This window comes from Astatotilapia calliptera, chromosome 4 (assembly GCF_900246225.1).
Source record: "Astatotilapia calliptera chromosome 4, fAstCal1.2, whole genome shotgun sequence".
Classification (NCBI taxonomy): domain Eukaryota; kingdom Metazoa; phylum Chordata; class Actinopteri; order Cichliformes; family Cichlidae; genus Astatotilapia; species Astatotilapia calliptera.
Window position 1 is genome coordinate 31970277 of NC_039305.1, and position 58338 is coordinate 32028614.

Genomic DNA, 58338 nt, shown 5'->3' on the forward strand with positions numbered 1-58338 from the left:
CAATATCAGGGGGGGATTCACGCACAGTCGTAAATTCCCACAGTGTGCACTATGTGCTTCGAATATTGTGTGTACTTTTTGTTTTATACAGTTGTCAGCCAGGCATCTAACTATGAAAAAATTACACTCCAAAATACCCCGGGCTTCTGACAAAACAACCCGGGCTTAAGCCCCGTAAGCCACCCCCACGCTCCGCCCCTGCATCAGAGGATGCGGGGGAGGGTTTGGTGGTCCTGTAGTCTGTGATGGTCTGGAGTCCTTGCCACATGCGTCGGGGGTTGGAGTTGGAGAAGTGTTCTTCTACCTTCTTTTTGTAATGGTGTTTGGCTTTTTTGATGCCCTTCTTTAGATTAGCCCTGGCTGTGCTGTAGGCATGTGCATCTCCTGACCTAAAGGCGGTGTTGCGGGCCTTCAGGAAGAGACGAAGATCCCGGTTCATCCAAGGCTTCTGGTTGGGGTACATGGTGATCCGTTTCTGGGTGTAAAGTAAAGTGTGCATGTTAGTCCCCGTAGGGATATAGTTCCTCTGCATTTAACCCATTCACCCAGTGAAGCAGTGGGCAGCCACCAATGCAGCGCCCGGGGAGCAGTGTGTAGGGACGGTACCTTGCTCAGGGGTACCTCAGGGTAGCCGTTCAGTGGAGTCGAACCACCGACCTTCCGATCATGGTGCCACCACTCTACCTACTGAGCTATCCCTGCCCACTGTCAGGTGGTGACACTGTCTGTGGTTTTGGAGATGTAATCCAGTACAGATGAGGCGTACTGGTCCAGGTCTGTGTGGGTGAACATATTCCAGTCTGTTGGTGTGGTTGAAGTTCACCTTTATGTGCTGAAGGTGAAAACACTGAGCAAAGGGAGGAGTGTATGATCTGTAGATACTATGGAAGCTGAAGATTGTACCTGACACCGTTTGCTGCTGCCACCTTCTGGCCTTCAGGTGCTCTGGACGTGCTGTTTTTTGTCCTACAGCTTTAAGAGGCTCTGTCTCGGCTCTTAGTTGTTGGCACACCTGTTCACCATAAGTCATCACAGCACAGCTCATGGGCTGGGCTCCTCCAAAGGTAACCACCAAGCTGATGTTGGTTGGAGTTGTTTTATATGTTTAGATTAGTTTGTTGTCTCCTGCATGCTGTCATCTGCTGCTCTCCCTCAGGTATGTTCCCAGCTCAGGTGTGTTTGTGAGGGAGTGTTAGGGACCCGCAGAGACACTGGAGACAATAACTTGTACGAGCACAACTAAACTCATGGCTGCTGATCATTTAAGGTTTACCTTCAAAGTAGGAACTGCTGTCCTCCCTTAAACTGTGTGTACAGTGACTGGAGAACAATCCTCAGTGCTGGCCTACACCTGGGACACTGCAAACCAGGGTGCTTTGCTAGAAAGCAAGTTCAGCACATGCAGGATGTGTTTCTGATGTCGCGGTTTTGCAATCTAGCTTTGAGCACATTCATGGTTCCTTTCATCCTCGGCACCAGTTGCTGCTTGTTGGGAACATGACCTCCAACTATCTGTCCACTAACTCTTGGGAAGAGCCCATCAGGATGCTTGGTGAAAAACCTCATTTTAAAAACAGCCCTGCACACTGTTCCTTCACCGTGACCAAAGAGTTCCATGATTCCAGATGCTGACAAGTAATGTCGCTCGATTGTAACAGATCAAGTAGTGTAATTGTGTTTGTGTGCAGTTCTTTATTTATATATTTGTATTGTCCGGGCATACGAGCACAGCTAAACCTACAGCCGCTGATCATTTAACCTTTAGCTTGGCTTCCCAGTTAAAGTGTTTACAGAGAGGGAATGATTGAATCAGGGTGTCATTTCTCATCTGCACGTGTATGTTGTCCATGCTACCTCAGAGATATTTCAAAGGAAAGGTTAGACCTGTCTCCTTGAGGGATTATTTAAAGCTTCAAGTCCTCTGATCCTCCGTCTTGCCATCAGCTCAGTTTAATCTAGACCAGGCTAAAAGTTTATTATCTTAGGACGGTCTAAGTCATCTGGATGTAAAGTGACTTTAATGTGCATTTCGGCTCCGGAGCCTAATAAAGCTCTTTCCTGGCAGGTGTTGGTGAGTCGAGCAGTCTGACGGAGGAACGTAGTCGGCCATCTTGGAAAGAAGAAAATGTTTTCTTCACACACGGTGAGAAAAACATCGTTTTTATAAATCATGAGTCCGAACATTTTACAGACTTTTATACGTGAAATTGTTCGTAGTTTATAAACACATCTGGAAGTGCCGTGCAAACCAAGGCCGAGCTGCTTTTAGGAAACGTGAAAAGTCTATCAGTACAACTTTCATGAATGATCATCATTTATTGTCATTATATCATTATGATTATTGTTAACTACCACCCTTTAGTAATTATTTACAGTTTTCCAGAACATGAGAAACAAAATGCATGTTAAGAAAAGAAAATAGTAAATGGAAAGACGAAGGCTTCAACCTCTTAGACCTTTCCTTATTTCCACTTTGTAAATGAGGACTGTATGCAAGAGGTGCAAGTGCACGGGTGAAGTCGCACTGTCCCCTCTGCATTTGATTGTCCCTCGTTGGGTCGGGCGTAAAGACTGAGCAGGGCAATCAGCTGGTAGAACCGATGTCCACAAGATGCAATCAGCGATGCACTTGTTTAAATGTATTTTATGCAATAATACAGTCTTTCTTTTCCAAAACGCATCCAAACAATTTACAACACAACAGGTTACTATTATGGGCATCATCCAACAAACAGGTTTCTTATCGAAGCAGAGAGGCCGGCACGACAAAACAAGATTTAACTCAAACACTTATTAAGCTTCTGACTCCCTGCCTGTGTCTTTGTTGCTGTAGGAACAAGACGACAAAGAGAGCCCAACACCTCAGTGCTCTCAGTTGGCTGAAGATGCTCACTCAAGTGCAAACTTACTTGAGCACTACAGGTGTGATCAGTGTAACAAGAAGTTTCATGCCCCGTGTCACCTCAGAAGACACCAGCGCATCCACAGTGGGGAAAAGCCCTTCAGTTGTGACCAGTGTGGAAAGACTTTTACTTGGAAAGGCAACTTAAAAACACATCACCTCAGCCACAGCGGCGTCAAACCATACATGTGCCACCAGTGTGGAAAGACATTTAGTTTGATGAGCAACTTGAGAACTCATCAGCGCCTACACAGAGGAGTCAAACCATACGCATGTAGCCAGTGTGAGAAGGCTTTTACTCAGATGAGCTACTTAAAAATCCATGAGATGGTCCACAGCGGAGAAAAACCCCACACATGTGAGGAGTGTGGAAAGGCTTTTAATTATAAGAGCAACTTAAAGAGACATAAACTGGTCCACAGTGGAGTTAAAGCACACAAGTGTGACCAGTGTGGGAGGGCTTTTGCTTTGAAGTCGAGCTTGGCGACACACAAGCTGGTGCCGCATGTGACCTTTCTGGGAAAGCCTCCAGCCAGCGACCCCAGAAACACGCCAACAGACGCTGATACGTGATCGGTGCAGCAGTTCAGTTTACACAAACTCGAGCTTAAGTCAACCCTACACTTACTGACCATGGACACGCACCAGTGTGACAAAGCCTAGAACCAGTTTAGAGGTAATTCAGTCAGTTTTTTTAAACAAGCTAATGTGTATATAAAAGATTTGTTACTGGTAATACAGCAAAACTTTATTGTAGTTTTTAAAGTTCAAGTTAAACCATGTGAAATAAGTTGGATAATACACGGTGTTACATATGGGACACAAACGCAGCGTTTTGGGACAACATGGTTTCTGTTGGGTTTACACAAACTGTAAAAATGTTATTACGATGTTATTACAATGTTATTACGATGTTATTACGATGTTATTACGATGTTATTACGATGTTATTACGATGTTATTACGATGTTATTACGATGTTATTACGATGTTATTACGATCAATGTTAGCTCTACATGGGTGTTAGATTTCAAAATAAAATCCTTTTAAACGATCGTCTCGTTTCATTTATCACCAGCAGAACAGTCTCCAACAGTGTCCAACTTTATGGCTCATAATGGGCAAAGACGCGGCTACAACTTTGATGCTAATCTGAAGTGAATAAAACTATAATAGGACATGAAATGCATTTAGATCTGTACATATGCTGTAATGATCACATGATGTGGCGCCATCCTTTCTGAAATTAAACCGACAACAGATTTGTTGTCTGGGGCATTTAACACAAACTGATTTGAATAAAACGACATCATGAATGCAAAAAACGATGCAGCTGCATTCATATTCATATTTCCTCCTCGGTTCCAACTATTAATACAGAAATGCAAATGCATCATTCTTTTCTTGAAATTTAAACACAGGTTTATAAACTGTCTCAGCAGTTCTTAAGTACATTTAGTAAAACAGGTAAACACTTACTAAAACACAGTCATTGTGTCCTTACATGCTGTCGTTTTAGCAGACTCTCAAACCAGTTTCAGTCCAGTAGTGTCCGTATCACTGCCGCCCAAAACCAGTATCACGAGCTCAGTGTGTCACATGGCCTTGCTTGACCAGATGGTGCTATTCAAAATGTTGCCAGAAGGGATAATGAGCATCACTCTCATGCCAACAGTTATGGCAAAGATTTTATTCTGCGCGTTTGATCTGAGACACAACTGGTTATCCATCAAAGTTCAACAGTTTAAAGTCCACAACTTTCCACACTCTGATAAGCACATCCCAGCGGTGACCGCCCCGCCGGTTCCCAGACTGCAGCCTTGGCGTTCGCTCTGGGGCTTATTTTTAGCTACACACATGGCACTTTTCCATTTTATCATTCTTTATTAAACATCTTACAAAGAAGTATTTAACTTTAATTAGTTTTACCAGAGTGTGCATGTTTATGGATGTTAGAGAAAAATATAATATAAAATAAAATATAAATATAAGGTGCAGATACTGCACATCTGCACCCCCCAACAGGTCACATGTGCATATAACCAAAAGTCAAATACAGAAAATGATCCTGCTACTTTGGCCCTAGTGCAACTCTCTGTTGGTCTTTGGTTTAAACTGCAAGAGTGGCTACAAATCTGTGGTTAAGCTGCACTTCCTGCTGTTTCTCCCTCTGTACTCGTTGCTCTTTAGGTCAGTATGTGGTAGTTTTCCATGTCCCAGTGGAGATTTCCTCTCGTGCAAGCTTTCCTCACGCGCACACTGAGCCCTCATCCTTTCTACACAAAATTCGTTTGTCTACTTCATAAACAAGACTAATAGTCAGCAAACATCTTGGCTTCACTTGGATTCTCAAGTTTAAAATACATGGAAAGTTTGGGAAACTATGGTTTACCCTGACGGGAGCATGAATGTGGACAGCAGCGGTGGCACCGAAATTTATTCAGTATTTGCTGAGGCATCAGATTCTCGACAGCTGGCAGTAAAGAAAGAGTCAGGAGGCTGGGTGTAGTGGACACCGGTATATGTCTAAGCACCGACCTGGCAGATCTGATTACAATGTTAAAAACATAGAGCTTAACCCTCATCAGTAACATGACAACTGTAACATGCTGTAAGTATGAGCACTTTTATGAAACTTCACTAAAGTGTATTATTGTGTTGTCAAGCTTGAATGCATTGTAAGTGAATGGGTTCTGTTTGTTCAGCTACAACTGGGAAGAAAAACTTTCTGACCAATAAGGTGGAGACGGTGGCATACTTGTGTTGTATCAGCCTATCGGAAGGTTTTTGAAGGTCTGATTTCAAGATATAACACTGGGACAGATGATAGTTTAACAAGGCTGTAGCAATATTACTGTTGTTATTGCTAATGACTGTTACGTGTCTCTGCTGGAGCAGACCTAGAGTAGATATTATGTTTTGTCTGTCCCTGCTCTCATGAACAAGGCATCTTTCAAACTGCTTGAAGGAATTTCTTCAGTTTCCGTAAGGATTTTGCCAAAGTTTAAGGTCATCCCAACACTGCGACACTCATTCTGAGTTCATTTGTGAAGTGTGACAGAACTTCACACAAATGCCAAACAGGACAACAGCAAGTTAAAACAATGCTGAAGTGTTTTTATTGTATGACGAGCAGAAAAGAATTTGAGGTTGCAACGTTATCCTTGTTGCACTGCAATCTTGGGATGTGAGAACCTGAAAGCCTGAAATCTGTACCCCATCCACAACACACCTTTTCTCTGTACTCCTCCCCAGCACCCTGCAGTCACATGCGCCTGCAGGTAGATAAAAACCTCAAAAGAGACACTGGTCGCCATTCTGCTCAGAAGCTTTTCAGGAGCTTTCAGAAGATTCACGAGTTCAGGCGTCTCCACCGTGCAGACATACAGGAGCAGGTATGGACCTCTCACTCGCTACAAAAACATCTGAGCTGTATTCGGTGCAATACTGTGAGCCAGTTTCTTGTTTAGAGTGGATGTTTCAGGCTACAGCAGCATTACAGTAACTTTTGTGCATTTTTCCTGCAGTAATTGTGCGTTTACAAACACATTTCAGCAGCACATGCAAACCATCACAGTATAAATGCAGCTCTCTGTTTCCATATTTGGCAACCTTTGGTCTTCCACAACAGCTCCAGGACGGTGTAACCAGGGCAACAGAGTAATATATTGTCCTAAAAGGATAATATTTTACCAAGCCTTGCAACATGCTGCAAATAGTGACGCGCTAAATAGCATGTTAGATAAACTGCCAAAAATACATCCAGAGGAGCAGGTGTTTGGTCTCTCACTCTCATGTCATGAGCTCTCAGCAGATGGTGGAACATGAGCCGCTTTGTTTTGGACTAAACTCCATGTTAAACTGGACTTTATGACAGAGAAATATGGAGTGAAAGGAAAGGCCTTACTTCAGCCTGCAAATCGGTTTTTAATGCACAGGAACTGGAAATTATTAACCTGATAACCTGGGAAGTCATTAGCTTACATACGTGTAAAATAAATATGAAATCATTTGTAAGCGTCAGTGTTTCATGTGATTTCTAAGTCATTTTTAACATGTGACCTGTTTGGTGTAGGATGCATTTGGTGGGCACTTTGGGGCTTTTTCTGACCTTGCTGCATCTCTTTTAACTCGCTGCTGCTGGGAGCCTTTAACATCAAATCCTTCGGAGACACCAAAGCCTCCAACACCACTCTGATGAACATCATTACCAAGGTCTGGGACTTTTCCCTCTTTGGTAGATATGACAGTTTGTACAAAATGTTTACATCCACCCATTTGTAATGCAATTTGGGTCAGAGTGCTTTCAAAACCAATCCAGAAGTGTTATCTTGTGTGTGCGTTTTGAAATAGTTTGAACTGAATTTTGAGAAATGCTTTGGATGATTTGGCCTGTTGCAGAAGTAAACCTGAATATTCCCAGAATATTCCCACCTCTATGCTTAAGGAATGATCAATGAAATAACTGGATGTGCAACAGCTGTAGCGTTGCCTTTACAATCTAAAGCTTAACACATGAATTTTTTCGTGCAAGGTAAAATATAAACAAACGTGATGTTGCAAGATGGACAATCAGCTGATTCATTTTCATTTTTTATTTGTGTTTTGCAGATTGTCCAACGCTATGACGTCATTCTGATCCAAGAGGTCAGAGACAGTGATCTCTCAGCAACCCAAAAACTCATGGAGTACGTCAACAAGTGAGTCCACACAGTAACAGTAACACTGAGCATGAAATGCAAACGTATGGAAACATAAAAGTGTGTGTTTGTTTCCCCCCAGAGATTCTCCTCAGTACAAATACATCGTCAGCGAGCCTCTCGGTGCGAGCACCTATAAAGAGCGATATCTCTTCCTTTACAGGTGCACCACGATGAAAAAAATAAGTCTCTACTCTACACACAGTGAAATGATATTTATTCAGTTCAATTTTATTTACACAGCGCCAAATCACAACAAGAGTCGCCTCAAGGCGCTTTATACTGTCAGGTAGACCCTACAATAACACATACAGAGAAAAACCCAACAATCAAATGACCCCTATGAGCAGCACTTTGGCAACAGTGGGAAGGAAAAACTCCCTTTTGACAGGAAGAAACCTCCGGCAGAGTCAGGCTCAGGGAGGGGCGGCTGTTTGCAACAACACATGGTTCGTTGCAGTGATGCCGTGTAAAAAGCATTTTTAGTTCTTGCTCTAAATATGTATTTTGTAGAAAGGGAAAAAGTCTTTTTCATGGCAGAATGTGAATAGTTTGATTGTTTTCTTTGTTTCTTAAAGCCAAACAATTTAACAAAAATAAAAATGACTTGTTCACGTTGCCCGGGGTTAAAGTCAGGATTGGTGTTGGATCATCATCATCACTTAGACCTCAGAGGGTTAAAGAACCTCCCATAAGTTTCTCAAATAACCATTCAAAACAACTTGATTAAAAATTTATATTTCCAGCATGTTTGTAGTGTTTGAGGCATGTTTGAAGTAATTTAACGGCAAATCCTCCGTCTTTGTTCTGGCATAAACATACATCTTATACACACTCAGAATTCAGAAGAAGTGATTTAAAAAAAGGGGAAAAGCAGAACTACAATAAATTTGTCCCGAGAAGCAACTGGACATGTTTAGAAATGAAGTACACACTGGCAGCAAATGAAAAGGTGGTGATTTTCTCCACAGGGAGGCGCTGGTATCGGTGGCAAAAAGCTACACCTATGACGACGGCCCGGAGGAAACTGGACAAGACGCCTTTAGCAGGGAGCCGTTTGTCGTAATGTTCTCCTCCAAACACACTGGTAGGTGCTGTGGCTCGAGTTATACAGCTGTTTCTGCATCACACTGATAATGATGTGGATCCTCATTCAAACATTTGTGCGTGGTAGTTCCTGGGACATGTTAGTCACTAGTCCTTTATCATTCTCATGCGGTGTAAGCGCCTCCGTCACTGTCAACACTCCTTCGTTCCCTTCTCTTCTGTAGCTGTGAGAGACTTTACTCTGATCCCTCAGCACACCTCCCCAGAATCAGCTGTTCGGGAGCTAAATGCTCTCTATGACGTGGTGGCAGATGTCCGCGCTCGCTGGAACAATGATGTATTTACAGCCTACAAGTAAAAATCATTTATTTGGTGGAAAAACACACATTCGGTAAATGCGACTCACACTACTCTCCCTGCAGGACATCGTGCTGCTGGGTGACTTCAACGCAGGCTGTAGTTATGTGTCCGGGTCTGACTGGCAGCAGATCCGCATCTTCACTGACAAGACTTTCCATTGGCTGATCACTGATGCGGCCGACACTACCGTGTCGCAAACTGTCTGCCCTTACGACAGGTAGACAGATTGTGGCAGGTCGTTCTGATGTGTGCACGCAAACTCTAAACTCTAATCATCTTTCTGTGTTTGCAGGATTGTGGTCACTGCGGACATGATGAGAGGAGTGGTGAAAGATAGTGCGAAGGTGTATAACTACATGACGGACCTGAATCTCAAACAAGATCTGGTAACAGATGAATTTCAATCCTTATCTCTGTAAGAATTCATTTGAACTAAAAAGCACAACCTGCCTCATTCCCCGCTGACACTAATGGAAACATCAATATAAAAAGTTAACATAATGTTGTATTCACTGCAACTGAGACCATAGACTCATCAGCAAAATGTTTACTGAGCTCCAATCAGAAGAGAGGCATTCTACACAAAGGGCAAAGCAGTCGCCCCATCAGAAATCATGCAGTTTTAAAGCACTTTTGCTTTTTTAATATCAGCTTTGAGCTACAGAAAATCGAGCAACTTTGTAAAGCAGTGGCTGTAGTAACGACCACAGAGATGCAAACAAAATCATAATGCAGTGTATACTGTAGTGATGGCATTACCATGCAGGCACGTTGAGTTTTTCAGCACTGGAAAGAAACCTGTGGAAACTGAAGCCGTCTGCAGCACAAACTGTGAGCCACTAAAAGAACGGTTTCTCTGTCTCTCAGGCGTTGGCTGTCAGCGACCACTTCCCCGTGGAGGTGAAGCTGAGCGGTTAGGCTCACGTTGCTTGAACCGTGACTTCCACAAGCTTTCCACACATCGTGCTCAATCTGCAGCCAGCACAATGATCATTCAGTTGGGGACTACTGTCAGCCACAGCTTCATGAAATGCAAATGCACAATAAAGCCACTAAAAGAATTTCACTGAAAACTTGTGTGTTGTAAAGAATTCGGCTTCTTGTTGCAGTGGAGCACATTTGTCTGGAACATTTACTGAGACCCTTTGTTGATTTGGAAACCTTTAATAACGCGTTTGTATTTTATTTCACTTCTTTTGTCTGCTTAAATGTCTTCAGAGTTTAAAGTTTTTTAATTAATTTCCCAAAACAGCTCAAACACACAGCAAAACACTAACCTGCAAAACTGAGCCAAAAATGTTGAAAAAACATAAAAGAGCGGTAGAGTAATACATCTGTAGGGGAGACCGGGGATAGTTGTCACATCTTTGACATTTCTGTCTGTAAATTGGAGCTCTTTTAAGGTAGTGGATTCAAAATGTAATGCAAAGTATTTACATGTCTCTGCTATTAAATAGTGCAGCTACTTTCTCTGCAGCACAATTACCCATTACATGGTATGGCCTCAAACACGAAGAGTGAAATGTTACAATTAACCCCATAGTCTGGGTTAGTTGTAACATATCCTGGGGTAAAATGTAACAAAATGAAATAAGAGTACTAACAAAACATTAACATGTAATCTTTGTTTATTCAACACATGAATGCACTTAGAGCCATTTATGTAGCTGTGTGTGTGTATGTGTGTGTGTGTGTGTGTGTGTATGTGTGTGTGTGTGTGTGTGACAGAATGCAGAAATCTAGCTTTTGAACATATTCCAACCCCCCAAAAAAGACAAATTATGGAATTTTCTTGTTTCAAATATTTTTATTGAGAGCAAGTATCATGATTGTAGTTTTTACAAATTCACATAACATAACTTATGCTCCTTTTTTTCTCTAAACTAACAAGGCAAATAATAAACATCAACAGCAACAACAGAACAAACAAACAAAGAAGAAAAAAAAAAAACCCACAGTCACCCGTAATGGGTCCCGATCCCCCGGCTGTCGGCAAAAGGGAAGAGAAAAAAGGAAACAAAAATTTATATTTTCCCAAGGTATATAAGTAAAGGATGCCAAATTAATTCAAAATCTTTTACATTGTCATTCATACTATATCTTATTTTTTCAAGGTGGAGAGTGTTTATAAGTTCTGTAAGCCACATTTTTAATACAGGGGTCTCGTTGCCTTTCCAAAGCTGCAGGATCAATTTCTTTGCAATAATCAAAGCATATGCCATAAACCTTTTTTGAGAGTGTTGTAAATTTTGTGTTTCGTTGGAAATCCCAAAGATGATTACTGTCGGGTTTGGTTCAATCTTACTTTTAAAAATATTAGACATATAAGTAAAAATATCATACCAAAAACCCTGAAGCCTTGGACATAGTGCAAAACAATGTAACAGATTTCCATAGTGTATCTTGCATTTTTCACAGAGGGGGGAACACTCTGGATACATTTTGTGAAGTTTTTCCCTTGAATAGTGTAGTCTGTGTATAATTTTGTACTGAATTAAACAGTGACGGGAATTAATAAAAGGCGTATTTATGTTGTGTAAGGCCTCCTGCCAGAAATCTTCTGATAGGAGAGTCCCAAAATCTTTTTCCCACTCCTCTTTGATTGAAGTAGTTGAAGGTATACTCATCTCCTGTATTGAATTATAAAATAATGAAATTCTCTGTTCAAACCCCCTTCCATCACTAAGACATCTGTCCAAAGGATCGGACGATATGTTTTCAAATTGTGGCAGGTATGTACGGATATAGTCTCTTAGTTGAAGATATCTAAAAAAATGACTGTGAGGCAATCCAAATCTATCTTTTAAATGTTGGAATGACATAAAAGTATCATTTAGGTATAAATCTTTTAATTTACAAATTCCCAATTCCTGCCATATATTGAAAGCTCCGTCTACACATGATGGAAGGAAAGAGGGGTTAGCTGTAATGGATGTACACATTGATAGTTTTTTCAATTTGAAGTGCTTAATTATTTGTCTCCAAATTTGTACGGTATTATAAATCACTGGATTCGAATTGTAATATGAGTTTGTCAAAAGAATAGGAGAGAGTAGTATTCCACCAACACAGTAAGGAAGGCAATCCTCCCGCTCCATCTGTAAGCCGTTAGGGAGTATTGCTGTGTCATCCAATAGAAGGGAAATTATTCTTAAATTTGATGCCCAGTAGTAGTACATAAAGTTAGGTAGTGTAAGTCCACCAAGGGATCTATGTTTGCATAGGTGGTCTTTTTTTATTCTATGTGTTTTATAATTCCATATGAATGGCATAATGATGGCGTCCATCTTTTTAAAAAAAGATTTGGGGAAGAAAATTGGGATGTTTTGAACCAGATACAAATACTGCGGGAGGAATACCATTCTTATTGAATTCACTCTCCCTATTAAAGAAATAGGAAGTGTCCTCCAGTACTGAATGTTATTTTTAAGTTTCTCCAGTAAGGGAAGAAAATTCTCTTTCATTAGGGAGCTGTAGTTTTTTGGTATTGTAATGCCCAAGTAAGTGATTTTTTCATAGGTTATTTTAAATGGGAGAGATGTAAGCCATTGTTTATTCTCTAATTTAATGGGCAGTATTTCGCTTTTTCCCCAGTTAATCTTGTAGCCTGCGAAAGTACTGAATTTATCAATCACGGAGAGAATTGCTGGGAGGGATATTAATGGTTTTGTTATGTATAATAATATGTCGTCAGCATAGAGCGATATAGAATTAGAAGTGTATGTTGTATCATAACCGTGTATATCCATATGAGTTCGAATTGTCTGTGCTAAGGGTTCCAAAGCCAGGGCAAATAATAATGGACTAAGAGCGCATCCTTGTCTTGTACCTCTGCTGAGTTTAAACTGAGTTGATAATGTCTGATTTGTAAGAATTCTGGCTGTGGGATTATTATAAAGTAGTTTTATCCAAGAGATGAAATCTTGTCCCAGTTGAAATTTTTCTAGGACTGCAAAGAGGTAGGACCACTCCACATGATCGAATGCCTTTTCGGCATCCAAGCTAAGTATAAGTAGGTCCTGTTGTACCTTGGGGGAATAGATTATATTAAATAGACGTCGAAGATTATTAAAAGAACTCCTGTTTGGAATGAAACCTGTTTGGTCTGAATGCACCAATTTATCTATTACTGTATTAAGTCTACTCGCTAGTATTTTAGCCAGAATTTTTTGATCAGAATTTAATAGAGAAATAGGTCTATATGATCCCACTTCCTCCGTTGCTTTGCCTTTTTTTGGAAGTACTATAATAGTTGCTTCATTCAATGTTGGAGGTAGGGTGCTCATTTTGTATGCATGATTATATAATTTAAATAGATATGGACTTAATTTGATCTTAAAGTATTTATAAAACTCATTCCCTAACCCATCAGGGCCTGGACTCTTGTTGTTTTTTAGTAATCCGATAGATTTTGTAATTTCTTCAATTGTGATCTTAGCGTTCAAAATATTGGCATTTGTCTGGTCTAACACAGGAAGATCACATTTATCTAAAAATTCCTGCATTTCATTAGGCCCTGCAGTGGGATGAGAAGTATAGAGGGATTCATAAAACTGTCTAAAGTTATCGTTAATATCTTTGTGTGATGTGACCAGATTTCCGTTACTTGTTCTGATTTTATGAATCGCTCTATCATTTTCTAGTTTCTTTAGTTGTCTGGCTAGCAACTTATGGGGTTTATCCCCAAATTCAAAATAGTTCTGTCTCACAAAAGTGAAAGTTCTATTAATATTAATAGATAATATTTGGTTTAGTTTATATTTTAGTGCACAAATAGTATTATACTTATCTAAAGAAGGAGCCATTGCATTATTGACGTCCAGTTCGTGGATTCTTTTTTCTAAATTTAGCTGTTCTAATTTATTCCTGTTGTTCCGTGACGCTTGATATGATATTATAAACCCCCTGATATAAGCTTTAAACGTTTCCCATAGTATATCTGGAGAGGTCTCAGCATTATCGTTTATATCAAAGAATAAAGACATCTGAGAGTTTATATATTGTTTAAATTCTGAATCGTTCAGTAATTGTGGGTCAAATCTCCAATTTCTGTATGTTTTAATGGGGTTACTAAGTGCAAAGGAGCAAGTAACGGGGCAGTGATCAGAGATAATAATATTATGATAGGTTGCATTTCGAATTAGGGGGAGCATTTTTCCATCCACCAAAAAATAATCAATCCTTGAATAGCTATTGTGTACGTGGGAGTGGAAAGAATACTCTCTGCCTGATGGATTTAAAATTCTCCACGCATCACAGATATTCATATTCTTCATATATGTTTTAATAAAATTACTGCTTTTACACGGTGTGATTTTTTTGGACAAGGATTTATCCAAATATGGGTCTAATACTAGGTTAAAGTCACCTCCAATTATTAAATTACTGTTGGGTATATCCGCAAATTATGGAATTTTCTGCAACTGAATATTTCATTAATTTTGGTTGGTCTTCCTTGAGTTTGGCCTCATTGGCTCAGTGGGCATTATAACCTACAACTCTTGCACCAACTTTGAACATAACAATGAAGCTGAAAAAATGTAGTTGTGCACCAGCATCGCAATTCCATTACTTTTTTTCATGGCTTACCTTGGTGTGGTTTGCAAAGTGCTTCAGAAAGATGAGGAAATCTGTTTCTTGCACCCATCCTGATTTATTTCCACTACCAGTGCTTCCTACTGGTCCATCTCTGACACAGTGGTCTGCATAATGTATGTGTGGGAACACAAACAGTGGAGGAATTGTGTTGCCAATGGCATTAACCGCATATACAAATGCGACCAGTGAACCTCTCTCTGCTGATGTCGTTGCCCCAACTTGTTTAATATAAGTTAAAGTAATAGTGTGGTAAGTTGTAACATCTGCGTTATTGTTACAACTGACCCCGACTGTAGCTGTTACAACTGACCCAGACTCCTATAGCCATGAACTAGCTAACATTACAGCCAACGGCTAAAACACTAGCACTAAAGACCTACACAGAATATATCCCCATAGACATACAAATAACACAATTTAAGTTTGATGAGTTTAACTGCAAAGCAGATAATGCTATTAGAAATTGAAATAAAGTAGAAAAACGTACTTTTTGGCATACAAATTACTTTTTTTCATGTTAAATTGTCTGTGTTTGACAAAATGTGCTGATTTTTCACATGTGATAGCAGAACTGAGTTGGGCATGCACAGGATGAGTCACATCATTTGAAACTTAGCCCTGATTGGAGAAACTGGAAGTGTTACAACTGACCCACGTTACAACTATCCCCGGTCTCCCCTACACAAAAGAAGAAACAATGTATTCATTAAAGATTATTTTCAGTCATCTTCAGTTACTCCTGTAAAGCTGAAATGTGTTCACCACATATGTTAACCTGTGATTTTTAAACACTGAAATGGAAAATCAGGTTGTCTGCATACAAAAAGCTAAAGACGCCTGGGAAATAGAGACACTAGAGTTTCTAATAGCGTCCAAGAGAAGTGTGCTTGGAGAGACGATAGCTGACTGCAGCCTCAAGATGGCAGTGATGTAGAAGCACATCACTTATGCTTTGGTATAACTGACTAGACAAGCACTGCTTGTCCTGGCTGAACAGTTGAGTTGGGGTTGCTGTAGTTCAGTTCTACTAATTGGAAGGTTTGCAGTTCAATACCAAGCTGCTGCAAAATACTTAGCCTCCCCCCCGAGGATGTAATATTAAAGTGAATACACGTGCTGATTTCATCTCTTTACATGAAAGAACATTTACTTTTCCAGGAGTCACATTAGTGACTTGTAGCTTTAGGCTTAGTAGACGACTCACACATTGACAAATCCAAACACATTTGAGGGTAATACTCTTAAATGTGTAAATGTAGTGCTCAAAGAAAACAGGGAGCACCACAGCAGAGGTCATTCATGTCTGTCACACACAGGACGTGACAGTGAAAAGTGTGGAGACACTGCACACCTGAAGTTTAGCCGATTGTGTTGCGCTGACACTCAGGTCCTTTTGAAGTGTCGTATATTGATTCAATTGTCCAAAACACAAACATACAAAGAATGAAAAATGCTCCTTGTTATAAGAATGCAAGATTCATTTTGATTTGGTTGTCCGCTGAATTTTTAACTCCTGGCTGACCCTTAAAAATGCATCCCTTTAGAGCCCTGGGGACCAAAAATGGTCCCGCCCCAAAAGTGCAATAAAAAGATTATATATTCATATTTTTTTCCACTTTAAATTGGTCAGTCTTTTAAAACTACTTCTCCCTGAAATATTCATATAAAGTTTTAATTCGATTTTCGTTGTTTTAACCCTTTAAATCCCAGTTTTATTACATGAGCGTCCTGTTTTTTTAGCCCCAAAAAACTAAATATTTTCCAAATAAAACATTTGAAGTAATATTTGTTTGTTATTATAATTAGGCCTTTAGATGGACCAAAGATTGGCACCAACATTCATTTTGATTGCCTTTTATTTTTTTTGCAGGAGCGCATTTCATAAAATGAACACACTATCGGTCCTAATCGACCACGCCCAAAAAAGTGCTATAAAAAATTTATATATTAATATTTTATTCCACTTTAAATTAGCCAATCTTTTAGACCTACTTCTCCTTGAAATATTCATGTCAAGTTTTAATTACATTTCGCGGATTTTAACCCTTTATATCCCGGTTTGGTCACATGAGCGCACTGCTTTTTTTGCCCCAAAAAACATAAAACTTGAATATTTTCCAAAAAAAACATTTGAGGTAATATTCAATTGTTATTATAATTAGGCCTTTAGATGGACTAAAGATTGGCACCAACATTCATTTCGATCGCCTTTTATTATTTTTTTCAGGACCAGAAAATGGTCTCCAGGTGGCAAATGCTTCTCCTCTAGGCCGAAATAAGTGCATCTTCCCGGGGTAAGTCGCGACGATGACCGGGGCACGATCACCGGGGACTCCTTTTTCCAGCCCACACGTCCGATACCACGTGACAACAAATACGTCATTTCCTGTTGACTAAAAAAAAAAAAGCACCCTCTAATGGTCCTAGGGACCGAAAATGGTCCCGCCCGATCAGCGGGCGAAGCCGCTGCTGCACGCCGGAAATGAGGCTTCATTTCCCGCAGGTCTGTCCAAGCAGCCCGCTGTTTTCCAGCAGGGATCAAATGTGGAGCAAGGGCGCCACCCGGTGGACAAATAAAAAAATTACAACTCTAAGGCTCATAGACCAAAACGAAACGGAAACATAAGTAATCACCAAGACATTAACGGTAATAATTCTGCAGTGAAAAATAGCGTTTATAATGGAAGTCAATGGGTCAAAAATGGTCCCTAGGGCTCTAAGAGGATGTGTATTGTTAGCTTAGCCACTGAAGCTAATTTAAGGAAGTCAGACTTGAATTTTGAAATGAAATTATGCCAAACTTTTTTTTAGAGAATTTGGCTATATTCCATTCAACACAGTGCAAATGGCTTGTAACTGAAAAACTAAAATGTACAAAAATGGTCCCAGGGCCTCTTAACATTCTCCACTGTCATTTGAATGTAGAGACGTCTGAGTTACAGAGATAATGAATGAGAACCACACGCTTTAATCCATTTAATGTATGAATCCAGACATTTATTTGGATATTTCACAGTAAAAACCAAACATTTGTTAGAGATGACAAAGGCTTTGCCACATTTAGATGCACTAAAGGTCAGATTTGCTGTTAGTCCTTCATATGTGAGACTCTTTTGCAACAATTAGCAGTTTGCTCGTGTAAGCATACTGCAGGTAATGCTGAGTGATGGAGAAGGCTCGGCAGGTTGCCCGAGTGTACGGCTCTTCAAACCAAAACAAAAAGTCACACCCTAACCTCGAGTGTTTTTATTAACACCTTGAGGGGTAAATGCTGGGTTTTATCCCCCAAACATGTAGACTGCTCACTGCCTGATGTCAGATCACATCTGTAGCTGGTGCTACAAAGTGTGCAAACATGTTTCCCCTCTCTAAGCCTTTCTTCTCTTAAGCATCTCCAGATACATCCCCAGGGACTTCTGAATAGAGTCCTTGGTGATGAACTTGACAAAGTTATTGACATCAGCCTCTCTGTTAGCCGCCAGCTTGTCTATGGTTGGCTTCCTCATCATGGACTTTGTGAGCTGTCTGGCGTGATCTGCAAATGAAACAAATGCACATGTAAGGAAGCTGTGCATTCATATACAATTTCTTCTATGAATACTGACATGGGCTTCAATTCATTGCAAAATATATTCAATTGCAGCACTATTGTGGAGCACCTTTTATTTCTTATGTGGGAAAGTGACATTTCTAACAGGTGCTGAAAGCTTATGCTCTTTCTCTGCCTCCTGCACATCCTGCCAAGTACCAGGATGTACTAAATACTGCTGTACAGATGGAAATACACCCATATTGACACTTCTCAGGTACGAGGTTACATCTCCCTACATGCGGGTTCGTGGCACCTCACCTTAAAACAAACATACACTGATAGCAGCTCATTTTTTTCCTACCTGCCTTGGAAATGTTACCTGCAATTTTATTACCCAAATGGTAAATGGACTGGTTCTTATGTAGCGCGTTTCTACTCATCTGAGCGCTCAAAGCACTGATGAGGCCAATCACCGTGATGTCATCTGCAAACTTAATGATGGTGTTGGAACCATCAGCAGGTCTGCAGTCGTGGGTGAAGAGGGAGTAGAGGAAAGGGCTCATCACACAGCCTTGTGGTACACCGGTGTTCATTGTGATGGTAGATGAGCAGCGGTTATCCAGCCGGACATGTTGGGGGCGGTTGGTCAGGAAGTCCAGTAACCATTTGCAGATGAGGGAGCTGATGCCCAGGTCTGTCAGTTTCCTGATGAGTTGTGAGGGGTGGATTGTATTGAACGCTGCACTGAAGTTTATAAACAGCATTCTGGCGTAGGTGTTGTTGTTGTCCAGGTGTGAGAGGACAGAGTGCAGTGCGATGGAGACTGCATCCTCTGTGCTCCTGTTCTGGCGGTATGCGAATTGGTGGGGGTCCAGGGTGGGGGGGAGACAGGATTTGAAGTGTGCTAGGACCAGCTGCTCTAAGCACTTAGTGATGATGGGGGTGAGTGCTACTGGGCGGTAATCATTGAGGCAAGATGGGTTGGAGTTTTTGGGTATCGGGACGATGGAGGTGGATTTGAAGCAGGCCGGTACCACAGCGTGGGCCAAGGACAGACTGAATATGTCTGTGAGCACTCCTGCAAGCTCCCCAGAACACGCTCTGAGAACACGCCCGGGGATGCCATCAGGGCCTGCAGCCTTGTGGACATTGATCCTGCTCAGCACCGCTCCTACATCGGTGGGGGAGAGAGTCAGAGGTTGGTGGTCTGCTTTGGTTGTGGGGTTCCCTCGCTCAAAACGAGCATAAAAGTTGTTGAGCTCATTGAGGAAGGAGACATCAGAGCAGAGGAGGAGCCAGACATTTGAAACACCCGGGGCTTAGCCCTAAAGGGTAGTATGCATGTGGGATCTTTTTTTTTTTTTTGAGGGGGGGGGGGGGGGGGGGTGTAGAAATGACTGAAAGATTAATAGGCTCTGTTTTGAGTTTTGTTCAAAAAAGAATGACTTCATATAGGGAAATATATATATCACAAATGCAGGACACCATAAACTAGTTTTTTAATTAAGCAGCAAGGCGGAACAAACTCGGGGCTGTATCAAGACACAGGGACTGAACCCCAATTCAACCAGACCCAGAACTGATCCAGAATTAAAACAGGACTACAACAGTTCAAAAGCAGGATTACTGAGGACTTAACCAAGACATAACCACAATCAGAACTAGATGATAGTAGCACTAAAAATCATCATAGACCTGCACTACACTTATTTATTTAATTCTACCAAAATATTTAGATTGAGAAAAGTTTATATAATTATTCAGCCTTGTTGTGCAAACAAGCCTGCATAACTTAATAAATATAGAATTTGAAAAATAGCAAACCTAAAAAGAAACACTAGGTACGAGATACATGAGTACCTATGATACGGTGATACTTTTAGTAAGCAACCATTTGACTAACATGTGTCTCACCTGCTCTTGTTCATCTCTGTTCTGTCCTCATTCTCCATCTCAATCTCTGCTCCTCTCTCTCCCTCTTTGTGCTGACAATCATCAAATATACAGTTGAAACCACATATTTACAAACTCTTCAGATCAAAACACAAACACTTTTTTAATTGTAACATCAAATCAGACTAAATGTTTATTTTTTTAGATTGATAAATATAAAAACATATTTGTTAACTTTAAGAGTAAAGAGAGAAACTGTCTGTGTTTTTTAATTGCAAATGGCACCAAATTGTATTCAAACTTGAGCCACACTTATGGAGCTCCACGATTCTTCTCCTGGTGTTTTGGTTGATATCTCTTGATTTTCCCATGTCACAGAAACAGGCTCTGTGTTTTGCCTTATATGCATCCACAGGTGTGCCACCAGTTTACTCACATGGACTCTACTAACCTATCAGAAGCTTCTTCAGCTCAGAATGGAATCGTCTGGAGTTTTCTTATTAATTAACAATAAACTTAGTGTACATGTACTCCTAAATTTAATGAAAGTGATAAAAAATAGACAGCTCTGTCTCTCTTTATTCTGACATTTAACTAATTCATAATATATTTCAATATTTATCTAAAACAAAAGTTTACTCTAAATTGATGTTGTACAGTAAAAATGTTTTATGTTTTCTCCCTAAAGTGTAAATATCTGGTTACAAATGTGAATATCCTGCTGTGTACTGAAATCCCTCTTGTTTTGCATAGAAATATACTGAACAACATACAAAGCATAATATATAAAATAACATTTACCTGAGTTTTTTCTTTGAAAGAACCCTCTAATGTCCATTCTTATATTTCAGTACATAACTGAAACCGAATTAGTCGGGGAGGGTAAGAACTGAAAATATGAAATAAACACACGTAAGCTAAGATTCTCTAAAAAATAGCATTTGTTCGGCTTTTCATTTCGCCATTTGTTGATTCACTTGAGGAGCAAGTAAAATAATATTGGTCAAGTGATCAGTTTGATATCAATCTTTCGTGATGCACCGTCACATTTACATTATTTGTACGGTACGAATGATTTGCTTTGGTACCTGCTCAAACTTAAGCTCTCCTTAGTATGGCTGGCTCCGTCTCTCCAACAGTGCACTCACGGGCAGCAGCTCCCCCCGCCCCCTCGCTCAGTCGCTTAGTGCCTGAGCTCGGATCATACCAATATCAGGGGGGGATTCACGCACAGTCGTAAATTCCCACAGTGTGCACTATGTGCTTCGAATATTGTGTGTACTTTTTGTTTTATACAGTTGTCAGCCAGGCATCTAACTATGAAAAAATTACACTCCAAAATACCCCGGGCTTCTGACAAAACAACCCGGGCTTAAGCCCCGTAAGCCACCCCCACGCTCCGCCCCTGCATCAGAGGATGCGGGGGAGGGTTTGGTGGTCCTGTAGTCTGTGATGGTCTGGAGTCCTTGCCACATGCGTCGGGGGTTGGAGTTGGAGAAGTGTTCTTCTACCTTCTTTTTGTAATGGTGTTTGGCTTTTTTGATGCCCTTCTTTAGATTAGCCCTGGCTGTGCTGTAGGCGTGTGCATCTCCTGACCTAAAGGCGGTGTTGCGGGCCTTCAGGAAGAGACAAAGATCCCGGTTCATCCAAGGCTTCTGGTTGGGGTACATGGTGATCCGTTTCTGGGTGTAAAGTAAAGTGTGCATGTTAGTCCCCGTAGGGATATAGTTCCTCTGCATTTAACCCATTCACCCAGTGAAGCAGTGGGCAGCCACCAATGCAGCGCCCGGGGAGCAGTGTGTAGGGACGGTACCTTGCTCAGGGGTACCTCAGGGTAGCCGTTCAGTGGAGTCGAACCACCGACCTTCCGATCATGGTGCCACCACTCTACCTACTGAGCTATCCCTGCCCACTGTCAGGTGGTGACACTGTCTGTGGTTTTGGAGATGTAATCCAGTACAGATGAGGCGTACTGGTCCAGGTCTGTGTGGGTGAACATATTCCAGTCTGTTGGTGTGGTTGAAGTTCACCTTTATGTGCTGAAGGTGAAAACACTGAGCAAAGGGAGGAGTGTATGATCTGTAGATACTATGGAAGCTGAAGATTGTACCTGACACCCGTTTGCTGCTGCCACCTTCTGGCCTTCAGGTGCTCTGGACGTGCTGTTTTTTGTCCTACAGCTTTAAGAGGCTCTGTCTCGGCTCTTAGTTGTTGGCACACCTGTTCACCATAAGTCATCACAGCACAGCTCATGGGCTGGGCTCCTCCAAAGGTAACCACCAAGCTGATGTTGGTTGGAGTTGTTTTATATGTTTAGATTAGTTTGTTGTCTCCTGCATGCTGTCATCTGCTGCTCTCCCTCAGGTATGTTCCCAGCTCAGGTGTGTTTGTGAGGGAGTGTTAGGGACCCGCAGAGACACTGGAGACAATAACTTGTACGAGCACAACTAAACTCATGGCTGCTGATCATTTAAGGTTTACCTTCAAAGTAGGAACTGCTGTCCTCCCTTAAACTGTGTGTACAGTGACTGGAGAACAATCCTCAGTGCTGGCCTGCACCTGGGACACTGCAAACCAGGGTGCTTTGCTAGAAAGCAAGTTCAGCACATGCAGGATGTGTTTCTGATATCGCGGTTTCGCAATCTAGCTTTGAGCACATTCATGGTTCCTTTCATCCTCGGCACCAGTTGCTGCTTGTTGGGAACATGACCTCCAATCTGTCCACTAACTCTTGGGAAGAGCCCATCAGGATGCTTGGTGAAAAACCTCATTTTAAAAACAGCCCTGCACACTGTTCCTTCACCGTGACCAAAGAGTTCCATGATTCCAGATGCTGACAAGTAATGTCGCTCGATTGTAACAGATCAAGTAGTGTAATTGTGTTTGTGTGCAGTTCTTTATTTATATATTTGGATTGTCCGGGCATACGAGCACAGCTAAACCTACAGCCGCTGATCATTTAACCTTTAGCTTGGCTTCCCAGTTAAAGTGTTTACAGAGAGGGAATGATTGAATCAGGGTGTCATTTCTCATCTGCACGTGTATGTTGTCCATGCTACCTCAGAGATATTTCAAAGGAAAGGTTAGACCTGTCTCCTTGAGGGATTATTTAAAGCTTCAAGTCCTCTGATCCTCCGTCTTGCCATCAGCTCAGTTTAATCTAGACCAGGCTAAAAGTTTATTATCTTAGGACGGTCTAAGTCATCTGGATGTAAAGTGACTTTAATGTGCATTTCGGCTCCGGAGCCTAATAAAGCTCTTTCCTGGCAGGTGTTGGTGGGTCGAGCAGTCTGACGGAGGAACGTAGTCGGCCATCTTGGAAAGAAGAAAATGTTTTCTTCACACACGGTGAGAAAAACATCGTTTTTATAAATCATGAGTCCGAACATTTTACAGACTTTTATACGTGAAATTGTTCGTAGTTTATAAACACATCTGGAAGTGCCGTGCAAACCAAGGCCGAGCTGCTTTTAGGAAACGTGAAAAGTCTCAGTACAACTTTCATGAATGATCATCATTTATTGTCATTATATCATTATGATTATTGTTAACTACCACCCTTTAGTAATTATTTACAGTTTTCCAGAACATGAGAAACTAAATGCATGTTAAGAAAAGAAAATAGTAAATGGAAAGACGAAGGCTTCAACCTCTTAGACCTTTCCTTATTTCCAACACAGCTGATTTAAATGGTTAAATGACTTCCAGTTCTCCTGGTAATGAACTAATCAATTGATTCAGGTGTGCTGACCCAGGGTGAGATCTAAAACCTGCAGGACACCGGCCCTCGAGGCCTGGAGTTCGACACCCCTGGTCTTACACCAAGGACTAAATGGTTCATTTTTGGCTCGCTGCACTGTAACAGGGACGGGGTGATTTGCAGAGCACTTTGTAAATGAGGACTGTGTGCAAGAGGTGCAAGTGCACGGGTGAAGTCGCACTGTCCCCTCTGCATTTGATTGTCCCTCGTTGGGTCGGGCGTAAAGACTGAGCAGGGCAATCAGCTGGTAGAACCGATGTCCACAAGATGCAATCAGCGATGCACTTGTTTAAATGTATTTTATGCAATAATACAGTCTTTCTTTTCCAAAACGCATCCAAACAATTTACAACACAACAGGTTACTATTATGGGCATCATCCAACAAACAGGTTTCTTATCGAAGCAGAGAGGCCGGCACGACAAAACAAGATTTAACTCAAACACTTATTAAGCTTCTGACTCCCTGCCTGTGTCTTTGTTGCTGTAGGAACAAGACGACAAAGAGAGCCCAACACCTCAGTGCTCTCAGTTGGCTGAAGATGCTCACTCAAGTGCAAACTTACTTGAGCACTACAGGTGTGATCAGTGTAACAAGAAGTTTCATGCCCCGTGTCACCTCAGAAGACACCAGCGCATCCACAGTGGGGAAAAGCCCTTCAGTTGTGACCAGTGTGGAAAGACTTTTACTCGGAAAAGCAACTTAAAAACACATCACCTCAGCCACAGCGGCGTCAAACCACACATGTGCCACCAGTGTGGAAAGACATTTCGTTCTATGGGCAACTTGAGAACTCATCAGCGCCTACACAGAGGAGTCAAACCATACGCATGTAGCCAGTGTGGCAAGGCTTTTACTCAGATGAGCCACTTACAAACCCATAAGATGGTCCACAGCGGAGAAAAACCCCACACATGTGAGGAGTGCGGAAAGACATTTAGTTTGATGGGCAACTTGAGAACTCATCAGCGCCTGCACAGAGGAGTCAAACCATACGCATGTAGCCAGTGTGAGAAGGCTTTTACTCGGATGAGCCACTTAAAAATCCATGAGATGGTCCACAGCGGAGAAAAACCCCACACATGTGAGGAGTGCGGAAAGGCTTTTAATTATAAGAGCAACTTAAAGAGACATAAACTGGTCCACAGTGGAGTTAAAGCACACAAGTGTGACCAGTGTGGGAGGGCTTTTGCTTTGAAGTCGAGCTTGGCGACACACAAGCTGGCGTCGCATGTGACCTTTCTGGGAAAGCCTCCAGCCAGCGACCCCAGAAACACACCAACAGACGCTGATACGTGATCGGTGCAGCAGTTCAGTTTACACAAACTCGAGCTTAAGTCAACTCTACGCTTACTGACCATGGACACGCACCAGTGCGACCAGTGTGACAAAGCCTAGAACCAGTTTAGAGGTAATTCAGTCAGTTTTTTTTAAACAAGCTAATGTGTATATAAAAGATTTGTTACTGGTAATACAGCAAAACTTTATTGTAGTTTTTAAAGTTCAAGTTAAACCATGTGAAATAAGTTGGATAATACACGGTGTTACATATGGGACACAAACGCAGCGTTTTGGGACAACATGGTTTCTGTTGGGTTTACACAAACTGTAAAGATGTTATTACGATGTTATTACGATGTTATTACGATGTTATTACGATGTTATTACGATGTTATTACGATGTTATTACGATGTTATTACGATCAATGTTAGCTCTACATGGGTGTTAGATTTCAAAATAAAATCCTTTTAAACGATCGTCTCGTTTCATTTATCACCAGCAGAACAGTCTCCAACAGTGTCCAACTTTATGGCTCATAATGGGCAAAGACGCGGCTACAACTTTGATGCTAATCTGAAGTGAATAAAACTATAATAGGACATGAAATGCATTTAGATCTGTACATATGCTGTAATGATCACATGATGTGGCGCCATCCTTTCTGAAATTAAACCGACAACAGATTTGTTGTCTGGGGCATTTAACACAAACTGATTTGAATAAAACGACATCATGAATGCAAAAAACGATGCAGCTGCATTCATATTCATATTTCCTCCTCGGTTCCAACTATTAATACAGAAATGCAAATGCATCATTCTTTTCTTGAAATTTAAACACAGGTTTATAAACGGTCTCAGCAGTTCTTAAGTACATTTAGTAAAACAGGTAAACACTTACTAAAACACAGTCATTGTGTCCTTACATGCTGTCGTTTTAGCAGACTCTCAAACCAGTTTCAATCCAGTAGTGTCCGTATCACTGCCGCCCAAAATCAGTATCACGAGCTCAGTGTGTCACATGGCCTTGCTTGACCAGATGGTGCTATTCAAAATGTTGCCAAAAGGGATAATGAGCATCACTCTCATGCCAACAGTTATGGCAAAGATTTTATTCTGCACGTTTGATCTGAGACACGACTGGTTATTAGGGGTGCAACGATATTCGTATCGATATTGAACCGTTCGATACAGTGCTTTCGGTTCGGTACGCATATGTATCGAACAATACAACATTTGTAATTTATTTTATCAATTTTCCTTCTGACGATGCTGTCTGTGTTGAGCGCTCAGAGAATCTGTGTTCGACTACTCCGCCTAGGCTGCACTGTCGAGCGCAGATCCACTGAGCGCTCAACACAGACAGCATAGTCAGAAGGAAGAGCGCAGGGCAAGCTAGCGAGACAGAAGCTAAGCTCTCCTTGCAACAGGCAAATTGAACCTCATTCAGATCTGGCGTTTGGAATTATTTTGGTTTTCATGTGACGTATGACCCTGAAGGTAAGCGAGTCATGGACTAAAGTAAAACAGTATGTTGGATGTGCCATGCAATGCTCAATTACATGGGTGGGAGCTAGTGTGTTAGCGCAGTTAGCTCGTTAACGTGTTGGCCATCTAGCCCCATGCACGGGGCGATCGGCGGTAGCTCGTTAACGGAGATTTGCCGTGTTGTGGCGTTAAGGTCATTTCAACGAGATTAACCTGAAAGCACTAGTGGGAACACAACGAATATGACTGCACATTTATGCCGACATCATCCTAGTGCAAAGACAAAAACAACAAGCATGCTACTAACTTTAGCCGAGTCATTTAGACAGCTGTTAGCACATGATTCTCCTTATGCTGCTGAGAATATAACCCAGAAGAAGCGGATAGTATAGCTTTTATTTTGGAAAGAGGCATTTCTCTGTAATAAACTCTCTTTTCCAAAGATGAGTGATTCCTCAATCAGATACAGGGCTTGCAATATCGCTAGCCCGACGTCCTGGAGCTAGCGATTTTTTCAGTCGGGCTACCAAAATCTATCTTTGCCCTGCCCGTCGGGCTATTGTAGGAAAAATATATGTCAATGCTTTTGCATTCTTTCAGAAATGTAGCTGGGTAATTATGTCATTGGCATCGGTGAGCCACTGTCAATATGTGACATATTGAAGTCGCGTTTGAATTTGCGCTTGTTTTTTTGCTTTCACTTTGCAATCGTGTGAACTGTGTATAGAGAGCGACAGCACTGATCTGTGAGTGATGATAATTTGCGCACCAATTCCTCTGACATCGTCTTATTAATCGTTAGCTTACTATGCAAACATGACAAGTGAAATCTCCCGCAGCTTAAACATGTGAGAGGTTGATCGCGCAGAGAATCGCTGAGCTTATGTGAGTGCGTGTAAAAGCATTTCAGTTCTGCTGAGCCAAATAAGACAGGTCAGGGTGAAGAAGTGACAGCCAAAGAAAAGCTTACCACAAAACGGAGAAGTTATGACAAATCAGACTATAAGGCAAAAAGAAAGTGCAGCTTTATGGTTTCATGGACAAAAGAATTTCTGTGGCTGCGATATGATGAGCTAAATAACCAGGGCTGCACATAAGTGGTCCGCAGGTGCGCATTCGCTGTCAAAATAAAAAACATGCACAAGGGTTAGGGTTAAATTTAAAAACTGTACTTTTGAGTTAAAATATATATTTATAATTTTAATAAATGACAAATTAAAAATGCATGAACATTTTTTTGTATCGAAAAAATATCGAAACGTGACACCAAAGTATCGAACCGAACCGAACCGTGAATTTTGTGTATCGTTGCACCCCTACTGGTTATCCATCAAAGTTCAACACTTTAAAGTCCACAACTTTCCACACTCTGATAAGCACATCCCAGCGGTGACCGCCCCGCCGGTTCCCAGACTGCAGCCTTGCCGTTCGCTCTGGGGCTTATTTTTAGCTACACACATGGCACTTTTCCATTTTATCATTCTTTATTAAACATCTTACAAAGAAGTATTTAACTTTAATTAGTTTTACCAGAGTGTGCATGTTTATGGATGTTAGAGAAAAATACAAGGTGCAGATACTGCACATCTGCAGTCCCCATCAGGTCACATGTGCATATAACCAAAAGTCAAATACAGAAAATGATCCTGCTACTTTGGCCCTAGTGCAACTCTCTGTTGGTCTTTGGTTTAAACTGCAAGAGTGGCTACAAATCTGTGGTTAAGCTGCACTTCCTGCTGTTTCTCCCTCTGTACTCGTTGCTCTTTAGGTCAGTATGTGGTAGTTTTCCATGTCCCAGTGGAGATTTCCTCTCGTGCAAGCTTTCCTCACGCGCACACTGAGCCCTCATCCTTTCTACACAAAATTCGTTTGTCTACTTCATAAACAAGACTAATAGTCAGCAAACATCTTGGCTTCACTTGGATTCTCAAGTTTAAAATACATGGAAAGTTTGGGAAACTATGGTTTACCCTGACGGGAGCATGAATGTGGACAGCAGCGGTGGCACCGAAATTTATTCAGTATTTGCTGAGGCATCAGATTCTCGACAGCTGGCAGTAAAGAAAGAGTCAGGAGGCTGGGTGTAGTGGACACCGGTATATGTCTAAGCACCGACCTGGCAGATCTGATTACAATGTTAAAAACATAGAGCTTAACCCTCATCAGTAACATGACAACTGTAACATGCTGTAAGTATGAGCACTTTTATGAAACTTCACTAAAGTGTATTATTGTGTTGTCAAGCTTGAATGCATTGTAAGTGAATGGGTTCTGTTTGTTCAGCTACAACTGGGAAGAAAAACTTTCTGACCAATAAGGTGGAGACGGTGGCATACTTGTGTTGTATCAGCCTATCGGAAGGTTTTTGAAGGTCTGATTTCAAGATATAACACTGGGACAGATGATAGTTTAACAAGGCTGTAGCAATATTACTGTTGTTATTGTTAATGACTGTTACGTGTCTCTGCTGGAGCAGACCTAGAGTAGATATTATGTTTTGTCTGTCCCTGCTCTCATGAACAAGGCATCTTTCAAACTGCTTGAAGGAATTTCTTCAGTTTCCGTAAGGATTTTGCCAAAGTTTAAGGTCATCCCAACACTGCGACACTCATTCTGAGTTCATTTGTGAAGTGTGACAGAACTTCACACAAATGCCAAACAGGACAACAGCAAGTTAAAACAATGCTGAAGTGTTTTTATTGTATGACGAGCAGAAAAGAATTTGAGGTTGCAACGTTATCCTTGTTGCACTGCAATCTTGGGATGTGAGAACCTGAAAGCCTGAAATCTGTACCCCATCCACAACACACCTTTTCTCTGTACTCCTCCCCAGCACCCTGCAGTCACATGCGCCTGCAGGTAGATAAAAACCTCAAAAGAGACACTGGTCGCCATTCTGCTCAGAAGCTTTTCAGGAGCTTTCAGAAGATTCACGAGTTCAGGCGTCTCCACCGTGCAGACATACAGGAGCAGGTATGGACCTCTCACTCGCTACAAAAACATCTGAGCTGTATTCGGTGCAATACTGTGAGCCAGTTTCTTGTTTAGAGTGGATGTTTCAGGCTACAGCAGCATTACAGTAACTTTTGTGCATTTTTCCTGCAGTAATTGTGCGTTTACAAACACATTTCAGCAGCACATGCAAACCATCACAGTATAAATGCAGCTCTCTGTTTCCATATTTGGCAACCTTTGGTCTTCCACAACAGCTCCAGGACGGTGTAACCAGGGCAACAGAGTAATATATTGTCCTAAAAGGATAATATTTTACCAAGCCTTGCAACATGCTGCAAATAGCGACGCGCTAAATAGGATGTTAGATAAACTGCCAAAAATACATCCAGAGGAGCAGGTGTTTGGTCTCTCACTCTCATGTCATGAGCTCTCAGCAGATGGTGGAACATGAGCCGCTTTGTTTTGGACTAAACTCCATGTTAAACTGGACTTTATGACAGAGAAATATGGAGTGAAAGGAAAGGCCTTACTTCAGCCTGCAAATCGGTTTTTAATGCACAGGAACTGGAAATTATTAACCTGATAACCTGGGAAGTCATTAGCTTACATACGTGTAAAATAAATATGAAATCATTTGTAAGCGTCAGTGTTTCATGTGATTTCTAAGTCATTTTTAACATGTGACCTGTTTGGTGTAGGATGCATTTGGTGGGCACTTTGGGGCTTTTTCTGACCTTGCTGCATCTCTCTAACTCGCTGCTGCTGGGAGCCTTTAACATCAAATCCTTCGGAGACACCAAAGCCTCCAACACCACTCTGATGAACATCATTACCAAGGTCTGGGACTTTTCCCTCTTTGGTAGATATGACAGTTTGTACAAAATGTTTACATCCACCCATTTGTAATGCAATTTGGGTCAGAGTGCTTTCAAAACCAATCCAGAAGTGTTATCTTGTGTGTGCGTTTTGAAATAGTTTGAACTGAATTTTGAGAAATGCTTTGGATGATTTGGCCTGTTGCAGAAGTAAACCTGAATATTCCCAGAATATTCCCACCTCTATGCTTAAGGAATGATCAATGAAATAACTGGATGTGCAACAGCTGTAGCGTTGCCTTTACAATCTAAAGCTTAACACATGAATTTTTTCGTGCAAGGTAAAATATAAACAAACGTGATGTTGCAAGATGGACAATCAGCTGATTCATTTTCATTTTTTATTTGTGTTTTGCAGATTGTCCAACGCTATGACGTCATTCTGATCCAAGAGGTCAGAGACAGTGATCTCTCAGCAACCCAAAAACTCATGGAGTACGTCAACAAGTGAGTCCACACACCGAACATGGAACATTCAGAGTAACACTGAGCATGAAATGCAAACGTATGGAAACATAAAAGTGTGTGTTTGTTTCCCCCCAGAGATTCTCCTCAGTACAAATACATCGTCAGCGAGCCTCTCGGTGCGAGCACCTATAAAGAGCGATATCTCTTCCTTTACAGGTGCACCACGATGAAAAAAATAAGTCTCTACTCTACACACAGTGAAATGATATTTATTCAGTTCAATTTTATTTACACAGCGCCAAATCACAACAAGAGTCGCCTCAAGGCGCTTTATACTGTCAGGTAGACCCTACAATAACACATACAGAGAAAAACCCAACAATCAAATGACCCCTATGAGCAGCACTTTGGCAACAGTGGGAAGGAAAAACTCCCTTTTGACAGGAAGAAACCTCCGGCAGAGTCAGGCTCAGGGAGGGGCGGCTGTTTGCAACAACACATGGTTCGTTGCAGTGATGCCGTGTAAAAAGCATTTTTAGTTCTTGCTCTAAATATGTATTTTGTAGAAAGGGAAAAAGTCTTTTTCATGGCAGAATGTGAATAGTTTGATTGTTTTCTTTGTTTCTTAAAGCCAAACAATTTAACAAAAATAAAAATGACTTGTTCACGTTGCCCGGGGTTAAAGTCAGGATTGGTGTTGGATCATCATCACTTAGACCTCAGAGGGTTAAAGAACCTCCCATAAGTTTCTCAAATAACCATTCAAAACAACTTGATTAAAAATTTATATTTCCAGCATGTTTGTAGTGTTTGAGGCATGTTTGAAGTAATTTAACGGCAAATCCTCCGTCTTTGTTCTGGCATAAACATACATCTTATACACACTCAGAATTCAGAAGAAGTGATTTAAAAAAAGGGGAAAAGCAGAACTACAATAAATTTGTCCCGAGAAGCAACTGGACATGTTTAGAAATGAAGTACACACTGGCAGCAAATGAAAAGGTGGTGATTTTCTCCACAGGGAGGCGCTGGTATCGGTGGCAAAAAGCTACACCTATGACGACGGCCCGGAGGAAACTGGACAAGACGCCTTTAGCAGGGAGCCGTTTGTCGTAATGTTCTCCTCCAAACACACTGGTAGGTGCTGTGGCTCGAGTTATACAGCTGTTTCTGCATCACACTGATAATGATGTGGATCCTCATTCAAACATTTGTGCGTGGTAGTTCCTGGGACATGTTAGTCACTAGTCCTTTATCATTCTCATGCGGTGTAAGCGCCTCCGTCACTGTCAACACTCCTTCGTTCCCTTCTCTTCTGTAGCTGTGAGAGACTTTACTCTGATCCCTCAGCACACCTCCCCAGAATCAGCTGTTCGGGAGCTAAATGCTCTCTATGACGTGGTGGCAGATGTCCGCGCTCGCTGGAACAATGATGTATTTACAGCCTACAAGTAAAAATCATTTATTTGGTGGAAAAACACACATTCGGTAAATGCGACTCACACTACTCTCCCTGCAGGACATCGTGCTGCTGGGTGACTTCAACGCAGGCTGTAGTTATGTGTCCGGGTCTGACTGGCAGCAGATCCGCATCTTCACTGACAAGACTTTCCATTGGCTGATCACTGATGCGGCCGACACTACCGTGTCGCAAACTGTCTGCCCTTACGACAGGTAGACAGATTGTGGCAGGTCGTTCTGATGTGTGCACGCAAACTCTAAACTCTAATCATCTTTCTGTGTTTGCAGGATTGTGGTCACTGCGGACATGATGAGAGGAGTGGTGAAAGATAGTGCGAAGGTGTATAACTACATGACGGACCTGAATCTCAAACAAGATCTGGTAACAGATGAATTTCAATCCTTATCTCTGTAAGAATTCATTTGAACTAAAAAGCACAACCTGCCTCATTCCCCGCTGACACTAATGGAAACATCAATATAAAAAGTTAACATAATGTTGTATTCACTGCAACTGAGACCATAGACTCATCAGCAAAATGTTTACTGAGCTCCAATCAGAAGAGAGGCATTCTACACAAAGGGCAAAGCAGTCGCCCCATCAGAAATCATGCAGTTTTAAAGCACTTTTGCTTTTTTAATATCAGCTTTGAGCTACAGAAAATCGAGCAACTTTGTAAAGCAGTGGCTGTAGTAACGACCACAGAGATGCAAACAAAATCATAATGCAGTGTATACTGTAGTGATGGCATTACCATGCAGGCACGTTGAGTTTTTCAGCACTGGAAAGAAACCTGTGGAAACTGAAGCCGTCTGCAGCACAAACTGTGAGCCACTAAAAGAACGGTTTCTCTGTCTCTCAGGCGTTGGCTGTCAGCGACCACTTCCCCGTGGAGGTGAAGCTGAGCGGTTAGGCTCACGTTGCTTGAACCGTGACTTCCACAAGCTTTCCACACATCGTGCTCAATCTGCAGCCAGCACAATGATCATTCAGTTGGGGACTACTGTCAGCCACAGCTTCATGAAATGCAAATGCACAATAAAGCCACTAAAAGAATTTCACTGAAAACTTGTGTGTTGTAAAGAATTCGGCTTCTTGTTGCAGTGGAGCACATTTGTCTGGAACATTTACTGAGACCCTTTGTTGATTTGGAAACCTTTAATAACGCGTGTGTATTTTATTTCACTTCTTTTGTCTGCTTAAATGTCTTCAGAGTTTAAAGTTTTTTAATTAATTTCCCAAAACAGCTCAAACACACAGCAAAACACTAACCTGCAAAACTGAGCCAAAAATGTTGAAAAAAAGCGGTAGAGTAATACAATCAGTCATCTTCAGTTACTCCTGTAAAGCTGAAATGTGTTCACCACATATGTTAACCTGTGATTTTTAAACACTGAAATGGAAAATCAGGTTGTCTGCATACAAAAAGCTAAAGACGCCTGGGAAATAGAGACACTAGAGTTTCTAATAGCGTCCAAGAGAAGTGTGCTTGGAGAGACGATAGCTGACTGCAGCCTCAAGATGGCAGTGATGTAGAAGCACATCACTTATGCTTTGGTATAACTGACTAGACAAGCACTGCTTGTCCTGGCTGAACAGTTGAGTTGGGGTTGCTGTAGTTCAGTTCTACTAATTGGAAGGTTTGCAGTTCAATACCAAGCTGCTGCAAAATACTTAGCCTCCCCCCCGAGGATGTAATATTAAAGTGAATACACGTGCTGATTTCATCTCTTTACATGAAAGAACATTTACTTTTCCAGGAGTCACATTAGTGACTTGTAGCTTTAGGCTTAGTAGACGACTCACACATTGACAAATCCAAACACATTTGAGGGTAATACTCTTAAATGTGTAAATGTAGTGCTCAAAGAAAACAGGGAGCACCACAGCAGAGGTCATTCATGTCTGTCACACACAGGACGTGACAGTGAAAAGTGTGGAGACACTGCACACCTGAAGTTTAGCCGATTGTGTTGCGCTGACACTCAGGTCCTTTTGAAGTGTCGTATATTGATTCAATTGTCCAAAACACAAACATACAAAGAATGAAAAATGCTCCTTGTTATAAGAATGCAAGATTCATTTTGATTTGGTTGTCCGCTGAATTTTTAACTCCTGGCTGACCCTTAAAAATGCATCCCTTTAGAGCCCTGGGGACCAAAAATGGTCCCGCCCCAAAAGTGCAATAAAAAGATTATATATTCATATTTTTTTCCACTTTAAATTGGTCAGTCTTTTAAAACTACTTCTCCCTGAAATATTCATATAAAGTTTTAATTCGATTTTCGTTGTTTTAACCCTTTAAATCCCAGTTTTATTACATGAACGTCCTGTTTTTTTAGCCCCAAAAAACTAAATATTTTCCAAAAAAAACATTTGAAGTAATATTTGTTTGTTATTATAATTAGGCCTTTAGATGGACCAAAGATTGGCACCAACATTCATTTTGATCGCCTTTTATTTTTTTTGCAGGAGCGCATTTCATAAAATGCACACACTATCGGTCCTAATCGACCACGCCCAAAAAAGTGCTATAAAAAATTTATATATTAATATTTTATTCCACTTTAAATTAGCCAATCTTTTAGACCTACTTCTCCTTGAAATATTCATGTCATGTTTTAATTACATTTCGCGGATTTTAACCCTTTATATCCCGGTTTCGTCACATGAGCGCACTGCTTTTTTTGCCCCAAAAAACATAAAACTTGAATATTTTCCAAAAAAAACATTTGAGGTAATATTCAATTGTTATTATAATTAGGCCTTTAGATGGACTAAAGATTGGCACCAACATTCATTTCGATCGCCTTTTATTATTTTTTTCAGGACCAGAAAATGGTCTCCAGGTGGCAAATGCTCCTCCTCTAGGCCGAAATAAGTGCATCTTCCCGGGGTAAGTCGCGACGATCACCGGGGCACGATCACCGGGGACTCCTTTTTCCAGCACATACGTCCGGTACCACGTGACAACAAATACGTCATTTCCTGTTGACTAAAAAAAAAAAGCACCCTCTCACGGTCCTAGGGACCGAAAATGGTCCCGCCCGATCAGCGGGCGAAGCCGCTGCTGCACGCCGGAAATGAGGCTTCATTTCCCGCAGGTCTGTCCAAGCAGCCCGCTGTTTTCCAGCAGGGATCAAATGTGGAGCAAGGGCGCCACCCGGTGGACAGATAAAAAAATTACAACTCTAAGGCTCATAGACCAAAACGAAACGGAAACATAAGTAATCACCAAGACATTAACAGTAATAATTCTGCAGTGAAAAATAGCGTTTATAATGGAAGTCAATGGGTCAAAAATGGTCCCTAGGGCTCTAAGAGGATGTGTATTGTTAGCTTAGCCACTGAAGCTAATTTAAGGAAGTCAGACTTGAATTTTGAAATGAAATTATGCCAAACTTTTTTTTAGAGAATTTGGCTATATTCCATTCAACACAGTGCAAATGGCTTGTAACTGAAAAACTAAAATGTACAAAAATGGTCCCAGGGCCTCTTAACATTCTCCACTGTCATTTGAATGTAGAGACGTCTGAGTTACAGAGATAATGAATGAGAACCACACGCTTTAATCCATTTAATGTATGAATCCAGACATTTATTTGGATATTTCACAGTAAAAACCAAACATTTGTTAGAGATGACAAAGGCTTTGCCACATTTAGATGCACTAAAGGTCAGATTTGCTATTAGTCCTTCATATGTGAGACTCTTTTGCAACAATTAGCAGTTTGCTCGTGTAAGCATACTGCAGGTAATGCTGAGTGATGGAGAAGGCTCGGCAGGTTGCCCGAGTGTACGGCTCTTCAAACCAAAACAAAAAGTCACACCCTAACCTCGAGTGTTTTTATTAACACCTTGAGGGGTAAATGCTGGGTTTTATCCCCCAAACATGTAGACTGCTCACTGCCTGATGTCAGATCACATCTGTAGCTGGTGCTACAAAGTGTGCAAACATGTTTCCCCTCTCTAAGCCTTTCTTCTCTTAAGCATCTCCAGATACATCCCCAGGGACTTCTGAATAGAGTCCTTGGTGATGAACTTGACAAAGTTATTGACATCAGCCTCTCTGTTAGCCGCCAGCTTGTCTATGGTTGGCTTCCTCATCATGGACTTTGTGAGCTGTCTGGCGTGATCTGCAAATGAAACAAATGCACATGTAAGGAAGCTGTGCATTCATATACAATTTCTTCTATGAATACTGACATGGGCTTCAATTCATTGCAAAATATATTCAATTGCAGCACTATTGTGGAGCACCTTTTATTTCTTATGTGGGAAAGTGACATTTCTAACAGGTGCTGAAAGCTTATGCTCTTTCTCTGCCTCCTGCACATCCTGCCAAGTACCAGGATGTACTAAATACTGCTGTACAGATGGAAATACACCCATATCGACACTTCTGAGGTACGAGGTTACATCTCCCTACATGCGGGTTCGTGCCACCTCACCTTAAAACAAACATACACTGATAGCAGCTCATTTTTTTCCTACCTGCCTTGGAAATGTTACCTGCAATTTTATTACCCAAATGGTAAATGGACTGGTTCTTATGTAGCGCTTTTCTACTCATCTGAGCGCTCAAAGCACTGATGAGGCCAATCACCGTGATGTCATCTGCAAACTTAATGATGGTGTTGGAACCATCAGCAGGTCTGCAGTCGTGGGTGAAGAGGGAGTAGAGGAAAGGGCTCATCACACAGCCTTGTGGTACACCGGTGTTCATCGTGATTGTAGATGAGCAGCGGTTATCCAGCCGGACATGTTGGGGGCGGTTGGTCAGGAAGTCCAGTAACCATTTGCAGATGAGGGAACTGATGCCCAGGTCTGTCAGTTTCCTGATGAGTTGTGAGGGGTGGATTGTATTGAATGCTGAACTGAAGTCTATAAACAGCATTCTGGCGTAGGTGTTGTTGTTGTCCAGGTGTGAGAGGACAGAGTGCAGTGCGATGGAGACTGCATCCTCTGTGCTCCTGTTCTGGCGGTATGCGAATTGGTGGGGGTCCAGGGTGGGGGGGAGACAGGATTTGAAGTGTGCTAGGACCAGCTGCTCTAAGCACTTAGTGATGATGGGGGTGAGTGCTACTGGGCGGTAATCATTGAGGCAAGATGGGTTGGAGTTTTTGGGTGTCGGGACGATGGAGGTGGATTTGAAGCAGGCCGGTACCACAGCGTGGGCCAAGGACAGATTGAATATGTCTGTGAGCACTCCTGCAAGCTCCCCAGAACACGCTCTGAGAACACGCCCGGGGATGCCATCAGGACCTGCAGCCTTGTGGACACTGATCCTGCTCAGCACCACTCCTACATCGGTGGGGGAGAGAGTCAGAGGTTGGTGGTCTGCTTTGGTTGTGGTTGTGGGGTTCCCTCGCTCAAAACGAGCATAAAAGTTGTTGAGCTCATTGAGGAAGGAGACATCAGAGGATGCGGGGGAGGGTTTGGTGGTCCTGTAGTCTTTGATGGTCTGGAGTCCTTGCCACATGCGTCGGGGGTTGGAGTTGGAGAAGTGTTCTTCTACCTTCTTTTTGTAATGGTGTTTGGCTTTTTTGATGCCCTTCTTTAGATTAGCCCTGGCTGTACTGTAGGCGTGTGCATCTCCTGACCTAAAGGCGGTGTTGCGGGCCTTCAGGAAGAGACGAAGATCCCGGTTCATCCAAGGCTTCTGGTTGGGGTACATGGTGATCCGTTTCTGGGTGTAAAGTAAAGTGTGCATGTTAGTCCCCGTAGGGATATAGTTCCTCTGCATTTAACCCATTCACCCAGTGAAGCAGTGGGCAGCCACCAATGCAGCGCCCGGGGAGCAGTGTGTAGGGACGGTACCTTGCTCAGGGGTACCTCAGGGTAGCCGTTCAGTGGAGTCGAACCACCGACCTTCCGATCATGGTGCCACCACTCTACCTACTGAGCTATCCCTGCCCACTGTCAGGTGGTGACACTGTCTGTGGTTTTGGAGATGTAATCCAGTACAGATGAGGCGTACTGGTCCAGGTCTGTGTGGGTGAACATATTCCAGTCTGTTGGTGTGGTTGAAGTTCACCTTTATGTGCTGAAGGTGAAAACACTGAGCAAAGGGAGGAGTGTATGATCTGTAGATACTATGGAAGCTGAAGATTGTACCTGACACCGTTTGCTGCTGCCACCTTCTGGCCTTCAGGTGCTCTGGACGTGCTGTTTTTTGTCCTACAGCTTTAAGAGGCTCTGTCTCGGCTCTTAGTTGTTGGCACACCTGTTCACCATAAGTCATCACAGCACAGCTCATGGGCTGGGCTCCTCCAAAGGTAACCACCAAGCTGATGTTGGTTGGAGTTGTTTTATATGTTTAGATTAGTTTGTTGTCTCCTGCATGCTGTCATCTGCTGCTCTCCCTCAGGTATGTTCCCAGCTCAGGTGTGTTTGTGAGGGAGTGTTAGGGACCCGCAGAGACACTGGAGACAATAACTTGTACGAGCACAACTAAACTCATGGCTGCTGATCATTTAAGGTTTACCTTCAAAGTAGGAACTGCTGTCCTCCCTTAAACTGTGTGTACAGTGACTGGAGAACAATCCTCAGTGCTGGCCTACACCTGGGACACTGCAAACCAGGGTGCTTTGCTAGAAAGCAAGTTCAGCACATGCAGGATGTGTTTCTGATATCGCGGTTTCGCAATCTAGCTTTGAGCACATTCATGGTTCCTTTCATCCTCGGCACCAGTTGCTGCTTGTTGGGAACATGACCTCCAATTATCTGTCCACTAACTCTTGGGAAGAGCCCATCAGGATGCTTGGTGAAAAACCTCATTTTAAAAACAGCCCTGCACACTGTTCCTTCACCGTGACCAAAGAGTTCCATGATTCCAGATGCTGACAAGTAATGTCGCTCGATTGTAACAGATCAAGTAGTGTAATTGTGTTTGTGCAGTTCTTTATTTATATATTTGTATTGTCCGGGCATACGAGCACAGCTAAACCTACAGCCGCTGATCATTTAACCTTTAGCTTGGCTTCCCAGTTAAAGTGTTTACAGAGAGGGAATGATTGAATCAGGGTGTCATTTCTCATCTGCACGTGTATGTTGTCCATGCTACCTCAGAGATATTTCAAAGGAAAGGTTAGACCTGTCTCCTTGAGGGATTATTTAAAGCTTCAAGTCCTCTGATCCTCCGTCTTGCCATCAGCTCAGTTTAATCTAGACCAGGCTAAAAGTTTATTATCTTAGGACGGTCTAAGTCATCTGGATGTAAAGTGACTTTAATGTGCATTTCGGCTCCGGAGCCTAATAAAGCTCTTTCCTGGCAGGTGTTGGTGGGTCGAGCAGTCTGACGGAGGAACGTAGTCGGCCATCTTGGAAAGAAGAAAATGTTTTCTTCACACACGGTGAGAAAAACATCGTTTTTATAAATCATGAGTCCGAACATTTTACAGACTTTTATACGTGAAATTGTTCGTAGTTTATAAACACATCTGGAAGTGCCGTGCAAACCAAGGCCGAGCTGCTTTTAGGAAACGTGAAAAGTCTATCAGTACAACTTTCATGAATGATCATCATTTATTGTCATTATATCATTATGATTATTGTTAACTACCACCCTTTAGTAATTATTTACAGTTTTCCAGAACATGAGAAACTAAATGCATGTTAAGAAAAGAAAATAGTAAATGGAAAGACGAAGGCTTCAACCTCTTAGACCTTTCCTTATTTCCAACACAGCTGATTTAAATGGTTAAATGACTTCCAGTTCTCCTGGTAACGAACTAATCAATTGATTCAGGTGTGCTGACCCAGGGTGAGATCTAAAACCTGCAGGACACCGGCCCTCGAGGCCTGGAGTTCGACACCCCTGGTCTTACACCAAGGACTAAATGGTTCATTTTTGGCTCACTGCATTGTAACGGGGACGGGGTGATTTGCAGAGCACTTTATAAATGAGGACTGTGTGCAAGAGGTGCAAGTGCACGGGTGAAGTCGCACTGTCCCCTCTGCATTTGATTTTCCCTCGTTGGGTCGGGCGTAAAGACTGAGCAGGGCAATCAGCTGGTAGAACCGATGTCCACAAGATGCAATCAGCGATACACTTGTTTAAATGTATTTTATGCAATAATACAGTCTTTCTTTTCCAAAACGCATCCAAAAAATTTACAGCACAACAGGTTACTATTATGGGCATCATCCAACAAACAGGTTTCTTATCGAAGCAGAGAGGCCGGCACGACAAAACAAGATTTAACTCAAACACTTATTAAGCTTCTGACTCCCTGCCTGTGTCTTTGTTGCTGTAGGAACAAGACGCCAAAGAGAGCCCAACACCTCAGTGCTCTCAGTTGGCTGAAGATGCTCACTCAAGTGCAAACTTACTTGAGCACTACAGGTGTGATCAGTGTAACAAGAAGTTTCATGCCCCGTCTCACCTCAGAAGACACCAGCGCATCCACAGTGGGGAAAAGCCCTTCAGTTGTGACCAGTGTGGAAAGACTTTTACTCGGAAAGGCAACTTAAAAACACATCACCTCAGCCACAGCGGCGTCAAACCACACATGTGCCACCAGTGTGGAAAGACATTTAGTTTGATGGGCAACTTGAGAACTCATCAGCGCCTACACAGAGGAGTCAAACCATACGCATGTAGCCAGTGTGAGAAGGCTTTTACTCAGATGAGATACTTAAAAATCCATGAGATGGTCCACAGCGGAGAAAAACCCCACACATGTGAGGAGTGCGGAAAGACATTTAGTTTGATGGGCAACTTGAGAACTCATCAGCGCCTGCACAGAGGAGTCAAACCATACGCATGTAGCCAGTGTGGGAAGGCTTTTGCTCAGATGAGCTACTTAAAAATCCATGAGATGGTCCACAGCGGAGAAAAACCCCACACATGTGAGGAGTGCGGAAAGGCTTTTAATCATCAGAGCAACTTAAAGAGACACAAACTGGTCCACAGTGGAGTTAAAGCACACAAGTGTGACCAGTGTGGGAGGGCTTTTGCTTTGAAGTCGAGCTTGGCGACACACAAGCTGGTGCCGCATGTGACCTTTCTGGGAAAACCTCCAGCCAGCGACCCCAGAAACACACCAACAGACGCTGATACGTGATCGGTGCAGCAGTTCAGTTTACACAAACTCGAGCTTAAGTCAACCCTGCACTTACTGACCATGGACAATAACCAGTGCGACCAGTGTGACAAAGCCTAGAACCAGTTTAGAGGTAATTCAGTCAGTTTTTTTTAAACAAGCTAATGTGTATATAAAAGATTTGTTACTGGTAATACAGCAAAACTTTATTGTAGTTTTTAAAGTTCAAGTTAAACCATGTGAAATAAGTTGGATAATACACGGTGTTACATATGGGACACAAACGCAGCGTTTTGGGACAACATGGTTTCTGTTGGGTTTACACAAACTGTAAAGATGTTATTACGCTGTTATTACGCTGTTATTACGCTGTTATTACGCTGTTATTACGCTGTTATTACGATGTTATTACGATGTTATTACGATGTTATTACGATGTTATTACGATGTTATTACGATGTTATTACGATGTTATTAAGATGTTATTAAGATGTTATTACGATGTTATTACGATGTTATTACGATGTTATTACGATGTTATTACGATGTTATTACGATGTTATTACGGTCAATGTTAGCTCTACATGGGTGTTAGATTTCAAAATAAAATCCTTTTAAACGATCGTCTCGTTTCATTTATCACCAGCAGAACAGTCTCCAACAGTGTCCAACTTTATGGCTCATAATGGGCAAAGACGCGGCTACAACTTTGATGCTAATCTGAAGTGAATAAAACTATAATAGGACATGAAATGCATTTAGATCTGTACATATGCTGTAATGATCACATGATGTGGCGCCATCCTTTCTGAAATTAAACCGACAACAGATTTGTTGTCTGGGGCATTTAACACAAACTGATTTGAATAAAACGACATCATGAATGCAAAAAACGATGCAGCTGCATTCATATTCATATTTCCTCCTCGGTTCCAACTATTAATACAGAAATGCAAATGCATCATTCTTTTCTTGAAATTTAAACACAGGTTTATAAACGGTCTCAGCAGTTCTTAAGTACATTTAGTAAAACAGGTAAACACTTACTAAAACACAGTCATTGTGTCCTTACATGCTGTCGTTTTAGCAGACTCTCAAACCAGTTTCAGTCCAGTAGTGTCCGTATCACTGCCGCCCAAAACCAGTATCACGAGCTCAGTGTGTCACATGGCCTTGCTTGACCAGATGGTGCTATTCAAAATGTTGCCAGAAGGGATAATGAGCATCACTCTCATGCCAACAGTTATGGCAAAGATTTTATTCTGCACGTTTGATCTGAGACACGACTGGTTATCCATCAAAGTTCAACACTTTAAAGTCCACAACTTTCCACACTCTGATAAGCACATCCCAGCGGTGACCGCCCCGCCGGTTCCCAGACTGCAGCCTTGGCGTTCGCTCTGGGGCTTATTTTTAGCTACACACATGGCACTTTTCCATTTTATCATTCTTTATTAAACATCTTACAAAGAAGTATTTAACTTTAATTAGTTTTACCAGAGTGTGCATGTTTATGGATGTTAGAGAAAAATACAAGGTGCAGATACTGCACATCTGCAGTCCCCATCAGGTCACATGTGCATATAACCAAAAGTCAAATACAGAAAATGATCCTGCTACTTTGGCCCTAGTGCAACTCTCTGTTGGTATTTGGTTTAAACTGCAAGAGTGGCTACAAATCTGTGGTTAAGCTGCACTTCCTGCTGTTTCTCCCTCTGTACTCGTTGCTCTTTAGGTCAGTATGTGGTAGTTTTCCATGTCCCAGTGGAGATTTCCTCTCGTGCAAGCTTTCCTCACGCGCACACTGAGCCCTCATCCTTTCTACACAAAATTCGTTTGTCTACTTCATAAACAAGACTAATAGTCAGCAAACATCTTGGCTTCACTTGGATTCTCAAGTTTAAAATACATGGAAAGTTTGGGAAACTATGGTTTACCCTGACGGGAGCATGAATGTGGACAGCAGCGGTGGCACCGAAATTTATTCAGTATTTGCTGAGGCATCAGATTCTCGACAGCTGGCAGTAAAGAAAGAGTCAGGAGGCTGGGTGTAGTGGACACCGGTATATGTCTAAGCACCGACCTGGCAGATCTGATTACAATGTTAAAAACATAGAGCTTAACCCTCATCAGTAACATGACAACTGTAACATGCTGTAAGTATGAGCACTTTTATGAAACTTCACTAAAGTGTATTATTGTGTTGTCAAGCTTGAATGCATTGTAAGTGAATGGGTTCTGTTTGTTCAGCTACAACTGGGAAGAAAAACTTTCTGACCAATAAGGTGGAGACGGTGGCATACTTGTGTTGTATCAGCCTATCGGAAGGTTTTTGAAGGTCTGATTTCAAGATATAACACTGGGACAGATGATAGTTTAACAAGGCTGTAGCAATATTACTGTTGTTATTGCTAATGACTGTTACGTGTCTCTGCTGGAGCAGACCTAGAGTAGATATTATGTTTTGTCTGTCCCTGCTCTCATGAACAAGGCATCTTTCAAACTGCTTGAAGGAATTTCTTCAGTTTCCGTAAGGATTTTGCCAAAGTTTAAGGTCATCCCAACACTGCGACACTCATTCTGAGTTCATTTGTGAAGTGTGACAGAACTTCACACAAATGCCAAACAGGACAACAGCAAGTTAAAACAATGCTGAAGTGTTTTTATTGTATGACGAGCAGAAAAGAATTTGAGGTTGCAACGTTATCCTTGTTGCACTGCAATCATGGGATGTGAGAACCTGAAAGCCTGAAATCTGTACCCCATCCACAACACACCTTTTCTCTGTACTCCTCCCCAGCACCCTGCAGTCACATGCGCCTGCAGGTAGATAAAAACCTCAAAAGAGACACTGGTCGCCATTCTGCTCAGAAGCTTTTCAGGAGCTTTCAGAAGATTCACGAGTTCAGGCGTCTCCACCGTGCAGACATACAGGAGCAGGTATGGACCTCTCACTCGCTACAAAAACATCTGAGCTGTATTCGGTGCAATACTGTGAGCCAGTTTCTTGTTTAGAGTGGATGTTTCAGGCTACAGCAGCATTACAGTAACTTTTGTGCATTTTTCCTGCAGTAATTGTGCGTTTACAAACACATTTCAGCAGCACATGCAAACCATCACAGTATAAATGCAGCTCTCTGTTTCCATATTTGGCAACCTTTGGTCTTCCACAACAGCTCCAGGACGGTGTAACCAGGGCAACAGAGTAATATATTGTCCTAAAAGGATAATATTTTACCAAGCCTTGCAACATGCTGCAAATAGCGACGCGCTAAATAGGATGTTAGATAAACTGCCAAAAATACATCCAGAGGAGCAGGTGTTTGGTCTCTCACTCTCATGTCATGAGCTCTCAGCAGATGGTGGAACATGAGCCGCTTTGTTTTGGACTAACCTCCATGTTAAACTGGACTTTATGACAGAGAAATATGGAGTGAAAGGAAAGGCCTTACTTCAGCCTGCAAATCGGTTTTTAATGCACAGGAACTGGAAATTATTAACCTGATAACCTGGGAAGTCATTAGCTTACATACGTGTAAAATAAATATGAAATCATTTGTAAGCGTCAGTGTTTCATGTGATTTCTAAGTCATTTTTAACATGTGACCTGTTTGGTGTAGGATGCATTTGGTGGGCACTTTGGGGCTTTTTCTGACCTTGCTGCATCTCTCTAACTCGCTGCTGCTGGGAGCCTTTAACATCAAATCCTTCGGAGACACCAAAGCCTCCAACACCACTCTGATGAACATCATTACCAAGGTCTGGGACTTTTCCCTCTTTGGTAGATATGACAGTTTGTACAAAATGTTTACATCCACCCATTTGTAATGCAATTTGGGTCAGAGTGCTTTCAAAACCAATCCAGAAGTGTTATCTTGTGTGTGCGTTTTGAAATAGTTTGAACTGAATTTTGAGAAATGCTTTGGATGATTTGGCCTGTTGCAGAAGTAAACCTGAATATTCCCAGAATATTCCCACCTCTATGCTTAAGGAATGATCAATGAAATAACTGGATGTGCAACAGCTGTAGCGTTGCCTTTACAATCTAAAGCTTAACACATGAATTTTTTCGTGCAAGGTAAAATATAAACAAACGTGATGTTGCAAGATGGACAATCAGCTGATTCATTTTCATTTTTTATTTGTGTTTTGCAGATTGTCCAACGCTATGACGTCATTCTGATCCAAGAGGTCAGAGACAGTGATCTCTCAGCAACCCAAAAACTCATGGAGTACGTCAACAAGTGAGTCCACACACCGAACATGGAACATTCAGAGTAACACTGAGCATGAAATGCAAACGTATGGAAACATTTTCTAAAAGTGTGTGTTTGTTTCCCCCCAGAGATTCTCCTCAGTACAAATACATCGTCAGCGAGCCTCTCGGTGCGAGCACCTATAAAGAGCGATATCTCTTCCTTTACAGGTGCACCACGATGAAAAAAATAAGTCTCTACTCTACACACAGTGAAATGATATTTATTCAGTTCAATTTTATTTACACAGCGCCAAATCACAACAAGAGTCGCCTCAAGGCGCTTTATACTGTCAGGTAGACCCTACAATAACACATACAGAGAAAAACCCAACAATCAAATGACCCCTATGAGCAGCACTTTGGCAACAGTGGGAAGGAAAAACTCCCTTTTGACAGGAAGAAACCTCCGGCAGAGTCAGGCTCAGGGAGGGGCGGCTGTTTGCAACAAAACATGGTTCGTTGCAGTGATGCCGTGTAAAAAGCATTTTTAGTTCTTGCTCTAAATATGTATTTTGTAGAAAGGGAAAAAGTCTTTTTCATGGCAGAATGTGAATAGTTTGATTGTTTTCTTTGTTTCTTAAAGCCAAACAATTTAACAAAAATAAAAATGACTTGTTCACGTTGCCCGGGGTTAAAGTCAGGATTGGTGTTGGATCATCATCATCACTTAGACCTCAGAGGGTTAAAGAACCTCCCATAAGTTTCTCAAATAACCATTCAAAACAACTTGATTAAAAATTTATATTTCCAGCATGTTTGTAGTGTTTGAGGCATGTTTGAAGTAATTTAACGGCAAATCCTCCGTCTTTGTTCTGGCATAAACATACATCTTATACACACTCAGAATTCAGAAGTAGTGATTTAAAAAAAGGGGAAAAGCAGAACTACAATAAATTTGTCCCGAGAAGCAACTGGACATGTTTAGAAATGAAGTACACACTGGCAGCAAATGAAAAGGTGGTGATTTTCTCCACAGGGAGGCGCTGGTATCGGTGGCAAAAAGCTACACCTATGACGACGGCCCGGAGGAAACTGGACAAGACGCCTTTAGCAGGGAGCCGTTTGTCGTAATGTTCTCCTCCAAACACACTGGTAGGTGCTGTGGCTCGAGTTATACAGCTGTTTCTGCATCACACTGATAATGATGTGGATCCTCATTCAAACATTTGTGCGTGGTAGTTCCTGGGACATGTTAGTCACTAGTCCTTTATCATTCTCATGCGGTGTAAGCGCCTCCGTCACTGTCAACACTCCTTCGTTCCCTTCTCTTCTGTAGCTGTGAGAGACTTTACTCTGATCCCTCAGCACACCTCCCCAGAATCAGCTGTTCGGGAGCTAAATGCTCTCTATGACGTGGTGGCAGATGTCCGCGCTCGCTGGAACAATGATGTATTTACAGCCTACAAGTAAAAATCATTTATTTGGTGGAAAAACACACATTCGGTAAATGCGACTCACACTACTCTCCCTGCAGGACATCGTGCTGCTGGGTGACTTCAACGCAGGCTGTAGTTATGTGTCCGGGTCTGACTGGCAGCAGATCCGCATCTTCACTGACAAGACTTTCCATTGGCTGATCACTGATGCGGCCGACACTACCGTGTCGCAAACTGTCTGCCCTTACGACAGGTAGACAGATTGTGGCAGGTCGTTCTGATGTGTGCACGCAAACTCTAAACTCTAATCATCTTTCTGTGTTTGCAGGATTGTGGTCACTGCGGACATGATGAGAGGAGTGGTGAAAGATAGTGCGAAGGTGTATAACTACATGACGGACCTGAATCTCAAACAAGATCTGGTAACAGATGAATTTCAATCCTTATCTCTGTAAGAATTCATTTGAACTAAAAAGCACAACCTGCCTCATTCCCCGCTGACACTAATGGAAACGTCAATATAAAAAGTTAACATAATGCTGTAATAACTGCAACTGAGACCATAGACTCGTCAGCAAAATGTTTACTGAGCTCCAATCAGAAGAGAGGCATTCTACACAAAGGGCAAAGCAGTCGCCCCATCAGAAATCATGCAGTTTTAAAGCACTTTTGCTTTTTTAATATCAGCTTTGAGCTACAGAAAATCGAGCAACTTTGTAAAGCAGTGGCTGTAGTAACGACCACAGAGATGCAAACAAAATCATAATGCAGTGTATACTGTAGTGATGGCATTACCATGCAGGCACGTTGAGTTTTTCAGCACTGGAAAGAAACCTGTGGAAACTGAAGCCGTCTGCAGCACAAACTGTGAGCCACTAAAAGAACGGTTTCTCTGTCTCTCAGGCGTTGGCTGTCAGCGACCACTTCCCCGTGGAGGTGAAGCTGAGCGGTTAGGCTCACGTTGCTTGAACCGTGACTTCCACAAGCTTTCCACACATCGTGCTCAATCTGCAGCCAGCACAATGATCATTCAGTTGGGGACTACTGTCAGCCACAGCTTCATGAAATGCAAATGCACAATAAAGCCACTAAAAGAATTTCACTGAAAACTTGTGTGTTGTAAAGAATTCGGCTTCTTGTTGCAGTGGAGCACATTTGTCTGGAACAAGTCTGAACATTTACTGAGACCCTTTGTTGATTTGGAAACCTTTAATAACGCGTTTGTATTTTATTTCACTTCCTTTGTCTGCTTAAATGTCTTCAGAGTTTAACGTTTTTTAATTAATTTCCCAAAACAGCTCAAACACACAGCAAAACACTAACCTGCAAAACTGAGCCAAAAATGTTGAAAAAACATAAAAGAGCGGTAGAGTAATACATCTGTAGGGGAGACCGGGGATAGTTGTCACATCTTTGAGATTTCTGTCTGTAAATTGGAGCTCTTTTAAGGTAGTGGATTCAAAATGTAATGCAAAGTATTTACATGTCTCTGCTATTAAATAGTGCAGCTACTTTCTCTGCAGCACAATTACCCATTGCATGGTATGGCCTCAAACACGAAGAGTGAAATGTTACAATTAACCCCATAGTCTGGGTTAGTTGTAACATATCCTGGGGTGAAATGTAACACAATGAAATAAGGGTACTAACAAAATATTAACATGTAATCTTTGTTTATTCAACACATGAATGCACTTAGAGCCATTTATGTAGCTGTGTGTGTGTGTGTGTGTGTGTGTGTGTGTGTGTGTGTGTGTGTGTGTGACAGAATGCAGAAATCTAGCTTTTGAACATATTCCAACCCCCCAAAAAAGACAAATTATGGAATTTTCTGCAACTGAATATTTCATTAATTTTGGTTGGTCTTCCTTGAGTTTGGCCTCATTGGCTCAGTGGGCATTATAACCTACAACTCTTGCACCAACTTTGAACATAACAATGAAGCTGAAAAAATGTAGTTGTTCACCAGCATCGCAATTCCATTACTTTTTTTCATGGCTTACCTTGGTGTGGTTTGCAAAGTGCTTCAGAAAGATGAGGAAATCTGTTTCTTGCACCCATCCTGATTTATTTCCACTACCAGTGCTTCCTACTGGTCCATCTCTGACACAGTGGTCAGCATAATGTATGTGTGGGAACACAAACAGTGGAGGAATTGTGTTGCCAATGGCATTAACCACATATACAAAGGTGACCAGTGAAGCTCTCTCTGCTGATGTCGTTGCCCCAACTTGTTTAATATAAGTTAAAGTAATAGTGTGGTAAGTTGTAACATCTGCGTTATTGTTACAACTGACCCAGACTCCTATAGCCATGAACTAGCTAACATTACAGCCAACGGCTAAAACACTAGCACTAAAGACCTACATAGAATATATCCCCATAGACATACAAATAACACAATTTAAGTTTGATGAGTTTAACTGCAAAGCAGATAATGCTATTAGAAATTGAAATAAAGTAGAAAAACTTACTTTTTGGCATACAAATGACTTTTTTTCATGTTAAATTGTCTGTGTTTGACAAAATGTGCTGATTTTCCACATGTGATAGCAGAACTGAGTTGGGCATGCACAGGATGAGTCACAAACTGACCCACGTTACAACTATCCCCGGTCTCCCCTACACAAAAGAAGAAACAATGTATTCATTAAAGATTATTTTCAGTCATCTTCAGTTACTCCTGTAAAGCTGAAATGTGTTCACCACATATGTTAACCTGTGATTTTTAAACACTGAAATGGAAAATCAGGTTGTCTGCATACAAAAAGCTAAAGACGCCTGGGAAATAGAGACACTAGAGTTTCTAATAGCGTCCAAGAGAAGTGTGCTTGGAGAGACGATAGCTGACTGCAGCCTCAAGATGGCAGTGATGTAGAAGCACATCACTTGTGCTTTGGTATAACTGACTAGACAAGCACTGCTTGTCCTGGCTGAACAGTTGAGTTGGGGTTGCTGTAGTTCAGTTCTACTAATTGGAAGGTTTACAGTTCAATACCAAGCTGCTGCAAAATACTTAGCCTCCCCCCCGAGGATGTAATATTAAAGTGAATACACGTGCTGATTTCATCTCTTTACATGAAAGAACATTTACTTTTCCAGGAGTCACATTAGTGACTTGTAGCTTTAGGCTTAGTAGACGACTCACACATTGACAAATCCAAACACATTTGAGGGTAATACTCTTAAATGTGTAAATGTAGTGCTCAAAGAAAACAGGGAGCACCACAGCAGAGGTCATTCATGTCTGTCACACACAGGACGTGACAGTGAAAAGTGTGGAGACACTGCACACCTGAAGTTTAGCCGATTGTGTTGCGCTGACACTCAGGTCCTTTTGAAGTGTCGTATATTGATTCAATTGTCCAAAACACAAACATACAAAGAATGAAAAATGCTCCTTGTTATAAGAATGCAAGATTCATTTTGATTTGGTTGTCCGCTGAATTTTTAACATTCTCAGCTGTCATTTGAATGTAGAGACGTCTGAGTTACAGAGATAATGAATGAGAACCACACGCTTTAATCCATTTAATGTATGAATCCAGACATTTATTTGGATATTTCACAGTAAAAACCAAACATTTGTTAGAGATGACAAAGGCTTTGCCACATTTAGATGCACTAAAGGTCAGATTTGCTGTTAGTCCTTCATATGTGAGACTCTTTTGCAACAATTAGCAGTTTGCTCGTGTAAGCATACTGCAGGTAATGCTGAGTGATGGAGAAGGCTCGGCAGGTTGCCCGAGTGTACGGCTCTTCAAACCAAAACAAAAAGTCACACCCTAACCTCGAGTGTTTTTATTAACACCTTGAGGGGTAAATGCTGGGTTTTATCCCCCAAACATGTAGACTGCTCACTGCCTGATGTCAGATCACATCTGTAGCTGGTGCTACAAAGTGTGCAAACATGTTTCCCCTCTCTAAGCCTTTCTTCTCTTAAGCATCTCCAGATACATCCCCAGGGACTTCTGAATAGAGTCCTTGGTGATGAACTTGACAAAGTTATTGACATCAGCCTCTCTGTTAGCCGCCAGCTTGTCTATGGTTGGCTTCCTCATCATGGACTTTGTGAGCTGTCTGGCGTGATCTGCAAATGAAACAAATGCACATGTAAGGAAGCTGTGCATTCATATACAATTTCTTCTATGAATACTGACATGGGCTTCAATTCATTGCAAAATATATTCAATTGCAGCACTATTGTGGAGCACCTTTTATTTCTTATGTGGGAAAGTGACATTTCTAACAGGTGCTGAAAGCTTATGCTCTTTCTCTGCCTCCTGCACATCCTGCCAAGTACCAGGATGTACTAAATACTGCTGTACAGATGGAAATACACCCATATTGACACTTCTCAGGTACGAGGTTACATCTCCCTACATGCGGGTTCGTGGCACCTCACCTTAAAACAAACATACACTGATAGCAGCTCATTTTTTTCCTACCTGCCTTGGAAATGTTACCTGCAATTTTATTACCCAAATGGTAAATGGACTGGTTCTTATGTAGCGCGTTTCTACTCATCTGAGCGCTCAAAGCACTTTACACAACTTGTGCAATCACCCATTCGCACAAGCACATCTTTCTAAGTGCTTCATAGCTAATGTTCACACACATTCAGAGCAATTTGGGGTTAGTATAATAATAATAATAATAATAATAATAATAATAATAATAATAATAATGGATACTTTTATTGATCCCCATGGGGAAATTACTTGTTTTTCTCTGCATTTGACCCATTCACTCAGTGAAGCAGTGGGCAGCCCACTAAGCAGGCGCCTGGGGAGCAGTGTGTAGGGATGGTACCTTGCTCAGGGGTACCTCAGGGTAGCCGTTAAGTGGATTCGAACCGCCGACCTTCCGATCATGGGGAGACCACTTTACCTACTGAGCTATCCCTGCCCAAGGATATTTGGCACATAGACCAGGGGAAGCCAGGAGTCGAGCCACCAACCTTCCGATCAGTGGATGACCTGCTCCACCACCTGAGCTACACAAATAAATCTACTTTAAATAAAACATCATTTCCTTGTCTTTGATAGTGTGCATGAACCCTGGTTTTACTCCCCATGATGCAGTAGACTGCAGAACTACCTTGAACAGCAATAAAGTCGTTATTGACTGCACGACTTTCAGTCTCACATCGTCGGAGGAGTTTTGGCCCGTTTGTCTTTATAGTGCGACTCCAGCTCATTGAGGTTTGGGGAGAATTCTTTCATAAGGTCGCAGCATTTCAATCCAGCTGACGTCTGGACTTTGACGGGGCCACTGCAAAACCTCGATTCTTTTCATTTCCAGCACGTCTGTTGTAGGTTGGCTGCTGTGAAGGGATCGTGGCACAATTTGGGCAAAGCTTTCGATATTGGATAGATGCATGACGTGCTTATGATCGACTCACTGACTGCACCATGCAACATTATGTTCAAACGTTTCCGCTTTGGTGTCAAATGAGTCATGCTTGTCTGGTCTTGAAATGTTGACAAGTGCTAACATGCTAACTGAGCCTGTAGTCTCAGACATGTAGCTCGTTTTGTTTGTTGTAGAGTGTTGTAGTTTGACCTTGTGAAGACCGTGGAATTAACCACCTGAATACTCCAAAACCTCAACGTGCCAAAACGTCTGATTTTACAGAGGTGATCACACATTTCCATCTAACATCTGTTTGACTGAAAAAAACCCACAGCAGCATTGAGATAATAGGACGACCGATTAAACTTTGTTCTAGGTTCTCCTGTGTTGATTATGACACATATGAGCAGCACAGCAGCGAAGAGGACAGACGGAGACATTTTTACCTTGACTTCAAAATGTGGTCAAATGACCAAAGAGCTGTCAGACTTTTTACTTTATCTTGAATAGAAACAAGATTAGAAATCTTGACTCAGGTGAATCTTTTTGGCAGCAATAACCTGACATACACATGAACATATTGTGCAGACCAAGTTGCAGCACCACAGGTGGAAAAAATGACAAGTATAACTGATGTTTAGTATACCTGGAATAGCCAACCACTTGGTCATGGTCTCTGTGGCTGTAGTGAGGACCTGGTCTTCATGCACCAGCTGGTCCACCAATCCTATCTTCAAGGCCTCTGCAGGGCTGTAGAGCAGCCCCAACTGTAGGGCCATCTCTGTGGCCCGATGTCCGACTGTGTTTACCATAGTGTCCTTAAACCTGCAGGAGCAGTTTTACAGTGACAAGACAAAACAAAGATGGGTGTGAAATGTTAATAAAACAGTTTTTAAACTGAGAAGTTGTATTGGTTTTAGGGGCTTTGGCACAAAATTATACAAACCCCGATTCAAAAAGATGAACCGCAGTGAGACTGAAATGAGTTCTTTGTTTTTATCTCCACAACATGAGCAGCGGCGTTACAGCGCAGGAGAACCATGCAAGAAGAAGCTAACTGCAAACCTCTCGCATTCACTGAGCTTAAATGAGACTAATGCATGTAAACTGTGTTTCTACCTTGCTGCTGGTACTATCAATTATTATTGTAATTAGTGTTGGTGTAATTTCTTACCAAAAAGGTGCTACAATGCCGAGCTTGGTCTCATTGAGACCGATGCTGTAACGAGGGTTATCCGCCATTATTCTGTAGTCACATGTCATCGACAGCAGGCAGCCTCCTGCAGGACTGGAGCCCTGGGTGACGAGTAACGAGAAGCCCGCAAGCTTATTTCAGTGTGTTTGCCCCCCAGAATGCACCACTCTGTCCTTGTGTGAGGTGCAGACAGTGTGGAGGTAGGTGCTGCGTTGTTCTATACGTACATTGACTGCTGCTATAGTGATCATGTTGGAGCCATAGAACTTGAGCCACATCTCTTGCACAGCTTTCCAGAACTCCGCACAGTGCTCTGGACTCTTCCCATACATGTCCAAGATGTCCAGCCCGGCTGAGAACACCTTGGGCTGGCTCTGGATTTCAGGGTAAAACACATCCAGAAGCTAAACCCGCTGGATAAACTGTCATTATACTTAGCATGTTCAAACTTCAGCTGTGGAACTGTAAACATGAAAGACTTCACTGTAACACAGATGTTAGTCCATCTGCACAAAGCTGCTTTAACTGTACCGAGGTGACGACGAGGCCTCTGCAGCTCTTGTCCATCTCCAGCTTCTCAAGAGCAATGCAGACATCAGTGAGAAACTCTAAACTAAGACTGTTGACAGGAGGACTCTGCATGTGCATCACTGCCACACCTGCAGAGACAGAGGCCATGATCATTCACTTGAATGCTGCAGTGATTGCTGCGCCAGGAAACCTGCGATGGAGATTTTGCATGCTTTGTGTCTGCTGATGATGGCAGCTGAGGTCACACTGGATTAAACTCAAATTAGTGATCTCTGAGAGGAAAGACAAACAACCTGAGCGATCGCCGGCCTGCTGCACTTTGCATCCGACTAATTAAGTCAATGGGGTGAGAGGATATTGATTCATACGGGTGTATCCACCCGCTAAGGTGCTTTAACACTTTAATTGGACTGACAGTGATGTGAGAAACTCACCTCAGCGGTCTCCCAGAGGCTTGGCTCTGCTCTGGATGTGGTGAGAGGAGGGGCTTTGGGGGCCACCACGCTGATAAATTATTTTCTACTTTAATCGCCCACGTTATTGGATTTCACTCTACACGGCACTGCGGACATCAATATCAATGACACAGCCCTATAAAAGTGTGGGAGAAGCTCCTAGCCTCAGTAAACACTTTCCTGATGACTTTATGGGCTCAGTCAGTCATCGCAGCACCAGATCCACATATTTGATTTGCCAGGTTTTTTTGCCCCTCCCCCCTCTGTCTCCTCGCAGTCAGACTGGGAGGCGAGTAATATATAAGATGCTATTTATTATAGCATAATAAATATACTAACATTGTTTTTCTGATGGAGAAGAAGATTTTATCGAAGTGTATTACACCTCCCTGGGTTGGTTAATAGCCTTGAGCATCAACTGTTGTTTTAAATATTCACACAGTTGCTTTTTTGCTGGGTTTGCATTATCCATCACGCTGCTCTAAGCTTGCTACGCGCCTCAGCTTTTAAAAATGCTCCTTTTATGCTGGACAATAACTTTTATTTAATTTCATTACAATGCAGCTTTGGTGAGTCACAGGTATTTCTGTTGTGGCTGCCCTTGATGTAATTTGGCTTCTTCTAGTCCAGCAGACGGACTCCAACTCCCCCTGGTGATCGTGGTGCTCGCTCAGCTCCGAGCTGAACATGCTACAGCTGGAGAACTGCCTCATGTGCCAGCTGGAGTTAAACAGGGGGAGTTAATGTCTGTGGGACAAGAGACTTACAGGCAGAGCCAGCTGAATTTTCCACACATCTGTATTTACATGACCTTCCCCTACATATTTAGAACAACTCACTCACAGTTGTACTTCACGTCTCATTTACAAAGCATCCTTTCACCTGCACAGTCGTATTAGCAAAATGCTCACCTGAGCTCTGGTCAAAATCCACTTTGATCTTCTGTGAGGTGGAGCTGCTGCTCCGCTGAGCAACAAGCGCAGGAGCCCTGCGAGCAGCAGCATGACCGCTGCAGGAGAGCTGGGACAGAAGACCTGCACAGGAACACAGCACACTGGCTCAGTTCAAAGTCATCGGTCACAAAGCAGCAACACACACATTCAAAAGACAGGAAACAGCCATGTAGCATACTTATTATAGAACTTGATATAATACGTATCAATGTGCAGTCGTGTTAATAGTTTGAAGAGATCCAAGTTGAAATGATGCACGAAAACATTTTTTTCTTTCGCTAATGAACAGAAAAACAGTTTCTCATGAGCTTTTGTTTCCGGAGCCTCTGTGACAGACAGCTAAAGCTAACAGCTGGCATGCAGCACATAACAAACACACGCTTCTTTACACGTTCAGCCTCGTATTCGCTCTCAGCTCCCGTGTTGTGGGTGAGTGGAGTTGCACACACCGACACAAAGAGACAAGCGCTGCGACCTTTGCTCCAGTTTCTGCAGCGCACCGTCGGCAGCAGGAGCTCGGTGTGTTGTGAGGAAATAGAGACGCACAAACTCGGACTTTCTCCCCCCGAAACTCCCAAACCTACCTGTTAAACCCGGCTTGGTCCTCAAACATGCCCTCAAAGCCATTTTCATTCGCTCAGACAGTCACGTCCTCCCGTTCTCGTCTTTAGCGTCTGGTCTTCTTCACCGGGTCTTTTAGAAACAGGCTTTTAGTTTGACTGTGTTGTGACGGAATAGCGCCACCTTCTGGTTGGCTGGCTTCATGATTTTCAATCCTGCCAAAGAATCTCCTCCTCAGTAATTTATTTAGTTTTTTTTTGTTTCTTGAGCCACCAGTCATCTCTTCATGTTTTGTAAGAAAAATATAAAATAAGTGCAGCCATTTAAGCAAACATGCAAATACAGTATATGAGGCAAAAACCGAGTTTGCGCAATTTAGTTAGTTAATATTTGGTGTGAGGCCCTTTATCCTCCAACACAGCCTGAACTCTCTTAGGCAGCTTTCTTGTTGTTTCTTCAGGAATAGTTCCTCTATCCAGGTCTTTTTTTCTGCATTGGCAGTGTGTTTGGGATCATTGCCCTGATGAAAAAAATTAAGGCTTAACCAATCAGACACTTTTCAGATGGTATTGCATGGTGGATTAAACTCTGATAGTACTTTTCTGAATTCATAATCCCATCAGTTTTGACATGAATGCACAACACCACAGGTTCAAATGCACAGAACTGTGCTTTACTATTTGCTGGTTTATTCCTGTTTCTTGAGGACATGACTTCCAGATGCTGTTCATCTGCTGTACATGGGTTTTCAGTCCCGTCACTTCTTCTTTTGTCCTCCACTTGTCCAGTTTCTTCAGACTTTTTGAGGACATGGTGCACATCATCTCGAGATATACATATGATGAGTTTTTACTCGTCTGGATTGTTTTTCTCAAAGGTAATCCTTCTTCCTGCTGCCATGCCTTTTGATTGTGGGTAACTATAGTATTGGTACTGTTCATCCATATATTCATAAAGTGTCACAGACTACAGAAAATCACTCCTATAATTTGCCTCACTGCTCTTGTGCTCCAGTCAGTCATACTCTCTCTTCATTTAGACCGATGGCCGACTGACTCCAGGAAACACAGGTGATCCACAGAAGCAAGACAGGAAAAACAATCAAAACATTGAGCTCAGTCTAATTAACAGACCGACATCTATACCAAAATAAACAACAGAAACTCATCGTGTGATCAATAATCACACACCCCACTGATAATGTTTGCGAGCCGGGTATAGTGAAACGAGGGATAGAGAATCCAGGATTACCAACTAGCCAACATCCCTGATGCTCAAAGAAACCCTGTATCATAAATCACCATATAATCAATGAAAAATACAAGGTACTTAAAAGCTACTTTTTGTATATTTCTGATCTCCAAACTAGCTAAAAACCTTCAAAATGAAGTAAAGCTATCAAATAATCCAAAAATGTTCAAAAAATCTGTTTTGTGTTGAAGAGACATCAACTGAAGTTGAACTAGAGCGGGGCTGTACTTCTGTGCAAGACCAATTTGTACAAAAACATAGTACATCACATTAATGTAATTCATTATTTAACCAGGCAAGTCACTGAGAAGCATTTTTATTTACTATGGTGACCTGGGAAAAGGAAATCCCGCCCCCAGAAGAAATGGGGGCAGGGCTTTAAAAAATACAGCAGCAGACATCTGAAAACATGCCTGCTGGTAAAACAATGCTTCCTTTGGGGGATTTGGATAAGCATAAGAGAATAGATGGATTAAGAAAGTCCCTTTAAGGACATTATGAGCATCATGTAGATGTACTTTAATTCCATCCTCTTCTGCTTATCCAAGTCAGGGTCATGGGGGGCAAGGAGCCTATCCCAGCTGCCATAAGACCCTGGACAGGTCACCACTTTGTCACACGGCTAACACAGAGAGATTATTCATGCTCACATTCACACCTACCACCATTTTCAAATTAACCTAATCCCAATAACTGCATGTCTGGACTGTGAGCGGAAGCCAGAGTACCACACAAACATGCAAACCCCTGCACGGAAAGGCCAAAGCCAGGACCTTCTTGTTGTGCCACTGTGCTATCTATTTTATGGTCAGTTGATATAAAATTGTATTTATGTAAACTGCTTCAAGTTTTTGTCTATCGAGAAAAGAACACATCATAGACATCATTTTATTGTAGAAGTACTGTGTGGCTGAAACAATTGTTTTCATCGCCAAGTCTGACAGCTAGAAAAACAACCCATTTCCATTCTGCCGGCAACTGACCTGAGCAATGATACGACTTCCTTTAAAACCAAATTATCTCTATGAGCTTCAAAAGCTCATAAGATGGCTCATCCCTTCCAGAAGCGTTTTTTGCTCTAGGCAAAACCACCAA

General features: G+C 42.0%; 6 protein-coding genes and 1 pseudogene across 12 annotated transcripts; 6 read left to right on the forward strand and 1 right to left on the reverse strand.

The window, feature by feature from the left end:
- Positions 1 to 992: 992 nt before the first annotated feature.
- Positions 993 to 3820, forward strand: LOC113021463 (zinc finger protein 525-like). 2 transcript variants are annotated; one of them, XM_026166177.1, is made up of 3 exons: positions 993 to 1064; positions 2066 to 2143; positions 2834 to 3820. In XM_026166177.1, the coding sequence occupies exons 2-3, from the start codon at positions 2126 to 2128 to the stop codon at positions 3473 to 3475; spliced, it is 660 nt and encodes a 219-aa protein (XP_026021962.1). In that variant the 5' UTR covers positions 993 to 1064; positions 2066 to 2125; the 3' UTR covers positions 3476 to 3820. The 2 variants fall into 2 exon arrangements, with proteins under 2 accessions (XP_026021962.1, XP_026021961.1); XM_026166176.1 differs by having other exon boundaries at positions 1015 to 1156.
- A 2337-nt stretch (positions 3821 to 6157) lies between these two features.
- Positions 6158 to 10082, forward strand: LOC113021456 (deoxyribonuclease-1-like; annotated as a pseudogene).
- Positions 10083 to 22223: 12141 nt separating this feature from the next.
- LOC113021462 (zinc finger protein 525-like) lies at positions 22224 to 25458 on the forward strand. 2 transcript variants are annotated; one of them, XM_026166175.1, is made up of 4 exons: positions 22224 to 22304; positions 23303 to 23380; positions 24282 to 24559; positions 24728 to 25458. In XM_026166175.1, exons 2-4 carry the CDS (start codon positions 23363 to 23365, stop codon positions 25089 to 25091), a joined length of 660 nt encoding a protein of 219 aa, XP_026021960.1. In that variant the 5' UTR covers positions 22224 to 22304; positions 23303 to 23362; the 3' UTR covers positions 25092 to 25458. The 2 variants fall into 2 exon arrangements, with proteins under 2 accessions (XP_026021960.1, XP_026021959.1); XM_026166174.1 differs by lacking the exon at positions 22224 to 22304 and adding an exon at positions 22311 to 22396.
- A 1098-nt stretch (positions 25459 to 26556) lies between these two features.
- On the forward strand, positions 26557 to 33329 carry LOC113021453 (deoxyribonuclease-1). Of its 2 annotated transcripts, none has more exons than XM_026166153.1 (10): positions 26557 to 26573; positions 29395 to 29534; positions 30215 to 30353; positions 30750 to 30838; positions 30914 to 31015; positions 31821 to 31936; positions 32121 to 32233; positions 32319 to 32473; positions 32549 to 32642; positions 33124 to 33329. In XM_026166153.1, the coding sequence occupies exons 3-10, from the start codon at positions 30216 to 30218 to the stop codon at positions 33172 to 33174; spliced, it is 858 nt and encodes a 285-aa protein (XP_026021938.1). In that variant the 5' UTR covers positions 26557 to 26573; positions 29395 to 29534; position 30215; the 3' UTR covers positions 33175 to 33329. The 2 variants fall into 2 exon arrangements, with proteins under 2 accessions (XP_026021938.1, XP_026021939.1); XM_026166154.1 differs by having other exon boundaries at positions 26558 to 26573; positions 30935 to 31015.
- A 5122-nt stretch (positions 33330 to 38451) lies between these two features.
- On the forward strand, positions 38452 to 41693 carry LOC113021459 (gastrula zinc finger protein XlCGF49.1-like). 3 transcript variants are annotated; one of them, XM_026166168.1, is made up of 4 exons: positions 38546 to 38631; positions 39539 to 39616; positions 40520 to 40797; positions 40966 to 41693. In XM_026166168.1, the coding sequence occupies exons 2-4, from the start codon at positions 39599 to 39601 to the stop codon at positions 41327 to 41329; spliced, it is 660 nt and encodes a 219-aa protein (XP_026021953.1). In that variant the 5' UTR covers positions 38546 to 38631; positions 39539 to 39598; the 3' UTR covers positions 41330 to 41693. The 3 variants fall into 3 exon arrangements, with proteins under 3 accessions (XP_026021952.1, XP_026021953.1, XP_026021951.1); XM_026166167.1 differs by lacking the exon at positions 38546 to 38631 and adding an exon at positions 38452 to 38539 and having other exon boundaries at positions 40520 to 41693; XM_026166166.1 differs by having other exon boundaries at positions 40520 to 41693.
- Positions 41694 to 44108: 2415 nt separating this feature from the next.
- Positions 44109 to 48051, forward strand: LOC113020090 (deoxyribonuclease-1). 2 transcript variants are annotated; one of them, XM_026163769.1, is made up of 9 exons: positions 44109 to 44248; positions 44929 to 45067; positions 45464 to 45552; positions 45633 to 45734; positions 46543 to 46658; positions 46843 to 46955; positions 47041 to 47195; positions 47271 to 47364; positions 47846 to 48051. In XM_026163769.1, the coding sequence occupies exons 2-9, from the start codon at positions 44930 to 44932 to the stop codon at positions 47894 to 47896; spliced, it is 858 nt and encodes a 285-aa protein (XP_026019554.1). In that variant the 5' UTR covers positions 44109 to 44248; position 44929; the 3' UTR covers positions 47897 to 48051. The 2 variants fall into 2 exon arrangements, with proteins under 2 accessions (XP_026019554.1, XP_026019555.1); XM_026163770.1 differs by having other exon boundaries at positions 45654 to 45734.
- Positions 48052 to 50468: 2417 nt separating this feature from the next.
- On the reverse strand, positions 50469 to 56137 carry LOC113021465 (enoyl-CoA delta isomerase 1, mitochondrial-like). Its single transcript, XM_026166179.1, has 7 exons — positions 56016 to 56137; positions 55390 to 55512; positions 54024 to 54151; positions 53720 to 53866; positions 53472 to 53593; positions 52944 to 53122; positions 50469 to 51032 (listed from the first exon to the last, which is right to left on the reverse strand). The coding sequence occupies exons 1-7, from the start codon at positions 56062 to 56064 to the stop codon at positions 50866 to 50868; spliced, it is 915 nt and encodes a 304-aa protein (XP_026021964.1). The 5' UTR covers positions 56065 to 56137; the 3' UTR covers positions 50469 to 50865.
- Between the last annotated feature and the right edge of the window lie 2201 nt (positions 56138 to 58338).

What these genes read in the sequence shown, in the direction of transcription:
- LOC113021453 (XM_026166153.1), top strand. Translation starts at nt 30,216, where the DNA reads ATGCATTTGGTGGGCACTTTGGGGCTTTTTCTGACCTTGCTGCATCTC. An exon ending in GTTCTCCTCCAAACACACTG is followed by an intron (nt 31,937 to 32,120) that starts GTAGGTGCTGTG and finishes TCTCTTCTGTAG; the next exon opens with CTGTGAGAGACTTTACTCTG. An exon ending in ACTGTCTGCCCTTACGACAG is followed by an intron (nt 32,474 to 32,548) that starts GTAGACAGATTG and finishes CTGTGTTTGCAG; the next exon opens with GATTGTGGTCACTGCGGACA.
- LOC113021462 (XM_026166175.1), top strand. An exon ending in TGCCACCAGTGTGGAAAGAC is followed by an intron (nt 24,560 to 24,727) that starts ATTTCGTTCTAT and finishes GTGCGGAAAGAC; the next exon opens with ATTTAGTTTGATGGGCAACT.
- LOC113021465 (XM_026166179.1), bottom strand. Translation starts at nt 56,064, where the DNA reads ATGAAAATGGCTTTGAGGGCATGTTTGAGGACCAAGCCGGGTTTAACA. An exon ending in TCACTATAGCAGCAGTCAAT is followed by an intron (nt 53,594 to 53,719) that starts GTACGTATAGAA and finishes CTCGTCACCCAG; the next exon opens with GGCTCCAGTCCTGCAGGAGG. An exon ending in CAAGTGGTTGGCTATTCCAG is followed by an intron (nt 51,033 to 52,943) that starts GTATACTAAACA and finishes TTTCATTTGCAG; the next exon opens with ATCACGCCAGACAGCTCACA.
- LOC113020090 (XM_026163769.1), top strand. Translation starts at nt 44,930, where the DNA reads ATGCATTTGGTGGGCACTTTGGGGCTTTTTCTGACCTTGCTGCATCTC. An exon ending in CGATATCTCTTCCTTTACAG is followed by an intron (nt 45,735 to 46,542) that starts GTGCACCACGAT and finishes TTTTCTCCACAG; the next exon opens with GGAGGCGCTGGTATCGGTGG. An exon ending in GCGCTCGCTGGAACAATGAT is followed by an intron (nt 46,956 to 47,040) that starts GTATTTACAGCC and finishes CTCTCCCTGCAG; the next exon opens with GACATCGTGCTGCTGGGTGA.